Source organism: Gossypium arboreum, chromosome 10 (assembly GCF_025698485.1).
Source record: "Gossypium arboreum isolate Shixiya-1 chromosome 10, ASM2569848v2, whole genome shotgun sequence".
Lineage (NCBI taxonomy): Eukaryota > Viridiplantae > Streptophyta > Magnoliopsida > Malvales > Malvaceae > Gossypium > Gossypium arboreum.
Window position 1 is genome coordinate 46410819 of NC_069079.1, and position 72089 is coordinate 46482907.

The following is a 72089-nucleotide window of genomic DNA, read 5'->3' on the forward strand; positions in this document are numbered from 1 at the left end:
ACTAATATCGTGGAACACATGCTACCTTTGAAATTAGATTGCGAGCCCATATACCAGAAGTTGAGAAGGATGAAACCTGATATGCTTTTGAAGATTAAAGAAGAGGTTAAAAAACAATTTGATGCAAGATTTTTGGAAGTAGCTAAATACTCAGAGTGGGTGGCGAATATTGTAAAGTTCCTAAAAAGGATAGGAAAGTCAGAATATGCATTGATTATAGAGATTTGAACCGAGCCAACCCTAAGGATAATTTTTTGTTGCCTCATATAGACACATTGGTGGATAACACTGCTAAACATTGTGTATTCTCTTTCATGGATGGATTCTCGAGGTATAATCAACTTAAAATGGCAAAGGAGGACATGGAAAAGATCACGTTGATCACGACTTAGGGAACTTTTTGTTACAGGGTCATGCCGTTTGATCTAAAAAATGCTGGGGCCACGTATCAACAAGCAATAGTGACATTGTTTCATGACATGATGCATAAAGAGATTGAAGTTTATGTTGACGATATGATAGCAAAGTCCGCTAGGGAGGAAAGTCATGTGGAAAACCTCTGCACACTATTTGAAAGATTGAGGAAATACAAATTAAGATTGAATCCAACAAAATGTACTTTCGGGGTAAAGTTGAGGAAGTTATTGGGTTTCGTAGTGAGTGAACAGGGACTTGAAATAGATCCGGATAAAGTTCGAGCAATTCAAGATTTGACACCTCTTAAAACCTAAAAGGAGATAAGAAGTTTTATGGGACAGTTAAATTACGTGTCTCGTTTCATCTTACAGTTGACGGATAAATGTGATCCCATCTTCAAGCTCTTACATAAGGATAATAATGGTGAATGGACTAAAGATTGTCAAAAAATGTTTGAGAAAGTAAAAGAGTATTTGGTTAAACCACCAATTTTGATTCCCCTAGTGCTAGGAAGACCTTTGATTTTTGTATTTGGTAATGCTTGATAATTCTATAGGTTGTGTTCTAGGGCAATGAGATGGTTCAAACAAGAAAGAGTGCACAATCTATTATTTTAGCAAGAAGTTTACTGAATATGAAGCCAAGTATTCCTATCTGGAAAAGATGTGTTGCGCTTTAGCATGTACCCCACATCGACTAAGGCAATACATGTTGTATCACACCACCTTCCTCATTGCAAAGTTGGACCCTTTGGAGTACATTTTCTAGAAGCCATCATTGTCAGGAAGACTTGCTCGTTGGCAAGTGGTATTGTCTGGGTATGACATCATCTACATGTCCCAAAAGGCTATAAAAGGAAGTATAGTCACGAAATTTCTGGCTGAACCAAACTCTGTTAAGATGTGTCGACATAGAAGAGGTGAATCAGATAATGAAGGAAATCCATGATGGAGTATGTGGAGTACATAGTAATGGACATATGATGTCAAGGCAAATCATAAGGGCTGGATATTTCTGGTTGAATTTGGAATGATATTGTTTAAATTATGCTAAAAATGTCATAAATGCCAGATTTATGCAGACAGTATTAATGCTTCTCCTACCAATCTTCATATCTTGGCACTTCCTTGGCCGTTCTCAATGTGGGGCATGGATGTCATTGGTTCTATCACACTGAAAGCATCAAACATGTATCACTTTATCTTTATAGTGATTAATTATTTCACCAAGTAGGTCGAAGTCGCTTCATATGTCAACGTAACTCGATCAGTGATATGTAAATTTCTAAAAAAATAGGTCATCTGTCAGTACAGTTTACCAGAAAGAATCATCTCAGATAATGCCAAGAACTTGAACAATGCCCTGATAGAAGAGGGTTGCCCACAATTTAAGATCAAGCATCACAATTCTACACCATATCATCCAAAAATGAATGGGGCAGTCGAGGCCACAAATAAGAATACTAAAAAGATCATTTCCAAGACAACAGAAACGTATAGGGATTGGCATGAGAAACTCTATTTTGCCCTCTATGCATACTGTACATCAGTGAGAACTTTGACTAGAGCTACTCTATTTTCATTAGTGTATGGCATGGAGGTCGTTTTACCTATTGAGGTGCAAATCCCATCTTTACGAGTGTTAAGGGAGGTGCAACTAGAGAAGGCTGAATAGGTGTAAGAGAGATATGAGTAGTTGAATTTAATTGAGGAAAAGAGATTAGCAGCTTTATATCATGGCCAGTACTGAAGAAGATTCTGTCATATGTTTATGATCATTAGGGAAAATGGATGCCAAAATGGGAGGGACCGTATATGGTGAAAAAAGCTTTCTCTGGTGGAGTATTGATTCTCGCTGAAATGGATGGAGACAAGATGTCGAACCCTGTAAATTCTAATGCAGTGAAAAAAATACTTTGCTGAAAAACTAAGCTTGATTGTTCTTAAAGAGTTATTCACATTAAGTAATATTGGCTTTTTCTATTTTTCTTTTCTTTGTCCATCATGTTTAAGGTTACGTTTTACCTTAGAGTCTTGCATTCTCCTTAAGGTTAATTACTTAATAAGTTGGCCATGTTCAAAGTGACAGATTGCATTTTTGAAATATCCTAAACTTGAAGAAAATTTCATCCTCTGTTAACCACTTTTTGCCATCTTGTTTGTTCAAAATTGACACTTACCGAAGGATCACCTCCACGTTGGAGGACAATTTGTGAGGTTTTGGGTATGGATCTATAATTTTACAACATTGTGAGACAAACATGAGATTATGCACAATTCAAATTGAAAAGATAGGCGCATTCCCAAGAATGACCTTTGTGATGAGATTAACCATATTTTGAAAAGATAAATGGCATTCATTTGTTCTCCCCGTCACTTGGAGAAAATTATATCCCTTGCTACCCCATTTTGAGTTTAATGTATCTTCTTTCTGAACCCTAATTAAAGTCATCCATCGAACATTATGGATTGACAAGAAAGATAATGAAAAGTAAAAGAAAATTTCTAAATTCTTGATCTCATTCCGGAAAAAAAGAGAAATGAAGAAATAAGGAAAATGAATAAGAAACAAACAAAAAATAAAGGAAATAAGAAGGAGTAAGAATGAAGAAAAGAGATTGGGAGATGGAAGGAGCAATCAAAAATTCAAAATAACTCCTCATGATTTTTATACTCTTTCACATAATATATATATTAACTTGGAAAACCTTTCTTTGATTGACCCTTAACCCTTAGACCATGTTACAACCCTTAAAAGACCATTTTAATCGAATATGTTTGTTCAAATCAAGAGGTCAATCTTTGGGAAACTGTGACATCTTCAAAAGCATAAAAGAGGGAGTCATACTCTAGGGTGAAAACTCATAAATGAGCAGTCTGGAGAGATTTCTAAAACAAAAAGAAAGAAGAAGATATGAGATGCCCTGGAGGATAATGAAGATTTTTAGAAGAAATTGATCCTTCGGTACAAGCCCTGATAAAACCTTGAGCCTATTTTAGCCATTTCTTTGGCACCTAAACTTAAGCCGACACTATAACTTTGGAACAAGTCCATCTTTGATTGCTCACGGCCGAATTAATCTACTTGGAGAATGTAAGAGTCTATAGAAAAAAGATTTTGCCTAAATAAAAAAAACACAAAAAAAGAAAGAAAAAACAATAAAACAAAGAAAAAAACCAAAAACAAAAGAAAAGAAAGAAAAAAATAATAAAGAGAGAGCAAAAGAAAGGAACTACATTGAAGAATATCTATTTTAAAACGCAATTTTGCACAAAAGCATGGTACAAGGTTTATAGATTGGAACAGTCTAAAGTTAGGAAAAGGAAACTCGACTTCATGAGAATTAACGAGTTGAATCTCGATGCAAGAAATTTATGTTTCAATGGTGGATTTATGAAATCCGTAGTACCAAGTTTGTTAAGTGAATTATCATTTGAGAATTTAATTTACGAGTTATAAAATCATTTTGAAATTTGTTAAGGTGATATCCTATGGAATTTGATTTTCATGATCTGTTGTGTGTGGATAGGGATTTGATCTTTTTCAACCTAAAAACATGTTCTCAAAATGATTATCAATAAAGAGAAAACCTTCGTTGCATTTAGAGGTCTTGGTGTGGAGGTCCATTTACTTTTCATTACATTTAGAGGCCCAAGCGTAGAAGTCCATTTATTTTTTATTGCATTTAGCTCAAGTGTAGAGGTCCATTTACGTTTCATTGCATAGCGGCCCAGGTGTGAAGGTCCATTTACTTTTTATTGCATTTAGAGGCTCAAGTGTGGAGTTCTATTTACTTTTCATTGCATTTAGAGGCCCAGGTGTGGAGGTTCATTCACTTTTCATTGCAGTTAGAGACCCAGGTGTGGAGGTTCATTCATTTTTCATTGCATTTAGAAACCCAGGTGTAGAGGTTCGTTTACTTTCCATTGCATTTAAAGGCCCAAGTGTGGAGGTCCATTTACTTTTCATTGCATTGTATATGAAGGCACAGGTGTTAGGTCTATTTACAATTCTTCTGTATTCTCATTTCAAAGATTTGGTTGTGAGGTCTATCTTGTTTCACTCTTCATGTTTTGATGGTTTGGCATCTACTTTGCTAGTTTTGGATAAGGTAATATGTTTTTGATCTATTTCGATTTTGGTAATTGCAAAAATCTGTTATTCTTTTTACTTTGATGTTGAGTGGGATTTGATAGTGGTTAGGTGTCTACGTCTTTGTACGTTCCTCGCTACGCAAGCCACAAACAAAGAGGGGCAACTTTTGACACCCATTTTTGTCCGAGCCCAATTGGAGGCTCATTTAAATTTTTGTTCTCTCTTATGCCTTCCGAAGCCCACCCGATTTTAGTTAATTTGACACCTTTATTTTTCTTTTATTTTTTCTTTCCTTTTTAGGCCTTTTAAGGGCCCAAATTATTACTATTATCATTCCTACTACTATTATTATTAAATATTTTTATTATCTTTTTTTACGAATAAACAAGATTAAAAACAATATATATATATAGATGAAATGAAATAAAAGAAAAAGAAAATGAGGGAGGCTTTTCATATTTTGTTCTTAAAAGAAAAGGTAAAAAAGAAAAAAAAAACAAGCATTCTAGTTTCTTTTTTTTTCTTTTTTTTCCAGACGCATGTCTTGAGGGATCGGGTTAGGCTCCGATGAAGGGGATGTCACCGGAATGTCGGTCCTCCGCCCCTAGGAGCCCCAAAAATCCCATTTTTTCCTTTCCGCTTTCTAAAATAAATGTTTTTTTAAAAAGGCTTTATCTTGGGAAAATTTTTATTTTTTTAAAAGAAAGTTTATATTTGTAAAATAAAATATGTTTTTAGTCATATTAAAGGAAAAGTTTAAATTCTTAAAACAAAGTTTTGATCTTTTTCAACTATTTTAAAATAAATTTTGATTTTTAAGAAAAATAGTGATTTTTTAAAAAAGAATAGAAATTTTAGATTTTGAAAATAAAAATATGTTTTTTAGTCATTTTAAAGGAAAATTTTAAAATTTTTAAAACAAAGTTTTGATCTTTTTCACTATTTGAAATAAAGTTCTGATTTTTAAGAAAAGTAGTGATTTTTTTAAAGAAAAATTTAATTTTGGGAAAAACATTCGGCCACTGTATTTAGCGTCTCCACCACTAGAGGCCAAAGAGCCATTGGAGGATTTTGGATGCTTACTCCAATGTAGATTCATCATTCAGTTTTCATGCTTACTCCGATGCGAATTTTGGAGAATGCAAGTTAGATAGAAAAAACACTTGCGGAACATGTCAATTCTTAGGAAACATGCTTGTTTTTGGGTTCTCTAAGAAACAAAATAGTGTAGCTTTGTCCATAACTGAAGAGGAATATGTTGTCGTAGGTAGCTGTTGTACTCAAATTTTTTGGTTGAAACAACAATTAGTTGATTGTAACATCCCAAAAATTGGAGGTTAGTAGAATCAGGTTTGTGAATCGAGAGAGAGTGATCATGCCTTAATTTGTAGATTATCTATGCATTTTTAAGAAATAAATTAGGTATTGGTTTGTTGGTTAAGTGTTAGTGAAATGTTCCTTGAAACCCAAGTTCAAATCCCTTCTCTCTTACCATTTTTATTATTTTACAAATTTTACCTTAAACCCTAGTATATGACATGCCTTACTTTTAAAATAAATATTGCAAATTTATTTCAAGAATGAGAAAAAAAGCCTAATGGTTAAAAGAACTATGAGAAAGCATGGAAATTAAATTAGATCCCAAGTTCGAATCCTTTCCCTTGCGAAATAATTTAATTTTTGACAAAAATCCCTTATTTTTAATGTGTGTGCCACCCAAGCCTTATAACCATAGGTATAAATGTTAATTTTTCACAAATAATCAGCCTTTAATCCTCCTCCTTATTGCCTTAGTCGTTCATCTCCTCCTCTCCCTCTCTTTGATTTTATTTTATTTTTCCTTTCCTCCATTAATGTCGTCGCCAAAACCTCTTATTTTACCATCTCTTTCTTTTTCTTTTTCCATCAAAATTGTGCACCATCTCCTTTAATCTATTGCTGCCATTTATCCTCATCTAAATCAGCCCCAAATTCAAAATCTTGAACCCTAAGATTGATCCCGAATATTACCAAGAAAGTGTCATTGTTGTTTCTTTCAACTAACTTGGGTAAGATCTCTTTTCTCTTCAATTTCTTGATTAATCTTGTCAATTAAAAATCAAAATTTCCAGATCTAAAATTTTGGGGATTTTAAATTATTTCAAAGGTATTTTTCCATATTTTAATGAGATCTCAAACCATTTTAAAATTCAGCCCCAATTTTGGTCACCATGGGTAGTGGTGCATACGCCTATGTGCAAGAAAAGGGGCTATTTTGTTTCTTGAGTCTTTCCCATATTTTTTCTGCATTAAATTGTGTTCTTGAGCCCTCGTAATTAGCCTTTAATCACATATTAATTAGGGAGAGACATTATTGATCAATTAGCCAATCAGATCTCACAAATCTTAAAGCGTAAGTGCAATTATGGATAACAAATTTGTTATTTCGACATAGTTTTTGGGTAAAGATTATGAATTGATTAGATGAATAAATTTAAACATTAATTACCTACTGATTTTTCAGTATATTATTGAATTATGTGTTAACTTTAATGCCCCAAATCATCCATAAGGGCAAAGAATGATTGTACGTACGATTCGCATCAATACAATGTAAGGAATCTAACTAGTTTGGATTCATAAAATAGTTATAATTTCAAGGATTGGTTTGAACTCATAAGTGGGTATTTGGGGGATGCTTTAATGGTAAATTGATTGAATTTATACTAAATTTTGCTTTAGGTTCGTTTAAGGAATTATTAAGGAAAATTGGAAGATTCGCCAATGTGCTACGAGGAAGAAGAAAATAAGATGTGGGTCCTAAACTCATAAAATAGTTTGAAAATGTTAAATATCATGTTATATTTGATAAATTGGTTTTTTTATTGGATTGGCTTAATAGCCAAATTATTGATTTTGTAAGTGGTCGAACCAGGTATGTTTCGAGCCTTAAAAGATTGATATGTTGGCAAAATCGATAGTTTGATAGTATGATTGTTTGTTTGAGTTTGTAATTGCATATTTGAGCTATGAGATATGAGAATGTTTGATTGAATGATATAATGTGTTGAGATATTAAGCTTATGTATGATTTAAATGCATGAGATATTTGTTATATTGTGTACTGAAGAGGGTGCTATTTATGCACAATGAAAATTTGTAAAGTATGTGAAGTTGAACGATATTGATTGCTACCAACACAATGGTAATTTGAAAGATTGGAACAATGTTTCCATTTACTGGAAGTATGTGATTATTAAGGACATGTTGAGCATGTCAAATGAATATGAAAAGTATTGAGATATGATTATGTATGAGATTGTGTGACATATTGCATATACATTGGATTAGAATTTTATGGTTGACGGAGGAGTTCCATGGAGTACTGGCGGAATATTAAGTCTGCACTATTCATAGTCAGTGCACTGCACCTAGAGGGCGATTTATCGCATCTTTACTGGCAGCTTGTCTGCATTTTTACTGGTAAAATTTTTTGCATACTGTTATCGATGGTTTTAACCACAATAAGCCCATAATGTTTTAGAGTTTAGATGATAGGTTTTGGGGAACTCGTAGTGTATAACAGATAGATGGGTAGGAACCTTTTTGCATTGCATCATGCTCACGACATATTCGAATGTTATTGATTTATAATATGTGTCGTATTGTATTGTGTTGAATGGTATTGAAATTAATGATTATTACTCAAATGAATGATGTCCCATGCTTATACACCGTTTGACACCAATTTGATAGTGGCTATGTAATAATATGAAATTCCTATGATGGTTCTGTTTTCTTCTGTTAATGTTAATATGTTTCATTGTATTTGATGTTTTCGTTTGTTTAAATAATTGTTCGACTCACACTGAGCTTTTCATAAGCTCACCCCCAATAGTGTTTAACTTTTCAAGTAAACCTTGAAATTAGGACCAGACTCAGCATTCGGAGAATCACCTTGGACCTCGGATTATTTTTCTTAATAATTATTATTAAGTCTTTATTGGTTTTGATTTGTAATTTTTAACTATTTAAGGTCTGTGGCTTGCTAACTTTTCTTTTGGGGATTTTTGCATGCATGGATTACTCAAGCATAATAACCGAATAATGCATGATATCAGGTTTAAGTAAAATTTGATATTATTCCCTAGTTTCCGCTGCATTGAAAAGGAACTATTTTTGAAAAACAAATCGACAAGGCAACTAAGTTTCCAAAATAACTTGAAAAATGGTTTTTCAGCTGCATTAGTTTAACATCGGTTTTTTTTCAAGAAGAGCGACAAGCAAATGGTTTTTCTAAAACAACACTATCAACAATAAAATAAATCCTAGGCATACACAACCTAATGAATGAATGCTTTTAAGCTAACTCAAAGTACAACTACAGTTTTCTCTAAAATGAGTTTATTTAAAGTCTTTAAAAGTAATGAAAGTTAGCTTAGCCATTTCAGTGGCTAATGTAGCCTTCTCAATCTAGATATAACATCTAGGCTGGGTTTGGGAGGTTACATTGACTTTAGAATTGATATGGATCACATTCCTACAATGAGTGATAACACTAGTGCTATTTACTTAACCAAAAATCCCATCCAACACTCTAAAACAAAGTACATAAAGATAAAATACCATTTCTTTAGAGATCATGTGCAAAAAGGTGACATAGTTCTAGAGTTTGTAGATACTTTGCATCAACTAGCTGATATTTTTACAAAGCTTTTAGATAAGGAGAGATTTTGGATAATTAAGGGAGAGTTAGGACTAATGAACATGTCTTCATAAGCTTCTTGTATAATCTTTTTGACATTCTTGGACACTTATGTTGTTTTATGCATGCTTTGTGTACATTACTTGATTATACTTGTAAACTTGTAAATTCATTGTTTCTCTTTATTCTTGCATGTTTGAAATGTTGTTAATATGTGATATAATTAAGTTAGATAGTATTTTAAATCATACATTAAAATTTGAGTATGTTAGTAAATGTATTTTCCACCTTTTGATTGCCTTCAAACATGGTCTTACTTGATTTTGTTGTAGATATTTGTTTAAACATGGTATTATATGATTTTACATATGTTATCTATTTGTTTTTGTACTTTTTTCCATGTATTTTTTCATTTTCTTATTAGTTGTTTCAGTAGTACATAGGGATGTATCGGTAGAATTGTGCCTAAGTGGTGTGCAAACAACTTTTTACATAATTATTCTCAAATGTTGTGCATGCTTGATTTCATCTTAGGAATAGGTTAGAATATCATCAATGAACACAACTACAAATCTGTCTAGATACGGTTGGAATATTCTATTCATCAAATCCATAAACATAGCAGGTGCATTGGTTAAACCAAAAGGCATAACTAAATATTCATAATGTCCATACCTGGTTCTAAAAAAAATCTTCAGCACATCCGAATCTTTAACCCGTAACTGATAATATCCAAATCGGATATCAATCTTTGAAAACACTATCGTACCTTTCAATTGATCAAACAAATCATCGATACGTGGCAAATGATACTTGTTCTTGATTGTGACTTTGTTAAGTTTCCTATAGTCGATACATAACCGCATTGACTCGTCTTTTTTCTTAACAAACAAGACAGGAGCACCCCAGGGAGAAAAACTAGATCGATCAAAACCTTTGTCTATCAATTCTTGCAACTGTGCTTTCAACTCTTTCAACTCTGTGGGTGCCATTCTATACGGAGCTATAGATATCAGAGAAGTTCCCGGTACTAACTCAATAGCAAATTCAACCTCTCTGATTGATGGTAACCCTAGTAACTCTTCTGAAAATACATCCGAGAACTTACAAACAGTCGAAACTGGCTCTAATTTCAGTTCTTAAGCCTTGGAATCAAATATTTCTAAGCTAACATACTTCTGACATATTTCTGAGTTGACATAGCTGAAATAATATTATTTATACTATCAAATCTATCTAATTCAACCTGAACTATTTTACCATTCTAACATTTCAACAAAATTTGCTTTCATCTACAATTCACAATAGCATCATGCAAAGTCAACCAATCCATACCAAGAATTACATCAAACTCATCAAATGGTAAAAGCATCAAATCATCCAAAAAGTTGCAATCCTGAATCATTAGGGAACAATTCCTACAAACTTTATCAATAAACACATATTGACCTAAAGAATTCGTTGCTTTGATAAAAAATTCAGTTGACTCATAAAGTATTTTCTTATATGACACTAAGGTTGTGCATATATATGAGTGCGTTGACCCCGGGTCAATCAAAGCATTAACATTAGTATCAAAGATAGAAAATATACCGGCAATCACATCAGGTGCCGAAGCTTCCTCACGAGCTCGAACTATATAAGCCCTAGCTGGTGCCCAAGCTTCAAATCTAATTGTAGAATCTTTTGTTCCACTTATACTATTACCCATATTACTGCTATTTCTGGATGGTCTCTCTCTCGCAGCCATGTTACTTGAATGAGTCTTCTGAGCCTTCCCTCTTTTAGATCTTTCAGGGCAGTCTCTAAGGAAATGGTCATAGGAACCACATTTGAAGCACGATCCATCTCTCAATCTGCATTCTTTGAAATGTCGTCTATTACACTCTTGACATTAAGGTTTATTATTTTGAACACTTCCCGCACTCGATACAGAAGTAGCCTAAGGTCTCAAATTCGAATGTTGCTTCCATTTATCTTTTCCCGAGAATCCTACTGAAGCTGATGTACAACTGCGAAGTTCCTTTGATTTCTTCAATGGAGACAAAAATGATTTTCCCATAGGTTATTTACCAGTGTCATGAGCCCTAAAATCTGCCTTTCTTTTATCTTTATTAAGTTCTTCTTCTTTATGTGCTCGATCTACCAAAACCATGAATTCTTCCAATTCCAGAATTTCAACTAACAGTTTGATATCTTTATTGAAACCATCTTCAAACCGGGTGCACATAACAGCCTCTGATGCTATACATTCCCGAGTATACTTGCTAAGTTGCACAGATTCTCTTTCCTACTCGGCTACAGTCGTACGGCCCTATTTCAATTCAAGTAACTCTTTTCGCTTCTTATCGAGATACCATTGACTAACATATTTCTTTCTGAATTTTGTTTGAAAGAAATCCCAATTCACACAATCTTTTGGTAACACAACAATCAAAGTATTCCACCAGTGATACGCTGAGTCTTTCAACAAAGATACTACACATTTTAAACATTCAACGTGAGAACAAGACAATTCATCAAAAACCCTCACATTATTTTCTAACCAAAATTCATCTTTTTCAGGATCGTCTTCGACTATTCCATGAAACTCTTCAGCCCCATACTTACAAATTTTATTAACTAGAGGCTTGTTTACATGTACTTGTTCCAAACCTTGAGGAATAACGGGGACAGGTTAGGGTACGGGAAGGGGTGGAGGTCGTTGGGCCATAGGGTTCGTTCTAACGAACTTGGAGAATCACTCAGACATTATTTGGAAAAAGGCTTCTTTCGCCTCACTTCCCTAGCCCTCAGTTATGGGCCCACTACTAGCTGCCTCGTGTACGGAGGCTTGCGCATTACTATCAACTTTATTGCATTCAGTTCGGTTGGATGACATCTTTTATCTATATGAAAACATAATTCATTTTTTTGGGTTAGGAGATATCACACTATCACAGGTTATATAATGGCATGTATTTCTAGACTCCATTTATGCTACGTTCAGTCCGAGAATCGACTAAATCGTAGCTCTGATACCATAAAATGTAACACACTTAACTCATCCCCGTCACCAGATTAGGGTTATAAAGCATTATTGATCAATCGAAAAACATTTAACATCATAACATTAAATAAATTGATCTTATAAAAAAATTAATCGTATGCAATCGATCCCTAAATCGAGCCTTTAAGGCCCTAAAAATAGCTTAGAAGCAATTCAGGACTAATTTGAAACATAACAAAAGATTTAAGAAAAATGTTGCAAAAATTGGAAAACAGGGGTCACATGATCATGTGGCCAGCCCATGTAACATAACCCAGACCATGTAACAATAGAACAAAGGGACACATGGCTGTGCCCAACCCATGTCTTCACTCGTGTAACTCACTAAGTAGGGTCACACGGCCATGTCATAGGTTGTGTAACTCTCTGACTTGCTGCACACGGCCGTGTTGTAGTCCGTGTAACTCACTAACTTAAAACACTAGGATTTTACAAATGACACATAGTCATGTCGCCAAGTTGTATGTGTCACACGACCGTGTGACAGTCCGTGTCCCAGGCCGTATGATCCATATTTTAACCCTAAAAACATGTCATTTCAAGGCCAAACCATACCTAGCCAACCATACTATTTGTGTACACATTTAAGAGACTTAAACATCATTCAAACACAACTAAACATACCATTTAAAATATCTTATCTCATCTAACCAATATGCCATTCAAAGGCACCACATTTATACCATAACATCATTAACCAAAACGAGACAATATTGCCATATTCCAAGCTCAAAACCTAGTTCTTTAACTACCAAATAACATCATATATGACCATTTACATGCCATCAAAGTCATACAAAAAAGAGTCTTATTTACAAGTACTTTAAAATAGCCATAATGATCTAACTTGACAAGGTTCCAAAGCTTACCAAACCAAACATAAACTTCACAAGCATATACATACCAAATCAACCATTACACATTCAAGAACTACCATTTCAAAAGGGTTCTATACATGCCATATATAACCTTGGCCAAAATGCAAAAAAACTACCGAATGGGTTGCTAGATAGTGTGATTGATCCGCAACAAGTTTCCAACCAATCAAGCTTCCAATAATCTATAAAATAAAGGAAAGTAACTACATAAGCAACAAATGCTTAGTAAGCTCATACAAATTCAAACATAATTTACCATTTCTTTAGCACAAACTATAAAGTATGCATAATGTCATTACCAAGACCATATGCTTAGTATAAGCCTATACAAGCACCATCAAACTCACTAAGTTAGTATGCTTATCTATGATACAAATGACTTCAATTATATAGTGAATAATTTTCATATACACATCATTTAACTCATTAACCTTTTCATATGATCATGAACTGTTTCATTTGTATGCTTACCGTGTCATTTCCTTTACTTACTCGTCGAACCATCTAGAATTACATCAAATACTTGGGAATGCTCACACACATAGTGTGTCTTTCCATATAACCGTACCTTTCCTTTTTAATAATGCTCACATAAGCTATGAAATGGGCCTGCTCACATGAATTGTGGGTTAGAATATTAGCTATAAGATACTGTTCACATAGCTATGGAGAATCCGTAACAAATGCAGGACCTCAGCCATCGGTAGGACATTCAAGACCAACATCCGAAACATGAAATCCCTAATGACATGTCATTCGTAAACTTCAAACGAGATTCGTTATCTGTCATTTATTCATAGCATTGATACATGTATATTCAAATCCATTTATAACTAACACAATATAATAGATAACCAATTTAACTAACATTATTACGTTTATAATTCATATGAACTTACCTTAATAACTAAGGTCGTAATAGTCGAGTTGAAGTCTATTCCAAAGCTTTAGCTTTCCATTAATTTAAGTCCTACTGTTGTTTCTTTTGATCTAAATAGATAATTTCATTCAATTAAGTACTTCTAGTATTCAATCTAATCCATAATTCATATTTATGTAAAATTATGAAATTACCCCTAATATTTTAACTTTTTACAATTTAGTCCTTAAGCTCATAACTTGAAATTTAACCACTTTAATCCTCCATACAAGCTAGCCGAATTTCTTAAGGACTCATACCAACCCACTTAAATCATTATTTCATAATTTTACCATGAAATTTTACTATTTTCACAAATAAATCCCTAAATGCAATTTTATCAAAAAATCACTTAACAAAACATGTTTATTTTACAACCTAGATTAATAACTTATCAAATAACTTCAAAAACTATTCAAAAACAACCATTCCCTCAACCTTTAACATTTTTACAAATTAACCCACGGGCTAGCTAGATTAAGCTAAAAATGAACTCAAAAAATAAAAATCATTAAAAACAGGGCTTGAAAACCTACCATGCATGAGACGTAAGTGAATGAATGCTCCAATCTCTCCCTCTAATGGTGTTTTTGGTCAAGGCTTGAAGAAATGAGGAATATGATAACTTTTACTTAATTAATTTTAGGTTTATTTACTAATTTATCATTTTGCCCTTATTATTAATCCAAAATTTCAATAAAACCTTGTCTATATTTGTCCACTAACTCTTTAAATGGTATAATTACTATCTTAGTCCATTAGTTTAAGATTTAATTGCCATTTGACCCCTTTAACTAATAGAAACCCACTTTTGCAACCTTTACAATTTAGTCCTTTTTACTTAATTAACCATTTAAACTTCAAAATTTCTTAACGAAATTTTAATACGACCTTAAAATAATTCTATAGATATTAAATAAATATTAAAATAATAATTCACTCGTCAAAATTGTGGTCCCAAAAACCACTTTTTTCGACACCATTGAAAACGAGCTGTTACATCCTTGTTTCGCCATCCCCGTTCACAACACATTTACTCAATGCGATCAATGGCATATCGTTGCAAGTCGATGCACGATTCAATGCATTGACTACCCATTTCGACGATTGCTATAATCAATTAGACGAACGCATCAATGAGTTGGCCTCTTAGTTTCCCTCGCCATCAGATGTTTAGGACTTCATTTCTTGGTTGATTCTTATATGCTTTTTGGTTGGATTATATCACTATTTTGGGTTGTTTGTTTGTCTTTCTTTAGATATATGGGATATTTATATTGGTTGCATATTTGGTTTCTTTGCGATGTTTTCTATATTTTCATTGCCTTTGAATGCTTTTATTTCAAATGTACTGCCATTGTTTGTTTTTCTTTGTTATTCTATCTACTTGTTTACATGCTTCATTTTTCTTTTGTTTCTATTTGTTTTATTATTCTTATGTCTCCATATGTTTAAGTATTGTGCACTTATTCCCTAAGTTTTTCAAGCATGCATTCTTTTTTATATTACAAAAAGGGGGAGAAAAATGCAAAATTTGCATAATATAATTTTCAAATTAATCTTAAAGCCAAATTTTTAAGTTGGAAAATTAAATGAAATGACATCTAAAATATCTTTTAAAAAGGGAGCTTATTTTGAAAATAATGTTTAATATATGGGGAGTTAGCAATTTCTTTTTTAAATGTTTTTATTATATAAAAAAGATGGAGATTGTTAGCTCTAGTTTTTCAAGTGTTTTGATATAACAAAAAGTATATTAAACATCATTTACTTAAATTTGCTAAAATTGTTTATAAGTCCTTAAAATTATTTTCAAAGTGTTGGACACAATAAACATTTTAAAAGCCTTGAATTAACTTAATTTTTAATGAGTTTTTGAAGTCTAAAAGACTTCTACCGATACTTAGGTGGACAAGTATCGGTAGAACTCAAGATGAAACAACCTTAAAAAGGCTACAGAATTCTACTGGTAGAATTGGGAGTTCTACTGTTACAACTTTGGGTTCTATCGATACAACCCGGACTTCTATCGGTAGAACACACTCCAGTTTGCAAGGTAGTTTTAGCTTGGAATCTCTATCGATGCCCTGGTCTGATCTACTGATAAAACCATAGTTCTACCGATACTTTAAGGACTTCTACTGAGACAAGTCAAAGCAGTAGCCAAAGTTCAGCCTCCACTACACTTCTTCCGATACTCTACTAGGTTCTACCGATACCAGTTGAAAACCTCAGAGTTCTACCAGTACAAGAGGACCTCTACCAATACAACGAGCCCAACGTTCATATTTTGGAAGGACTTCTACCGATACAAGTCCCCTTCCATCGATACAACAAAGTTACAAATTGTATTTAATGCTAGTTTTTATGGCTGTAACGACTCTATTTTGTTTCTAACACTACAAACGTCCACAAGGTTGTTAGAGGACTTAAATACAAGGTCAATGCTTCTCATAAAAAAAGTGTCTAAATTCCAAGAACTCAATTTTCCAGTCTTTCTCAATTTTTTACTAAATATTTCTTGTACACACTTGTGGGTTAAGTTTTTTTTATCATTCTTTCAAGTGTTGTAACTTTGTATGAGAATGCTTAAATATTTATTATCTACCTTTTAGAGGTCTCATCTTATTCATGATTATTTTCTCTCATTTGTGAGGTGTTACTCAAGGTTTTGGGTAGAAAACTTTAAGGGGAAGTGGTTCTCTCTTACTTTTGAAAAGATAGGAATTTGTAAGGTTAAACCTTGTCCTTAAAGGTTCAAATCTAGTGGATTTGGGAAATTCTTAGTTGAGGAAAGCTAAGGTACTGGAGATAGGCAATTGAGGCCGAACCACTATAAATACTTGACTCATTTTATTTTTTTCATTTCCCTAAAAAATTTTAATACACCAATTCACCCCCCTCTTGGTGTGTTTCGATCTCAACAGTTTTGTTGTGAAATTGGTGTTCTTTGAGACATATTGGATATTAGGAAGATAGTATGTTATAATGTTATGTTTCAGAAGTGTTTTGGCATGGAATTGGTATGTTTTGAACAGGTTTAAATGTGGTAAAAAATATTCTTTGGCTTATTTGGATGGTTGGTTTGGAGCAAGTACCAAATAGTCAAATTTTGCCAAAAATAGGTTTCTCGTCCCGACATCGATCTTCCCTCGTCGCTACGTTAGCCAACAGTTTGTGACGTTCTAACATCAAGTGGTCCAATGTCGTGACGTGACATACTGCTTGGTGACATCATGATATGGGGAAAATCTCGTTCCAATGTCAGCCCTATATTTTTAAACTTTGCAATTTGATTCTTGTTCGATCTTAAGTCAACTTTAGAGCTCACAAAAGCTCGTATTAAACTCGAGAAAAGTTTAAATTTGTTTTGAATGACTTATATTATGTTCGATAATAATTTTATATTCGAATTATCTATTAAAGTGTAACAGTTCCATTTTGTATTGTAGTATTCTGTTGCTCAATCCCGACGACCGGGACTAACTAGGGGTGTTATAGTACATACCATATATTCAGGCATAAAGAAACTTTACAAATATTGTTGAGTCAAGGGTTGTAGATTGGATATTGAATCACCTCTTGGGGCTTTGAGATCCACCTATACTTACGCACTTAATAAACAAACCACACATTAAGCAATAAAGCTCAATATGGTACTTCCATGGTTCAAGTGAAATAACATTAGCATTATTATGAACTAATACAATTTAAAACATAATTAGTCAGAACCAATCTATTTCATAGGTTCATAGCTCATATGCCAATTATATATGTTATCTATGTTGATAATTAATATAATCATATCATGCCATCCTTTTAAATATCAAGAAAAAAAATCATATTTCATTTCAATTCGTATTACCTATTCGTTTTATAATCTCATCCGTTTTAGAATCTATTGATTCGTCTCGTTTCTGTATTGGCCTTCAGGAATTGTATAAACTAGTTCGCATGATCTTTCACCTGCTGTCGTCCACATTTCATATATATACAAAGTATATCAATTTCAATCATATATTTTTTCAATTATCATATAACCAATTCATGTTTTATAAACCCTATTAACTCGACACAGATTAAGGACGGATACACAGATCTATTACTCTATCATCCCGGGTTGCCCGAGAACGATGACTTCTAATCATTATACCTGACCTTATGGCATGCCAACTATATCTGACAATGCTCGAACAACTAATAGGGTATCCAATGTTTCAATTTCATGTTATAGGCCAATTCACATATCATTATTCCATACCATTTCCATCAACAATTCATATAACATATCACATGTCATTTAGCAATTCATATTATACTCGTTTCTACTATACTCAGACCAATTTACATCTTACCTTAATAGTTAATATGCAACAAACATGTACATGTATGTATATAAATGGAATGATCTCGAATCATAAAAGTACAAACTGAAACATTCGTCACTCGTCTACAACTCTCGTCTTTCCCTTCTCTCGCAATGGTCTGACGTCATTTTTGCTTCGTTTGGTAATTCAATAATAGAAACAAAATTAGTTTACATCTAATTAACATCCAAATGCATAGTCAAATATATTTTGCATTTTATTCAATTTAGTCTCTATATCTAAGCTACTTGTATTTTTCGATATCTAACATCGAAACAAAATTCGATTTCACATTATTTCATTAGAGACCCTATACTTTCTATTTATGACATAATTTCATGATAATTTTCAATTTATTTAGTTTAGCCCTTAATGCTACCAAGTTATTTAACAAACTTATTAAGTTTTACAATTTAGTCCTTATCATGATCTAAGTTTATTAACTATCAAATTCAAACCTAATTCATCAATTTCTCTATAATGGAAACTTGCTAAAGACTTAACAACTAAACAAATTGATACATGGGCTGGCTAACTCAAGCTTTCATGATAAAAAATCTATAAAAAAACAAAGAAAACTAGCTTAATTACCTTATGAATTGGATGGCCCAATTTTTTTTTCAACCTTAGAGTTTTCTCTCTCTCTTTTTTTTTTCTCAACAAGGATAGCATAATAGATGTTGAATTCTCATATTTCGTTCCAGTATGCTTATATTTATACCTTGTCTAACTTAATTAACCATTATTAATTAATTAATTAAGACATTTTATGTATTTTTATTATAAATTAAAACTTAGTGGGATACACCATTATCATCTATGATAAAATTAAATAACCATTTTGGTCCTTTGGATAATTTCTATCTAAGTCCCCAATACTTTTCTAAATTAAAATTTAATAGCTATTAAACTTTTACAATTTAGTCCCTACGCTTTAATTAACTATTTTATCTGTTAAATTACTGAATTTCAATATATTTTCATGATAACTTCATTAATATTTATATTTTATCCTTATGGACTTAGTTTACAAAAATAGGGTTTCAAAACTATTTTTTTCGACCCACTGAAAATCGAGCCATTATAATTTTGTAGTTTACCTGTTTTTTCTTTTTTATTTTTTATTTGCTGAAGTGTTAGTAATAGATGATGGCACTGGCATGTCAATCCTCGATGATGATGTGGCACCTGTTAAAGACCATGTCAACCTTACCATTAAATATTAATAGTCAACATCAATTAAAGGAACTATTTAGCCAATTTTGTTTGTTCAGGGCTCAATGGAACATCTAGTAGGTTTCCTTTCTGTTTTAATTCTTTTATTTTGATGAAAAAAAAAAAGAGATAATGTCTTCTTTTCAAAGTAAAAAAATGGGCATCCTTTTGCTCCAGCTTTAGATTTAGGTTGATGATGTATTAACTCTAGTAACTTTTCTCTTTCATGCTTGTATCACTCCTTGTTTACTTACAAAGGAAAAAAAAAATACATTCTTTAAGAAAAACAAATAAGGCATACCCACACGTGCTTTTATTATTTAAGTAGCTTTTTACGTAAAAAGCTTTTGAAGTGAAAAATAGGAGCTAAAATATCAAACTTATCCCTTTTCTTACGTTAGCTTAGTGGACACCTTGCAAATACCCAATCCACAAAGCTGTATCCGATGTAGAAAACTGTCCTAATCCTCAAACAACAAAATTTGCTTTTAAAATACAATTTGATCGGTAGGTGCTAAGTGGTGGCACCTTCATCCATACTTCACTCTTTGTCTTCTCTCCTTCTCTTCCAGCCTTCTGTCTTCTTCGATCTTTTTATCAATCAACAAATTGATCCATTCCCTTTTATCTCCCAGTAATTGAAGATGGTGGTTTTTGAAAACAAAGCTATTCTTAAGCTTCTTTTAGTGTGTCTCTTCGTCCAATTCTCATTCTCCGCTGCTAATTTCTTCCGACCATTCAATGTTACGTACGACCACAGAGCTCTGATCATTGATGGTAAACGCCGTATGCTCATTTCTGGTGGAATTCATTACCCTCGTGCTACTCCTCAGGTACCCTTTTTCTCCTTTTGACTCCTCCAACCTTTTTTCAACTCTTAATGGAGTGATTTTCTTTCTATCTTTTTCTTCCAATTTTTGAATTTCTTATGTTTTCCCAGCTTGGGTTTTGCTTTTCAAGTTGGAAGATCAAGTTTTTTAACTATTGTTGAACTAGAATTTTGAAGTTTTAGGTGTAAAAGCTTGGTTTTTAGATAAGCTTAAGCCTGTTAGGCATGCTTTAGTTTGCATGTGGGATTTTCTCCTCTAGAAAGAAAGAAATTTATTAATTGTGTCTTTATCGGTGCTATATACGAATGAGAAATTAAGCCATGGCTGAACATTTTACTCTCTTTTTTTTCTAATGCCTACGTAAATTTCCCATCGTTGTCATTTATTGTTGTTAAATTGCGTTTCTCACAATGGTAGCTTAATGTCATCAGATGTGGCCTGACCTGATTGCAAAGAGCAAGGAGGGTGGAGCAGATGTTATTGAAAGTTATACATTTTGGAATGGGCATGAACCAGTCAGAGGGCAGGTATGCTATTACTCTTTTGTATCTAGTCTATGGTAGATTGGTACTAACTGGGAATTCGTACCAGTTTTGACTCTTTTGGTTTAGTTAGAATATTTATTTTTTTGTATGAATTGCTTGCTCAGTATAATTTTGAAGGAAGGTTTGATCTTGTCAAGTTTGTGAAGCTAGTGGGAGACAATGGACTCTATTTCCTTCTCCGTATAGGTCCTTATGTTTGCGCTGAGTGGAATTTCGGGTCTGACTTTGTTTTCCCATTCTAATTACTTATAAAATTATTTCTGCTTTCTGCAGCTTTCTGTTTAATTTTGGTTCTGAATGAGGTTGATACATATTAACTAAAAAAGTAATTATTTACAGGGGCTTTCCTGTCTGGCTGCGAGATATCCCTGGCATAGAGTTTCGAACAGATAATGAACCTTTTAAGGTATGGGATTTTGTGCGGATAAGAAAACTATTTGTTGTATCACCTAATAATTCTGAAATATGTAACATTTTCCTTTTTGAAAAAAAATCTGTTATACCTCGAAGTTGAATATTTTAGGTTAATTTACGCATGTAACAACTAGAGCATATTGAAATTTCTTACCGAATCAAAAGATTTTCTGTGCATTTTAGTTATTTTCAGCCCCTAGTTCCCATTGAAATAGGATATAGCAAAAGATGTGTTCCAAACACACGATAAATATCGATTGTCTGTCACAAATGAATTCATCATGTAAACTGTGGTTTTCTTATCTTTTTTAGCCTTTGCCTTAAAGTGCAGATGCTTTCATTGTGTTTCTAGATTTTTTCACCTTTAGTGTTGTACTTTAATATGCACTTTCTGATGATATTTGACTGCCAAAGCTTTACCAGTTTCTATATCCAGTTAATCACAACTCAGTTTTCATGAAGGGTGTGAACACATGTGCTAACAGATTAATATCTATCAAATTGCTGGTCACCGATACTGTCTTCTTTCTTGTCTTTTGTTTATTTAGTCTGAAGTGTTTGAGTGGGGGCATGTTTCTAATCTTTGACTAATTATACTATGGAATTATCCTTTTTAAGTTTCCTTTTATGTTTGACTATATATATATATATATATGTATATCAAAGTGCTTTTTACTATCTTGATCAAATATTGGTAGGATTATAATGATTTCTGGAGGTTGGCAAGTGAATTTCTCAAAATTTTAGTCATCTATTGGTTGCTAGAAATTGAGATTTAACTTTGTATCAGTGGCCATAACAGCTCAATCTTTCTTTTGCGTGTTCATATTTTCTTTTTTTTCTCTCTAGAGGGAGATGCAGCGCTTTGTAACGAAGATTGTGGATTTGATGCGGGAGGAGAAGCTCTTTTCCTGGCAGGGTGGTCCTATTATCCTCTTGCAGGTTGTACTACAATCGAGACCTCTGTTTTATATGTTAAATAGAGTAGTTGTTTCGATGAGACATAGGGATCAATTGCTAGCATGGATAAGGGCAACATTGGAATCAAATTGTCACTCCGGCCACTTTTAAACTAAATCTGAACTCGTTATATAGAAGAAAATATCATTTTGAGTAGTGAAAATATGTAGGAAGTTCCTAAACTACATTAGATATCTAATAATTCCTTAGCGATGAATGATCCTCAACAACAGCCACAGTGCTATGTCTAGTATATCTTGTCTCTCAGTACTACTTTATAAGTAAAGTTTAACATATTGTTTACTATAAAGTAATTTATTAGTAAACAAAAATTATCTAAGGTCTTATTTATTTCATTATCGATTCATTAGAACAACTTTGCCTATGGTTGGATATAGTATATCATGTGAAGACTCTGAAATTTTTATCGGTAAACGAAGTAAGTGTTTTATTGGTTCTAATCATCTATCTTCTGGTTGATTTGGTATCAGAGCCACAAGTGTTACATATAAAATATGTGTACTAGATATGCATGTTTGCTCATGTTTATAATCCGTTATAGATTTTTGGTTGTAAACACACGGTTAACTTACGTGTAGCATAGAAAGCTTAAATTTACTTTTAGGGACTAAAATAGAATTAAAACCCAACGCAAGGGAATATATCACAATAAAAATAATTCCATTTCTAAGGGACCAACTTAGTTGTTTATCCCCAAAAGAAAAATTGTCCTTGCCCAAAATATGGTGTCATAGCTATTCTAGTGGCCATTTTACCTCTTGACAATTGTTAGGTTGAACTCTCTAGTCTGTGAAATCTATCAATTACATATCTCATATCTATTAATTCTGACCTTCAGTTATATGCAGAAGATTATCATATGGTAATAAACTCATTTGATTTTAATTCTCTCTCAAATCCATGCGCATCCAAAGGTTGGAATAAGAATTACTTTTTCCCTAAGATTTCCTTAACTCGGATAATTTTTTCAGATTGAGAACGAATATGGAAATATGGAGGGTTCATATGGCCAGAAGGGGAAAGAGTACGTCAAGTGGGCTGCTAACATGGCTTTGGGTCTAGGTGCTGGGGTTCCCTGGGTGATGTGCAAGCAAACTGATGCTCCAGGTGATATAGTAAGGTCCCTACCTTTTACTCTATGGTTGAGTTTCTATGCGTTGCTTATGCATATCTAATCATGGAAGATGGCTTGATCTTTTTATTTTTAAAATTTCTAATTTTTTTACAACACTAAGATCTGAAACAACAAATCTGTGTTTACTCTTTCTTTAATTGTGCTTTACCTTCTTTTGTTTGTCTTCCTCTGTTTTCTGTTGCAGATAGATACCTGCAATAATTACTACTGTGATGGTTATAAACCAAATTCCCCTAACAAACCAACAATCTGGACAGAAAATTGGGATGGATGGTATGATCATGTCTAATGTTTTTATCTGTTTCATTGTACTCCCTATTGTTCCTTTCTTCTTTTATTGCACTCTTTTCCTTTCGTTTCCCTCTATCCAGAAGGGGAGCATGTGGAGGAGGCAAAGGAAATTTTGTCAAGCACCTATGAAGGACATGTTTTCAGTTTGCCAAAAATAGAGGGAAAGTTGATAGCCACATCCTTGTGGCTCAGTGAACTACACTTTTGGTCTTTGTCAATATTTCTGGTGTTAATTGTTCCAAAAATCCAAAGTTGGCTAAATATTTTGGTAGCATCGGTGTTTTTTGAGAGAAAAAGAGTTTTTATTCTTTGTCTTGTATTTTTGTTAGTTATAGTAGCTTCTATATATTCATGCTAAAATCCTAAAACAAGAAATTATCCAAAGCATGATGTTAGACCCTAATAATGGACACTAATGCAAAATGCAATTACTTCCAAACTATCAATCAACACAAATTACTCTTAAAATATCTCTACCCAACAGTAGTCCGCATCCCTTGATTTTCACAGTATTTTAAGTGGTATGGCTTTATATTATTTAAGTTTGTGGTCTGTTGTGGTCTTTAGTCATTTAAACTTCCCCGCCTATTGTCATTCGGTTTTACTTTTGATTCTTTGTAACTGAGTAGTTTTTAGATTCATTCGTTCTTTGTTTGTTGCTTAATGTTGTATTCTGTCGGATATATCCCCATGTAATGTGTGGAAGAGTTATAAGTCGTGTTGTCTTGCATTAGATAGAAATAGGTATTGCGTGGACGTTATTTATGTTGGGCTGCTATACCTATTGCATTTGATTTTAGGTTGAATGCTTTGATTTAAGTAAAGATGGGATAAACATGCTTTTGGGACTAGTTTTTTTTCTTCATTTCCAACTACAATCTAGACATTTCAACCTATATGCCATTAGGTTTCTTTAACATCACCAAATTATTTTATTCCAGCTTATTTCTGATGCTTTATATCTTGTTAACTAACATATGCTTGCACTGCTGTAAGTTTATTTGCAATCCACTCTTATTTTTAGTTGACCTTTGTAGGTACACCTCATGGGGAGGAAGATTGCCTCACAGACCAGTTGAAGATCTTGCGTTTGCAGTAGCACGTTTTTTCCAGCGTGGAGGGAGCTTGATGAACTATTATATGGTAAACTAGTTAACAACTGAGTTTTGTCAGAAAAGTCTCACTTTCTAGTATGCAGTTAGCATTTATAAGGCTGGGTAAGAGCCATGATTGGATCTTTCTAGAAATAGCAATATTTATGGTCTAGTGCATATGACATATTAGGTCATCTGGTCCAATACTACATATTGACGAGCCTGGTGATGGTTGCAGTATTTTGGTGGGACAAACTTTGGTCGTACTTCCGGTGGGCCCTTCTATATTACTAGTTACGATTATGATGCTCCAATTGATGAGTATGGTAGGTAGAACAGGAAAATGCCAAAAGTCATTAATCAGTAACTCTTAGTGATTGAAGCATAAGTACTGGCTCATAACTTTACAATTCTAAGATCAAATATAACTGGGACATTAAGCCCAAAACTTGACTGATGCCTTTGTCTCTAGGTTTACGAAGTGAGCCAAAATGGGGACACTTGAAAGATCTTCATGCTGCTATTAAGCTCTGTGAACGTGCTCTAGTGGCTGCTGATTCACCTCAGTATATGAAATTGGGACCAAGGCAGGAGGTTTGTGCTAGGAGGTTTCTTTTTTTTATTTTGTTTATTATTATTATTATTATTAACTTATTGCTCCACTGTGTTATGTATCAATTAAATACTGGATTAAATAAATTGTTTCTAAGTCAATGTGTCCATCTGGACTTTACATAAAAGAAATATATCCTGTTTTTCCATGCGAATTACTTCAGCTTGCAATTAGTAGTGTTCTCATCGGACGTTGCATTGTTTGTTAGAGGTGGTGATAAGGTAGGTTGGTCTGATTGGAGTCATTTTAGTTTGAGGCAAATCCAATTTGGATTGTTTACTTCTCTGACTTCTATGAGTAAGCCTTTCTCTCTCTTTTTTATTTTTTTGTTGCTCTCCCCTCTGGTAGAGATGGAAACCAGCTGGTTTTATTGAGTCTTGCATTGAGTTGGATGGACTGTTTGACTGAGGTCTTCTTTTGCCACCTCTATTCCTGTCCAATACGATCTGGTTAAAGAAGTTAGGAAAGAAAATGGTTATGGTTGGTCAACTAGCTAAATGTACAACTTAACATCCAATACAAAAATATCACTTATCAATAAATTACTAGACATATGAGACAATGTTTCTCCATAAGGTTGCACAGGTGATGCTTGAAATTTTGCAGTACACTAGTACTGCAGCATAGAAGTTACTGACATCCTTTTGGCTAAGGCATGTAGACAAGAACAGAAAACACAAAAAAGAGGGGCACTATCAAACCTCTATGTTTCTAAATATGTTGTCATATCATGCTGATCAACTGAAATTGTTTCCTCTTTCTGAAAATTTTCTTTCTCTAATTTTACGTCTGGTTTAATGTCAGTCAGTAACAACATGCAGGCACATATATACTGGGAAAATACCCAGAGTACTGTTCTGAACACTACCCTTTCTGAAAGTCAAAGTGCATGCTCTGCTTTTCTTGCAAACATTGATGAGCATAATACTGTGACCGTAACATTCCGTGGTAAATCATACTCTTTGCCACCGTGGTCTGTTAGCATTTTACCTGACTGCAGTAATGTGGCATTCAACACTGCAAAGGTTTGTTTTTCAACTTTAGAAGTTTTAGTTATCTTGATTGTTTTGATGCTTGTAATCTGTTTGTTCTAATTGCTAGATTTGAGTGCTTAGTTCTGAAAGCAGGAACCAACTGATATTGTACTACTCTATGAATTATCTCACTTTATGAATCAAATTCTACCTCTTTATTCTGTGCACAAAAAGTACATGTATCTTTATTATAGTCCTTTGTAAAAAAATTTGGCAATCACTTCTGTATCAAATTCCTGGAAGCTGCCATTGCTGCTTCCTTTTTTGTCTCAAATTACTGACATTCATACATGTTCACATAGCTTCTACTAAAATAGTCTGCTTTGACAAGAAAGTTCTGCTTTAGTTTGTTAGCTTCTTCCTTAAATGCTAAGAAAGCTTCCTCCTTTTCTTTTACAGATTAGGTTAACTTTGTGTTATGGTTGCAATTGAGATATATGAAATGAGCAAGAGCTAGTTTAGTATTGTTTTTGAAAACTGTAGTGAAGTGTTTTTGTTAAGTTTGGTTGAAGATTTAAGTGTCCAGTATTGCTGTCAAAAAGTGCTTTTGAGAAGATAAAATGTTCATTTTAAACATAATGTCGTAAAGTAAAAATATCCATTTTAATTTAATCAAAATTTTTGATATTATGATATATGAAATATATAAACTTAAATTATAAAAGAACTATAAAAATACTTTATTGCAACTCATTATTAATATTTTGATATATGAAATATACATGTTAAATACTTTTAAACAATTAATATAATTTATTTTTAAAATTCAATTTGAATATATAAATCCTAATTTAGATATTTAAATGACATACAAAAATAATCCTTATAAAATTCAAATATCTAATGCTATATATTTTAAATAAATTTCAAAAGGGTAAATGAAAGGAATTTAATTTTGGTGATGATAAATGAGGGAAAATAAATAATTTAGCTCAAAATTGATTTTTCAAAAGCCAAAAGCTAGAAATTTAACCTTTCCAGAAGTACTTTTTGCAGTTTGAAAAACGCTTTTAACTTCAAAAAAGCTGTCTGTTTAGCCTTACTTATGGTTTGAAAAGTTCTTTCCATCCAACTTGTTCAATTGGTTGCATCAGCCAATCCAAATTTTTTTTCAAAGTTCAAACATTAAAATGTAAATAAATATTACATATATTTGATAATTAACAGAAAACTGTATTTAGCTTAATGGTGTAGTCTTAATATGAAACTGAGAGGTTAAAGGTACAAATCTCGTTAATGCAAAATAAAATTCTGACGCTTGATGCGGTTTTTGATCTTTTCTATTATTACCAGTTTATATGCTAGACACAGGATTCTGATTCCTGGTTCAAACAGTTTTGCTTTTTTTTTTTTCATCTTCTGTAACTTCTCTTTTATCTTTCATGTGTCTAAACTTCTATTATTTCCAGTTTTTATATAGTTGCTAGACTAGACAGGGCTCTAGTTCCCAGTTCAAACAAGTTTGTTTCTTATTCATCTTCTGTAACTCCTCCATTATCTTTCATATTTCTGAACAGGTTGGAGCACAAACATCTGTGAAACTGGTAGAGAATGCCCTATCTCCAAAAATATCTGCACCTGAACTTGTCATGACCAAAAATGAGGTTTCCAGTATCTCAGAATCCTGGATGTCTGTAAAGGAGCCAATTGGTATATGGAGTGAGAGCAATTTTACCGTTCAAGGCTTGTTGGAGCATTTGAAAGTGACAAAGGATGAATCTGATTATCTCTGGCATATGACCAGGTTAACTATGGTCTACTCTTGGATTTCTCCACCCTAATTCATCTTTCCCTTTTCTGTTTAGTTATCATTTCTATTAAGTTCCCTCCTTTTAGAACCTATATCTTGGGGACTGAAATGATACTCGAGCATCATTTTGCTAGCTGTCTTATTATTCTGTTGGCCAAATATTTGCAGTAAAAAGATTTTTATTTAGTCTACATGGGATTGAATACTTTTGAGAACTTAGAAGATTGCTTCCTTCATCTTTTCCTTTTCATTGACCCGTAATAAATTGGGAGATGGGGTTATGTGACTATTTTTTTCACCATTTTTCTGTAAAATAATAAAAATCTCATAAGTCACAATCTATGTCATTGTACCATATCTTCTTGAATCTACTCATTTCTACCTTTTATTAATAAACTGATGTTCAACTTAACAGTTTAAATTTGATTTCACTAATGGTCTTTATTCAAGAATACCGAAAAAGTATTTTTTATGAAGGAATCTCTTTTTGGGACTCCTAAATGAGCAGAAAGTTTTAGTAGCCTAATATATCTCTTTTAGGGTTGGGAGGAAGGACATGGGGTTTATCTTTATTTTTTGCATTACCAAAAATGTGGTGGATTTTAGTTTGCTGGTGGTAACAACTTTAGACTAAACACTTTCTTGTATCTGTGCATCTTAAATTCCTCATTGATGCCTCTTTATTCTATATCTGGGATGCAGAATATATGTTTCTGATGACGACGTTGCATTTTGGGAGGAAAATAAAGTTAGCCCCACTCTTGTAATTGATAGCATGCGTGATGTACTGCGGATATTTATTAATGGGGAGCTTATGGGTAAATTTCCTTAATGTGATTGTATACAACTGCTTTCATGTCAATGCATGATCATGTATCTTCTCCCTGCCCCTCGCTCTTTATATTCATTTATGCACTTCATTGCGTTTTAAAAGAATGCTTTTATTGAAATTCTTATCCTTTTAAGTTCTAAATACACTATGTAACTGAAGTTCTCACTAATATGTTTGCTTCTATGCTTCTGGAACTGAAGGCAGCGTAAGTGGCCACTGGGTCAAGGTGGTGCAGCCTGTCCAATTTCAACAAGGTTGTAGTGATTTAATGCTGTTATCTCAGACAGTTGGTTTGCAGGTAAAAACTGGTTATGTTTGTCCACAATATCTGAATATCATCTTTTAAAATCATGTGATGGTTAAGGCATATGCTTGTCTATAAGGTGATGCCTAGCCTAATGGTAAAGCCTTACTAGGATGCTACAAAGGCTTACTTCAAATCTGGTGTTCAGATCGATGTAGTTGTGAACTTGCAGCTATTGATTTGGGTAGATGATAGGTTCTTTCAAGTTTTAGATGCCACTTAAATCGTATGAGATTGTCATTTGGGGGGCGCGGGGGGCTGACAAAGGAGAAATTTGCCCAATTAGAAGATTGTTGCTACAATTGAAAGTGAAACAGAAATGCCTCACTGCCTGATTCTGGAATCTATGCTCTAGAAACTCTTGCATCCGGATTTTTTGTACTTGAAATACAGAACACCAGAACAAAATCTGAAGTTCTATTTCTTGCATCTCATTTATCCCTCTCCCTGCACCCAAACAAAAGCATAACACTATTGGGTGCCTCATTTTCTAGAAAAGGTTCATCTACTTTTGGTGTAACTGAGTGTGAAATGAATTTAATGTTGTGACCTCAAGAAGCAAGTAGCTTGCTTCCTAAGTAGAGGTATGTAGTGGATTAATTCAGTAACCAATCTGCATGAATGTATAAATTATTGATTTTGTTGTGTGGTAAAGCTGTTTTTATGTTTTAAAAGTCTGCTATAAATTATTGCATTTTTAATAAAGTCTATACCTTTCTTCTCTTCACTTTTCCCTTTCTTGGACGACACTTGATAATTAAAAATTCTCAAGATACTCCAAATAAATTTCTTTTTCAGAGTCCATTCTACTTAAGTTATTGTCCACATTATTTACTCTTTCTTGCTTCATTTCCTTCCCTCTATAACCTCTCTATTTGTCTTTTACCATATGCTACATGCTGCAAAATAACTTGTTAATTTATGGTTCAAAATTTTGTGATGAGTTTCTATGAAAGGATCCGGATCCATTTTATCCCTTCTAAAGGAAATAACATTTCTACCCTATTTCTTTGCATGTCACATGTAAAGTGATCAAATAAATATGTTATGTTTGTTCATGTCATTAATAGTTTTAAAAAAGGAAGATTTTCTTGACATATTTCCTATTAGTGTAGAAAACTGAAGGAAGCACCTTTTTACAGCAGCATATTATGAGTTGTTGCTGGTTTTTCCCCCCTCAAACATATCATAAGACTGACGTTGTTGGTTGCAATATCAATGTGAGAAAATTCATTGATGGTATTGAAGTGTAATAAAGTGATAGTGGTAATATTATTGCATCTAGTTGTTTGTATAGAATGTAATATGGTGGACGCATAAGTAATTGGACAAGAAATATCCAGTCCTTTTCTAAGACTGGAGTTTGGTCAAAGGTTTTTGTTAAGCAGCCAACCTAAACCAATTCGTAGGTGGAGAGGTCCAACTTGAAAATAAGACCATAGGAAACCCAAGACTTGATAGATGTAGGACAACACTACACACTCTGAAAGTTTTCAAAAGAGCATTTAACAAGACTGTTCCGTCTTTTATTAACTAAACAACTGAATTTAAATAGAGAAAAGAGTCATAACCTAATTGGGAAAATAATTCCTTATTCTAATAAACTACTAAAAGATAAGAAAACAATTCTCTTATTCTAATAAACTACTAAAAGATAAAATAAAATATTCCTAGAATATCTCAAATGATTTATTCTAAGATTTATCTACCTAAATAAGATTTATTTACCTAAATAACTTTAAAATATATCCCAAAATATATGGGTTTCACATATTTCAACACCTTCCCTCAATTTTTTATAAGAAAATTAAAGCTTGTCTTAGAGAGCCCTTTAGTGAGTATGTCAGCAATCTGTTGTTTTGAAGGAACAAACAGCATGCACACTTGACCTTCTTCAATCTTCTCCTTAATAAAATGTCTATCAATTTCAACATGTTTAGTTCTATCATGCTGGACTGGGTTGTGAGGCAACTTCATTGGTGAAGTTATTGGTTTCCTCAGCTCTTCCATAATTCTTTTTAACCACATCATTTCACAAATTCCTTGAGCCATTGATCTAAACTCAGCCTCTGCACTACTTCTTGCTACAACATTTTGTTTTTTGTTTTGCGAAGTCTCAAGGTTTCCCTAAATAAATGTACAATATCCCGATGTAGATCTTCTATCTGTTATTGAGTCTGCCCAGTCTGCATCTGTATAAGCTTCAATTCCTCTTTGTTCGGATTTCTTGAAGAATAAGCTCTTTCCAGGTGAACTCTTCAAGTATCTCAGAATCCGAAATACTGCTTCCTCATGTTCCTCCATTGGGGAGTGCATAAATTGACTCACTAAGCTCACTACAAAAGCTATGTCTGGCCTTGTATGTGATAAGTAAATTAACTTACCGACTAATCTTTGGTACTGCCCTTTATCAACTAATCGACCTTTTTTATTTCTGAATTTTACATTTGGATCAATTGGTGTGTCAGCTGGGTGGCAACCACTCATCCCAGCCTCTTTTAAAAGATCAATCTCATATTTTTTTCTGAGAGACCACAATACCCTTCTTTGATCGAACAACTTCCATTCCAAGAAAGTATTTCAAAGGACCCAAGTCTTTGATCTCAAACTCCAATGGTAGATGCTCCTTGAGACACCTTATTTCATCCACATCATCTCCTGTAAGAATGATATCATCGACATAAACTATAATAATTGCTATTCTACCTCTTTGTGAGTGTCGATAGAACATTGTGTGATTAGCTTGCCCTTGTGAGTAACCTTGTTTTTTAACAATTTGAGTGAACCGTTCAAACCAAGTTCAAGGAGACTGCTTTAGACCATACAAAGATTTCCTGAGCTTACATAGAGTTCCAAATTTTTCTTCAAAACCTAGAGGAGGATCCATGTAAACTTCTTCTTCAAGTTTCCCATTTAAGAAAGCATTCTTCACATCTAGCTGCTGTAAGGACCAATCAAGATTAACAACAATTGATAAAAGAACTCTTAACAGAATTTAATTTGGCTACTGGAGCAAATGTTTCAGAATAATCTATCCCATATGTTTGAGTGTACCCTTTAGCCACCAGTCAGGCTTTGTATCTATCTAAAGATCCATCCGGTTTGAATTTGGTTGTGAACACCCATTTATAGCCCACATTTTTTTCGCTACAGGTAATTCCACTGTTTCCCATGTAATTGTTTTTTCAAGGGCGCGTATCTCCTCTAAAATAGCCTCCTTCCGCTCAGGAATTTGTAGAGCTTCTTTCACATTTTTGGGTATTTTCACAGTATCGAGACACGAAACAAAGGTTAAAAATGTCGAAGACAAGGCTTTATAGGACACAAAGTTAGACATGGGATATTTGAAAACATTTCTAACACCTTTTCTTTTTGCAATTGGAATATCTAAATTAGAAAATTCATTGGTTGGATTATGAGCTTTACCTGGACTTTTGACAAGATCTTGCGGGTCGGATTCTTGGTGATGAATCTGGTGGATTCCACTTTCTTGATTTCGATTTCTTCTTGTGTAAACAATTAACTCCTTTGTTTGTTCTTTATTCTCATGATCAGACTATATACCTTCATACTCTTTTTCATTAACAACATTAACATCATTAATTTCTGTGTTAATCATAAATTCACCTACCCCATTATTAGAATTCCTATGTTGAATATTCTTAGTGTTTTCTTGATCAATTATAGAATCTTCCTTACTATAATTCCCTCCCTAAAGATTAGAATCAAAGTAAGATTGCATTTCAACAAATGTGACATCCATGGTAACAATAATCTTCCTATCAATTGGATTGTAACATTTGTAACCCTTGTTATTAGAAGCATAGCCAATAAAGACGCATTTTTTTGCTCTAGGATCTATTTTACCTTGGTTGTGAAGATGAATAAAAATACTACACCCAAAAACTCTGAGGGATAAATCTGTGATCAATTTAGAGTTAGAAAAGTTATCTTTAAAGAGACTGAAAGGAGTTCTATAATTTAAAGTTTTACTAGACATTCTATTAATAAGATATGTAGCTGTTAACAAGGCTTCGCCCCAAAGATAATGTGGTACCTGACTAATGAACATCAAGGCTCTAGTTACTTCCAAAAGATGTTGGTTTTTTCTTTCTGCAACCCCGTTTTGTTGTGGTGTATTTGTACAAGAGTTTTGGTGGACTATATCATGTTTGGTTAAGAAACCACCTAATTGGTCACTAAAAAATTCCCCACTATTGTCACTCCAAAGTACTTCTATTCTCACACCAAATTGTGTTTTTACCATAACATAAAAAGACTGAAACACATTTTTAACTTTAGACTCATCTTTTAATAAAAACACCCAACAAATGTGAGTATGATCATCAATAAATTTGACAAACCAACGTTTTGTTGAAAAAGTTTGAGACTCTCAAAGGTTCCCAAACATCACTATGAATTAATGAAAAAGGTTTGGAAGCTTTATATTTTTGAGGTGGGAAGAATGACTGATGATGTTTATCCAATTCACAAAATTCACAGTGATATGAAGAAGGACTTTTATTTTTAAATAGATCAGGTAACAAATATTTTAAATAGTAAAAATTAGGATGTCCAAGCCTATAATGCCAAATCATAACCTTATCAAAACTAGGAGCAGAATTTAAACATAAAGTAGTTGTTGGTTGACTTAGATGGTCGTCGTCAAGAAAGTATATTCCACTAGATTCTTTAGCATTGCCAATCATCCTCCTCAAGACTATGTCTTGAATTTTACACATAGAGGAGTCAAATATAACATGACAATTTGAGGACTGGGATAATTTAGTGACCGATATGAGATTACAATCTAGATTTGACACATGTAAAACATCATGTAAAACCAAGGAAGGCGAAATTTTAACAGTGCCTTTCCCGGCTATTGCCGAGAACGACCCATTTGCTACTTTGATTTTTTTGTTTCCTACACAAGGTGTGTAAGTTGAAAAAAGAAAATGAATACTAGTCATGTGATCACTAGCTCCAGAATTAACGATCCAAGTGTTTGTTTTTCAAGGCTTGGCATTGAAAAAAATAGAAAAATCAGTACCTAATTGGGAAAAGGAGGAAGAAGGATTATTGGATGAGTTAGGAAGATAAGAATTCATCCGAAATTGTGGTGATTGAATAAGCTTGTGTAGATGCTCTAGTTGTTCCTTAGTGAATGGAGACCCTTCTAGAGAACTTTGGTCCTCATAATTTTCATTAGTTGTTTCAACAGTAAAACTTTCTTCCTTTGTTTGATTGCTGGATCTCTTATCTCCAATAAAGGTTGTTTTAACCATGATACTACTAGAGATAACCTAGCTCAGATGCCATGAAAGTTTTCAAGAGATCATTTAATAAAACTGTTCTATCTTTTATTCACTAAACAACTGAATTTAAATAGAGAAAAGAGTCATAATCTAATTGGAAAAATAATTCCCTTATTCTAATAAACTACTAAAAGATAAGGAAAATAATTCCCTTATTCTAATAAACTATTAAAAGATAAAATAAAATATTCCTAGAATATTTCAAATGATTTATTCTAATATTTATCTACCTAAATAAGATTTATCTACCTAAATAACTTTAAAATATATCCCAAAATATATGGGTTTCACATATTTCAACACACTCCTCCCTCACTTGTTTCTCAACAAAGGCCTACACGGACAACTTCACAATGGATGGTCAACCTCACATGGGGTTAGGCAAGAAGACATGCTTTGCTACCATTTTAATCTTCCAAACTAAAACCAATTGACTATAGGTAGAGAACCCAACTTGACTGTAAGACCATAGGAAACGAAGACTAATAGATATGGGACAACATCCCTTAATAGTCCCCTCATGGTTCTTGACCATCATTTATTGGAATTCAATATTTGGTTGCCTATTTATAAATTAAAGATGATTGACCATCAGTCAATCCTTCAAACTTATGTATGATTTATAAATCAATATTTGAAAAAAGCCAAAATCCTATTTATAAATTTTTTATTCCCATTCATTAATCATATATCATTTTGAAGGATTGATGGATATTAAGCTTGTCTCTAATCCTTCTTCCACATTTTCTTGTTACATTGGCTGCAGTAAAATAAATGGTTTAAACTACTAAATCTCTGGGATGTTTCTAAATTGTATTTGTAGTGTTGTGCACAGTTTAAAGTTAAGTGTCTGGAACTATTCGCAAGGAAGGTTTTTATGTTTTTAAGTTTATTTTGTGCACTAATGTTTTGCAAGTTGGGGTTTAGAAAATTTTAAGAGAGTTCCATAGTGCTCACAAAAAAGAAATATAAAATTTGATAGCATCGAAAATCTATCTTCTGATTTACAATATGAATCATATTCTGTTTGACTGAAGCAGATTCATTCCCATAGGTCATTTGAGATGTGCAATGTATTAGTTTTGTTGATTTCTAGTCACTTTAGTGACATAATGTTTTTAGTCTATATGGTTTCTCAATTTTATATTCTTATTTAAGAACTTGTCAAAATGGAATGGTGATTATGGATTTCTGATGCCATAGCACCAAATTTTGCAATGATGATACAGAACTACGGTGCCTTTCTAGAGAAAGATGGTGCTGGGTTTAGAGGACAAATTAAGCTTACTGGATTTAAAAATGGGGATATTGACCTTTCTAAGGCTTCATGGATCTACCAGGTTTGTATTTAATAATTTTACCCTAGTCTTTCATCTCTTCTGATTTATAACTGTTTTCAAGTAGTTATCTTTTCTGTGTTTATTGTAGATATTGAAAGTTTTTAAGAGAGCTTTTAATAAAACTGTTCTATATTATTAGTTGAAGAATTGAACTTAAATAGAGAAAATAGTCCTAATCCTAATTGGAAAAATAGTTCCCTTATTCTAATAAACTACTAAAATATAAAAGAAAATAGTTCCCTTGTCCTAATAAACTACTAAAAGATAAAATAAAAATATTCCTAGAATATGAATAAAGCTTATCTACCTAAATAAGATTTATCTACCTAAATAAATTTAAAATATATACATATTTCAACACCCTCCTCAAGTTGTCTGCATATATATCAATCATGCCCAACTTGCTTACAAGAAAATCAAAGTTTGTCTTAGGAGTCCTTTGGTGAGTATGTCGAGAATCTGTTGTTTTGAAGGAACAAACGGCATGCATACTTGGCCTTCTTCAATCTTCTCCTTGATAAAGTGTCTATCAATGTCAACATGTTTAGTTCATCATGTTGGACTGGGTTGTGAGCAATACTAATGGCGACTTTGCTATCACAAGACAACTTCATTGGTGAAGTTATTGGTTTCCTCACTCTTCCATAATTCTTTTTAATCACATCATTTCACAAATTCCTTGTGCCATTGATCTAAACTCAGCCTCTGCACTACTTCTTGCTACAACACTTTGTTTTTTGCTTCGCCAAGTCACAAGGTTTCCCCAAACAAATGTACAGTATCCTGATGTAGATCTTCTATCTGTTATTGAGCCTGCCCAATCTGCATTTGTATAAGCTTCAATTCCTCTTTGTTCGGATTTCTTGAAGAATAAGCCCTTTCCCGGTGAACTCTTTAAGTATCTTAGAATTCAAAACACTGCTTCTTCATGTTCCTCCATTGGGGAGTGCATAAATTGACTCACTAAACTCACTGCAAAAGCTATGTCTGGCCTTATATGTGATAAGTAAATTAACTTACCAACTAATCTTTGGTACTGCCCTTTATCAACTAATCGACCTTCTTTATTTCCGAATTTTACATTTGGATCAATTGGTGTGTCAGCTGGGCGGCAACCACTCATACTAGCCTCTTTTAAAAGATCAATCACATATTTTTTCTGAGAGACCACAAGACCCTTCTTTGATCGAGCAACTTCCATTCCCAGAAAGTATTTCAAAGGACCCAAGTCTTTAATCTCAAACTGCAATGCTAGATGCTCCTTGAGACGCCTTATTTCATCCACATCATCTCCTGTAAGAATGATATCATCGACATAAACTATAATAACTGCTATTCTACCTTTTTGTGAATGTCGATAGAACATTGTGTGATCAGCTTGCCCTTGTGAGTAATCTTGTTTTTTAACAATTTGAGTGAATCGTTCAAACCAAGCTCGAGGAGACTGCTTCAGACCATACAAAGATTTCTTGAGTTTACATACTCGAGTTCCAAATTTTTCTTCAAAACCTGGAGGAGGATCCATGTAAACTTCTTCTTCAAGTTTTCCATTTAGGAAAGCATTCTTCACATCTAACTGCTGTAAAGACCAATCAAGATTAACAGCAATTGATAAAAGAACTCTAACGGAATTTAATTTGGCCACTGGAGCAAATGTTTCAAGATAATCTATCCCGTATGTTTGAGTGTACCCTTTAGCCACCAACCGGGCTTTGTATCTATCTAAAGATCCATCTGGTTTGAATTTGGTTGTGAACACCCATTTACAGCCCACTATTTTTTTCCCTACAGGTAATTCCATTGTTTCCCATGTACCTGTTTTTTCAAGAGCGCGCATCTCCTCTAAAATAGCTTCTTTCCACTCAGGAACCTGCAAAGCATCTTTCACATTTTTAGGTATTTGTACAGTATTGAGACACAAAACAAAGGTTGAAAATGTCGAAGACAAGACTTTATAGGATACAAAGTTAGACATGGGATATTTGACAATATTTCTAACACCTTTTCTTTTGGCAATTGGAATATCTAAATCAGAAAATTCATTGACTGGATTATGAGTTTTACCTGGACTTTTGACAGGATCTTGCGGGTCGGATTCTTGGTGATGAATCTGGTGGATTCCACTTTCTTGATTTCGATTTCTTCTTGAATAAACAATTAACTCCTTTGTTTGTTTTTTATTCTCATGATTAGACTCTACATCTTCATCCTCTTTTTCATTAACATTAACATCATTAATTTCTGTGTTAATTATAAATTCGCCTTCCCCATTATTAGAATCCCTATGTTGTATATTCCTAATATTTTCTTGATCTATTGTAGAATCTTCCTTAGTATAATTTCCTCTCTGAAGATTAGAATCAAAATAAGATTGTGTTTCAACAAATGTGACATCCATGGTAATAATAATCTTTTTATCAATTGGATCATAACATTTGTAACCCTTTTTAGTAGAAGCATAACCAACAAAGACACATTTTTTTGCTCTAGGATCTAGTTTACCTTGGTTGTGAAGATGAACAAAAGCACTACACCCAAAAACTCGGAGGGATAAATCTATGATCAATTTAGAGTTAGGAAAATTATCTTTAAAGAGACTAAAAGGAGTTCTATAGTTTAGAGTTTTACTGGGCATTCTATTAATAAGATATGTAGCTGTTAATAAGGCTTCACCCCAAAGATAAAGTGGTACCTGACTAGTGAACATCAAGGCTCTAGTTACTTCTAAAAGATGCCGGTTTTTTCTTTCTGCAATCCCATTTTGTTGTGGTGTATTTGTACAAGAACTTTGGTGGACTATTCCATGTTTGGTTAAGAAAACACCTAATTGGTCGCTAAAAAATTCCCCACCATTGTCAGTCCGAAATACTTCTATTTTTACACCAAATTGTGTTTTCACCATAGCATAAAAAGACTGAAACACATTTTTAACTTCAGACTTATCTTTTAATAAAAACACCCAATAAAGTCGAGTATGATTATCAATAAAAGTGACAAACCAACGTTTTCCTGAAAAGGTCGAGACTCTTGAAGGTCCCCAAACATCACTATGAATTAACGAAAAAGGTTTGGAGGCTTTATATTTTTGAGGTGGAAAGAATGACCGATGATGTTTAGCCAATTCACAAAATTCACAATGATATGAAGAAGGACTTTTATTTTTAAAAAGATTAGGTAACAAATATCTTAAATAGTAAAAATTTAGGATGTCCAAGCTTATAATGCCAAATCATAACCCTATCAGAAACAGAATTTAAACATAAAGTAGTTGTTGGTTGACTTAGATGGTCGTCTTTAAGAAAGTAAATTCCACCAAATTCTTTAGCATTGCCAATCATCCTCCCCGAGACCATGTCCTGAAACTTACACATAGAGGAGTCAAATATAACATGACAATTTGAGCACTGGGATAATTTACTGACCGATATGAGATTACAAGCTAGATTTGGCACATGTAAAACATCATGTAAAACCAAGGAAGATGAAATTTTAACAGTGCCTTTCCCGGCTATTGCCGAGAAGGACCCATCTGCTACTTTGATTTTTTTGTTTCCTGCGCAAGATATGTAAGTTGAAAAAAGAAAATGACTACTAGTCATGTGATCACTAGCTCCAGAATCAACGATCCATGTGTTTGTTTTACAAGGCTTGACCTTTGAAAAAAGAAAAATCGATTACTGATTGGGCAACAGAGGAAGAAGGATTATTGGATGAGTTAGGAATTGAAGAATTCATCCGAAATTGTGGTGATTGAAAAAACTTGTGTAGATGCTCTAATTGTTCCTTAGTGAATGGAGACCCTTCCAGAGAACTTTGGCCCTTATAATTTCCATTAGTTGTTTGGAAAGCTCTGCTATCCCCTAATTGTGAACCACGACCATTGCCACTCTTTTTCCTTCCATTTGTCGGTTTCCCATGGAGCTTCCAACACGTTTCTCGAGTGTGCCAATATTTTTTGCAGTGATCGCACCAAGGTTTTTTTTTATCTCTAGTGAAGGTTGTTTTAACCATGATGTTACTAGAGATTTTAACCTAGCTCAGATGTCATGAAAGTTTTCAAGAGAGCTTTTAATAAAACTGTTCTATATTATTAATTAAAGAATTGAACTTAAATAGAGAAAAGAATCCTAATCCTAATTGGGAAAATAGTTCTTTTATTCTAATAAACTACTAAAATATAAAAGAAAATAGTTCCTTGTCCTAATAAACTACTAAAAGATAAAATAAAATATTCCTAGAATATGAATAAAACTTATCTACCTAAATAAGATTTATCTACCTAAATAAATTTAAAATATATACATATTTCAACAGATATACATAAAATTAATTTTTTGTTTCATACCTTTCGTGATTATTTAGTAACGTTAGTAGGTTTTTTTAGGCTTTTTCCTACGATGCTGTTCATTTATTTTCAATGTTTTCTGATAAACAAAAATAATAAGCAACCCAAGAAGGGGGTGAGATTTATAGAAACTGGAAACAGATTCTTCAGCACCCTTTTAGACTGGAGCTTAATGTAAGCCTTAAAACCTAACTATCTTTCAAAGGTATCAATTCTTCTTTGTGACAACGGGTTAGCACAAAAATACACAAAATACAAATAGACAGACATCAGAAGGTGAGACTTATGTAGGACGGCTTTAAACTTGAGATAGCTTTGTGGTGAGCTCTCTTGACCTTAAACAGCTACTTGGTGAGTCATGATGAATTGGAAGCTTATCCTTTTCTTTGGAAAAAAGCATCCTTTTTATAGTATATAAGAGGTTCTTGTTGTTACAACAATATAGGAGCTTGTTCACTGCATTTTTTGTCTACCTAAGTTTTGAAGTTCCAGGCTTGAACTTGAAATTAGAAGGATGAGTAAAAATACTTGTAAAAAATAAGCAAAAAATTTTCCTTTTCTTTGCTAAAAATATGTCATGGGAGTGGTTAAATATTAGCGATTGGAATTAGCTTGAATTCTTTAACGTGCTCTTTAGAATTGGAAGCTCACTGAATTTGAAACAGATGTTAGGAAATATTCTGAATTTAGTACTTAAATTCGACAAAAGGATGGCATCTCAATAAAATCAATGACCTGGGATATTCTCCTTTCCAAAGAAGAGAACTTGACTTTTGGCTTAAAGAAACTTTGATAGAAGGGACAATCTTGCTTGAAAAATTCCTCTGCTAGAACAGTCTGTCATAAGAAAAAGCTAATTTATTAGCTTTGTATTCATTTCCATTTGACTTCTTCATTGATGTATTTTAATGAAAATCATGGAATGTATGGTCTTCACTCTTGATGCCTGCCTGATTCTTTGTTTTGCTTATACATGAATTCTCTTTGAATATGAAATGAACAAATGCCTCTATGATTAATAGAAGCTCAATGTTTCAAAGATGATCATAGAGTTGAACATATATTTGCAAATGGTTAAAACTCTGCAGACTATGTAACTCAATGTTGATTTGTGGTTGGTCTCTTATATGCTATAAACTCCATTGTGGTTGGTCTTTTTTCTGCAATTATGAACTGGATATTTCTACCTTTTTGTTTCTCCTGAAGGAAGAAAATGGCAAGGAAAACATTCAGTTGCTGGTTGTTTTTCTTTTATTCTAGGTTGGCCTGAAGGGTGAGTTCCAGAAAATATTCACCATAGAAGAAAATGAGAAAGCAGGATGGACAAACTTGAAGCTTGATGCTACTCCCTCCACATTTACTTGGTACAAGGTAAGTTTATTCCTTGAACAGTTTTAATTAACATAGTGCTTACGAGGATGGGATATTATTACATGCTTTCTTCGTCATAGGTACTATCAAAAGTAGTGGTGTTAATTCATATGACATTGGCTGTTAAAATATCCTCCTTTTCTTTGTTGGAATGTGCTATGACATGAATATGCAACTTCTTATGCATAAATAAAAGGTTTAAAGCCAAAATAAATGGTTATATATTTATTTCATTGAACATTCGAACTCATTAAGTAGTGATGTGAAATTGAAATGATATATCAGAATTCAGAAGTAAACAGCCTTTGTTCTTTCTTGGTCATATGGTAAAGAGATGTCCATTCTTCTGTATATCTTTCTTTCGGTTTTTCTCATTACCTATACCAACAACAATAAACTACACTTTTCCCACCATTTAGGAATGGCTATGTGGACCATATTCCAACAAGGTGCTCTATTTAAAATAATCTGTGCAGTAGGCTTAGTAAAACGTAGGTCCTTTTCATAGTTTCCATCCAGGGTATTTTTGGCGCTCCTCTCCTCTTGAAATTAGCAGTATTTGAAAATTTACATCTTCTCAAGTTCGTTTGAAGCTGTCCATAAGAAACCATTTTAATTGTGTTTTCCTTTTAAATGAAACCCACCTTCTCTTTAGCATATTTTTTTCTTAATTTTATCTTTCCTTGTATAACCCCATACCAAATGTCGCATTCTCATCGTAGACATGCTTTTTTCTTGCATGTCTTAATGCTTAATTGCCTAACATTCAGTCCCTTATGACATTGCTAGTTCTATTTCTGTCATATAAAAACTTCCATCAACTTTTGGTGGAATTATGTGGTCACATGAGACTCCTAACGATTTTTCTTGCCTAACCAGTATGATATAGAATTATTTCTTTCCCTCCTTTTTGACCTCATTCCATGTCATTTTTCACTGCTCCAAGGCATTGGAATATCATAGGGGAATTTCTCGATGGCTTTGTTTCATTGCCTCATTTCTTATATTTGCATTCTTGATTGATGGCTATATGGCAATCATGATATCCCAATGATCTGATGATTGGGAAAGAAATTATTGGAACCACAACCACCATTTTGCTCATCTCAATTAGAGTTCATCACTAGCAGCATATTGTTTGTGGCATCATTGTTTTTCTAATTCTTTTTCCTGGTAATATGAACACTTGTGCTCCTATTGCACATATCTGAATGTATATCATCTTTTTATTTTGATTTTAGCTTTTCCCCTATTATCCATCTCATTTCTATTCCTAGTAAAGTTTACTTACATGCATCCCTTTTATCCCCAATTCAAGCAGGCATACTTTGATTCTCCCGATGGGTCAGAGCCCATTGCTATTGACTTAGGAAGCATGGGAAAGGGCCAAGCTTGGGTCAATGACCATCACATTGGAAGATACTGGAATCTGACAGCCCCAAAAGATGGATGTCTGGATAGCTGTGATTATCGTGGAACATATGGCTCCAACAAGTGCATGACAAATTGTGGGAAGCCCACTCAAACCTGGTATTATTTAAAGTATATGTAAATCAATGGAAAGTTAACTGGTATCCCATTTTGAAAATTGGTGTACTAATTGTGTGCTTAATCCCTTTATGCATTTAAATTGGATAGTTGCTACGGGAAATGGCATTTTGCGTCCACCTTGTGATACATGTGCTATTTTTCAATCACCAGGTACCATGTGCCAAGATCATGGTTACAGGCGTCAAACAATTTACTTGTGATATTTGAAGAAATTGGTGGGAACCCATTTGAGATTTCAGTCAAATTACGTGTGCCTCGAATTCTCTGTGCTCAAATGTCCAAGTCCTACTATCCACCTCTTCGAGAATGGCTTCATCTAGATCTTATTGATGGAAAAGTCTCCATAAGTGACATGAAACCACAGATTCACTTGCAGTGTGAAGATGGGCAGATAATCTCCTCTATAGAATTTGCTAGCTATGGAACTCCTCATGGAAGCTGCCAGAATTTTTCTAAAGGCAATTGCCACTCTCCAAATTCATTGTCTGTGGTATCCGAGGTATATATTTTACTTAATAAAAAAAAGTATTACATCTTTAAGAAGTTCTTAATTGATCAATATTAACTTGAAACATGATCATAATGAGAAAATGAGTTGGAGGCTAAGACTTAGGTATCTGTCAGGTATGGGTATGTATTCAACACAGGTATTGCCCATTTTTTCCATGTTTTTCCATTTATTTGGACGGGCATATTCCCATACCCTTGTTCTTATATGCATCAGACACAATCTTGAACACAGGTATATCAAGAAAAATAAAGAGTTGTAGCAATAGAGGTTTGAGGTATAGAAAAACATGGTAGCTGTTTATTTAGAAAGGTGTCTGGTCGATACTGTGATTGAAGACACTTTAAGATATTTCAATAGGAGTTAGAGCTACATATTCATTCCTCCTAAACGCTAGTAAAGGATGACATAACCAGACATGCAAACTGCAGAAATATGACTAGGAGAATTACTGAGCTTTATTAAGTTCATTTGTGAGAATACTCTTGGATTTGCATACTTGCAGTTTTGCAAATGCATTATGGGCTCTGAAAACATGTTTCTTCAACAACTTTGTTGATAGTTTCGAGAATGTTGATAAACTTATTGAACTGAGTGACCTGAATGGTTCTGATATGGAAGAAAATTCTCTTTAGTTCACTGAATTTATGTGAAAAGGTTTGCCGGTGCTAAGTTGTATGACTGTTGCATACTGCTCAAATATTGGAAGTGTGGTTCTTACCATTTTTTAACATTATATGTTATTTTCCCATTCCTGATGTTAATAATGTCTTCGTTGTTCAACTTTTACAGGCTTGTGTAGGAAGAAACAGTTGTTCTGTTGAAGTTTCAAACTCTGGGTTTGGAAGTGACCCTTGCCGGGGTGTTCTCAAGACATTGGCTGTTGAAGCTAGATGTGTGTCAACATCAACTATTGGAGTCTCCCAGTTCTAATTCGACAAGAGGGTGATGCAATGAAGATAGTTGTTAACTGGTAAACTACCTCTGCTTAGTTGCAAACCAGTTGCAATGAGCATTTCAGTTACATCGTTTGTACAAGATTTCAGAAGCTTGTATGTTCAGACATGTTTTCTGAATAATGCTGGTATCAAGCAATTCCTGTACTATATGTATGTAATAATGCGGTGAACCCTATATCTGAAGTTTAATGTTGTAAATCAACTGTATATACTTTATATCATGGCAATCTGAAACACAATAAACACTGGCCTTCCTGCTTCTTTCCCTAATAATACTTTGATAACACAAATTGGATGGAGGTGAAATTGATGCACAAGCAGTTTCAGAGCATTGTTTCAAATGGCATACAGAATTTAGTTTCAGGGTATTGCCAAACACAGCAGGAGTCTCAAGATTTGAGTGAAGGTGAGAGGATGGTATATAAGCATGGCTAGTTGAAGAAACTGTCACCCATCGCATCTTCATCTCTTTCAAGCTCTGCTCTGGATTGTTGGTATTACACACAAAGCGGCCATGGGGCAAGGTAACGATTGTGAAATTGGATTGGTGGATTTTTAAATATGCCTAGTCATGTTACGGTCCTCAAACAAATGAAGCAATATGTTGGGGGTCGTCGTTCTTGCTGATATCATTTCAAAGCCAGAATCGGTGTTTATTTTATTCATAACGGTCTTAGCCATTGGTAAATTATGTTTATTCTTTGACCAATTTCCCTATAAAAGGCAACGGTGTCTGCCCGTTTTCTTCATCCACATATCAAGTGAAAAGAAGCCTAGAAAGGAAAATTCTGGTTACTACGGAAACTCTGACGTTGTTCCAAAACTAGAAGAAAAGTAGTATCATGGACCAAGAAAGAAGAAAATGAAAAGCCTAAATATGGAAGACAACCTTATGTTGTTAAAACAGTGCCAAAACGTGAAGAAAAGCCTTATTACGGCACAAATCCGTAAGAAAAGAAAAGCTTAGAGACTGCAAAAGCTCTCCATTGCAGGCCTGCAATTTTCCCACTAATGTCAACAAAGCCATTGAAGGTGCTCTTTTTTCTGTATTTGCGTGTTCTGAAATTTTGATCTTCTGTTTTGATGTTGGAGGTAGCAACTCGAGTTGATTCTCTTTTATTTTTGGAACGGAACATTGTTGCTTGATGATGTTATATTGGCGGGTTTGTATTTGATATATTGTTAGCGTGCAAATCCATACAACTGACAGTAAATCGCATGGAGATACCTCATTAGTAGGGTGCAATCTCTGCATATTGGATGTTAGACCAATATATAATCACCTAATCTACTTGCATCCTTCTCCATTTCTATAAAGATAATTGAAAGAACAAATAACAAAAACAATTAGATGTTAATTACCATCCAATTTTCATAGCCTTCTCCAGCCTCCAAGCATCCTGTGAGTTTCCATATTAAGTGTAAATCCCTTTTGGAGCATTTCGTCAGCAAGCCTCAAAATCTCTTTACTTTTACTCTTCGCATACCCATTGATCAACATCTTATAAGCCCCGGGTTCCCATTGAATCGAAGGCATCCTTTGCCTTATTCATTTCACCTTGCCCACAATACAATCTGATCATTATATTGTACGTAACCCCATAAAGCTTCACACCTCTCTGACTCAGTAGTTCCAACATGGTAATGGCTTCTTCAGTCCTCTTCTCCTTGCATAAAGCATTGATTAAAGAATTGAAAGTAACTACATGAGGATGGATCCCTCCATTTATCATTCTATTCAGCAAGCTTGTTTGCTTCTGTCCATCTACCTGAATTAGGTGACAATATTAGGTTTTACACCTCCCTTGACTCATTAGATTCAACATGGTAATGGCTTCTTCAATCCTCTTTTCCTTGCATAAAGCATTGATTAAAGAATTAAAAGTCACTAGATTCGGATGGACTCCATTCATTATTCTATTGAGCAAACTTGTCACTTCCTCCCATTGCCCAGAATGACAAAAGCCTTGAATGAAAGAATTATAGGTGAAGACATTTGGTGTCACGCCTTTACGAGTCATCAATTTCAGAATTTCAATCGCTTTGGATGACTCCCCCTCCTTGCATAAAATATCTATTATGGAATCTAAAGTAACAATGGCAGGTGAAATTTCAGACGCAATCATTCGTGGCCAAACTTGCAGAAGGCATGAATTAACGTAGTATAAGTGATAACATCAGGCCTTATGCCTCTTTGGGTCATTAAATCAAATACAGATATTGCTTCTTGGATCTTCCCATCCTTGCAAAGAGCAGAAATTAAAGCATTTACGATAAAGACATAAGGAAAAATCCCCTTATTAACAATGTCAGCTAATAATCGTTTTGCTTCATCCCACTTGCCAATGCTGCAAAATCCATTAATTATTGCCTCAATTCTAATATAGTCAAAGCCTTCTCCATGCGTTTCTCCTTACACAATCTACCAATAATCGTACTATAGCATAAGCTTCCATTTCCATTCATCTTTATCAACAAAACAACAGCAAAACGAAAATTCCGTTACTTGCAAAGTATAAAAATAAAATAAAATATATACCAAATCAAAATGCTATTATTATTGTATAAAATAATTTTTAAAATTAAATCGTATATGATACAAATCTATTTGAAAAGCTATAAGATAATCAGATTTGAATATAAATATTTGTAATTACCCGCTTAAATTGACTTAGGTACTCCAATTATATTCTACTATCCAATCATGCAAATTCAATTACTAATTGGCTTCCTTTGATTATAAGTAACAAATCAGTGAATTAATTCCTATAAATCAATGGATCGAATCCCTCGTTCATGGCGATTTGAGCTATGAAAATACTGAATATCCTTTTCTGTTTGCTAAATATTTCTATTATGTTCCCTGCCTTTAGAACTAAGTTTTTAAGGACTAAAATGATAGTGTAGTATCCTTTTGCTAGCTGTCATTTTATTCTATTGGCCAGACATTTGCAGCTACAGGATTTTGTTTAGTTTTCTAAGGAACAATACTTTTGAGAACATGGATAGGTTGCTTCCTTTATCTTTTCCTTTTCATTAGTAGCCTAATGCATCACTAAAACCTAACAAGAAATAGCTTTCAAGAGGTCGATTCCAGCTTCCTGCTATGGAGCTCCAAATGGAAGTCATAGGTACTCACTAACAAGAAATAGCTTTCTTTTTCTGTACACATGGTTGATCAGTCATGGCTTGAGCAATGGCCAGAAAAGCAGAGGATCCTCCAACTTTAGAAAATTAAACATAACCATTTTGGACATGTACCAGTATCCAACCGTAGCACACGAGTCCGAGTACATAGCTTACTAGATCTTAGGTTCTCAAACAATGTATTTCCAACTACTATACCTTCCAAAGCCTGTCTAGCTCTTTAGGAAAGTATAGAGAAGATCACTAAAATGCCTATATAGATGGCATTGTTTCTGTCAAGAGCACAACTGTATAATATGCATAGTAGAACTGATTTCAACTTCATTAAGGGCTAGTTTAGCATTTCTTCTAAGTACTTTTGGGCCAAAAAGCACTTTTGAGATAAAAACATTGCTAAACAAGATGCTTTTGAGCAAATACTTTTAGGATAAAAAAAAATGCTTTGCAAAAGCACTTTTTTAACCAAAAGCAGAACCAGAAAATTTTAGTTTTTACTCAAAAGTGCTTTTTGGCTCAAAAATACTTTTGAGAAGTAATTCTGAACTAAAAGTCTAAGAAACAATCAGACTGCATTTTGGTGAAAGAATCTGGCAACAAAACTAGTGTACGAGTCATGTACCTTTCACCAACGAGGAAAACACAAATGAAGTATAACCAATGCTTAAGGTCTGTCCACAAATTTTCAAGTCGGCCTCTCCTCATATAATTTTAAACCCAGAATCATTGTTTATTTTGTTTCAGAACTACAGTCTTAGCCATTAGTAAACTAAGATTAAGTTTGACCAATCCCATATAAAACGCAACGGTGTCATCCTGTATTCTTCATCCACTTATATTTCCTTCTAATAATAATTATTACATAACATTCCAGAGCGATAGAATTAATAGTGCCACTGCCAAGGCTCTCTCACCTCTCCTTGGCATTCTCCTTCTAACATTGATGGCATTCGGGGTGACAGCCCTCAAGCAAAAGCCTGATTATGGCATAAAAAGAGAAACCAGTATGAAAAGTGAAGCCTGGTTATGGTGATGATTCATCTAAGCATGGTTTAGATGGAATAACAGCAGACAGCCCTCAAGCAAAGCCAGACGATGAAGAAGATATTCCCAACTATGACATTTACAAGCCTAAACAAGAAGAAAACCGTGAGGAAAAAGAAAAGCCTTATATTGTTAAACCAAAACCAGAAGAAAAACAATATTTTGGTTTCCTACCTATGTTAAACCAAAACCAGAAGAAAAGCATTATCATGGCAGTAAACCAGACAACTAAAAGCAAGCAAAGCCAGATGAAAAGTGTGTTATGGAGGAGGGAAAAAAAAGGCTGTCTACAAACCAAGCACAAGAAAACAAAAATCAACCCGAGTGAAGGAAAGCTTTACTATGGCACAAAACAAGGTAATGGCTTTACACCTCTTCGATCATTACCCTGTAAGTAAATTCATTTACACTTCTTCAATCATTATCCTGTAAGTAAATTCATTCGGCTTCACGCCTTTTTGATCCATCACCTTCAGTACTTCATGAGTTTTTTCTTTTGTTCCTTGTTTGCTGATAGCATCCAACAAAATGTTAAAAGTTTCAACATCAGGTACAATATCTTCAGCAACCATCTTACTAAGCAAGCTTGTTGCTTCTCCACATTGTCCTGATTTGCATAATCCATGTATTAAACAACTGTAGGTGACGATGTCTGGTTTCAGATCTCTCTGAATCATTAATTTGTACAAGGTAATGGCTTCTTCAATCTTTTTTTCTTTGCACAAAGCATTGATTAAAGAGCTTAAGGTTTCCACATCAGGCTGGACTCCATTCAACATCCTACTATACAAGCTAGTCACTTCTGCACAATTACCTAAACTCCACAATCCAAGTATTAAAAAGCAGTAGGTGACAATGTCAGGTATTACATTTCTCTGACTCATTAGTTCCAACATGCTAATGGCTTCTTCATACTTGTTTTCCTTGTACAAAGCATTGATTAAAGATCTTAAAGTTTCCATATCAGGCTGGACTCCTCCATTCAACATCCTACTAAACAAGCTTGTGGCTTCTGCACGTTTATCTGAATTGCACAATCCACGTATTAAACAATTGTAGGTCACAATGTCAGGTTTTACACCTCTCTGACTCATTAGTTCCAACATGGTAATGGCTTCTTCAGTCCTCTTTTCCTTGCATAAGGCATTGATTAAAGAATTGAAAGTTACTACATCAAGATGTACTCCTTCATTCATCATTCTATTGAGCACGGTTGTTGCTTCCGTCCATTTGCCCGAACTGCAAAACTCATATATTAAACAATTGTATGTGACAACGTTAGGTTTTACATTTCTCTGTATCATTAATTCCAACACAGTAAAGGCTTCTGAAGTCCTCTTTTACTTGCATAAAGCATTGATTAAAGAATTGAAAGTCACAACATCAGGATGGACTCCTTCATTCATCATTCTATTGAGCAAGCTTGTTGCTTCTTTCCATTGCCCAGAATGACAAAGTCCTTGAATAAGAGGATTATAGGTAACAACATCCGGTTTCACGCCTTTACGAGTCATTAGTTCCAGAATTTCAATTGCCTCTGATGACTGCCCCTCCTTGCATAAAATATATATCATGGAATTGAAAGTTAAAACGGAAGGTAAAATTTCAGATGCAATCATGTTTGCAAAGAAATTCCTGACCAATCTCCATTCGCCAAACTTGCATAAGGCATGAATTAGCATAGTATAAGTGATAACATCAGGCCTTGTGCCTCTTTGGGTCATTAAATCAAATACAAATATTGCTTCTTGGATCTTCCCATCCTTGCAAAGAGCAGAAATCAGAGTATTTAAGGTATAGACATTAGGGGAAATCCCCTTGTTACCCATGTCAACTAATAATTCTTTTGCTTCATCCCACTGGCCAACGCTGCAAAATCCATTAATCAACGAATTGAATGTAACAACATTAGGCTTAATTCTCCTATCTAACATATCTCGAAAGATAATCAAAGCCTTGTCCATGCAATTCTCTTTACAGAATCCATCAATAATTGTACTAAGCACAGCGCATCAGGTTGAAAGCTTCCATTTCCATTCATCTTTAACAGAAGAAGAACAGCAAAACGAGAATTCCCTGATCTGCAAAGTTCCCTCATAATAATACTGAAAGTGTATTGATTATGCGGATATCCAGTCTCCAATATTTTCCTAAACACTCCCATTGCCTTGTTAATCTTACCCTCGTCGCTCAGTCCAATAAGCAGAGTATTCATGGTATAATCGTCAGGTTGAAGACCAAGTTTTGCAATCATAGCCAACACAGAGAAACCTAAGTCCACCTTCTTCAAATTGCACAAACAAAGGATCCAAATGTTCATTGTAAAGATATTAGGTTGGAAGTCACTACAACCCATAATCTGTTTACACATGGAAACAACAAATGCACATTGTTCCATCTTGGAGACTGCTCCAAGCAGATAATTGAAAGCCGAAACTGAGGGCAAGGGTCTCATTGAAATCATGGAATTGAAAAAACCCAGAGCTTCATCAAGCTCAAGGGATCTTGATTTACACTTATGTATGACCAAATTCTCGAGATAGGTGGGTTTGGACATACCCATCTTGACATTTTCATCAGAAGCAGTAGAACAACTGGAAAGAAAACACGTAACGGGCAGTTTAGAAAAAGGAAAAAGAAGAGAATTAGGAAGAATAAAACCAGAAATCGTTGAGGTTATTCTCTTCGTCTTCATGACCGTCTCCATATCATCACTGTACAGTTGCAATTGAATCAGTCAGGACAAAACTATATTTGGTTCGGAGAGACCATTTTTTTTTAAATAATAGGACTGGACTTTATTGAAAATGAACTGGACCCAGCAATAAAGTTCAACAGATAACAGAAGCCCAGCAGCGAGACCCACCGGGCAAAAAGAAAACACAAAAGAAATCGGAAGAAGGAAACTAAAAGTCCCCTGTCAAGTCGAATTTAATGAAACTGCCACCCACCACTCCCCAAATCTACTTTTCGTCAAAATCAGAAAAAGGAAGCTGCTTTTCATCAAAATCCTTTATCTTCTTCTCCGATAGTACGAAAGACCTTTGAGATTCTCAGTCAGGTTCACGTTCCAGCTGCCTTCCCAGCCCCAGCGAAGCGACGGTGTAAGAAGGCACACTCCGTTCCAGGTAAAACTCCTCTTCTCTCTTTAAACTCTCTGTGGCAATAATACGAGTTGTCTGATTTACCCGTCTAAGAATATACTTAAACCATATCTTGTTAAATCGACCCTTATTCTGGTGTATTTTCTCTAATATAAGCTCCTATTTCTGGCTTGTCTTCAACATCAGCCTGACATTTTTTTATAATTGTTAACGCATCTCCGTCGATTTCTACTGCGTCCAAACACATGGTTATCCCCAACCTAACTGCATGAGCGCATGTACAAGCTTCCGCGACAAAAGAGGAGGCAATCCGATTCTCCACCACTGACTTGGAGACCAAAACCTCCCCCCTATCATTTCTGACCACCAACCCCACGGCAGATCTGAAGTGATGATGGTTAAAAGCCGCGTCAAAATTGATGCGTACGGTTCCGTTCTCTAGGGGTTTCCACTCTAAAGAAGAAAGATGTTTGGTAAGGCTTCTATTACTCATAGCATCACTTTCCTGCACAAATATGGTTATTATGTTCACAAACTCCCTCCCTGAATTATTTTGCCTTTCATGTATTACTTTGTTCCTCGCATTCTAGATAACCCAAAGTGCGTAGCAAAACGTTCGACACTAGCTGCTCGATCCTTCTGCAAAAACCCAGGTGAGCCACTCCCAGTTCCCCAGATTCTGTTTAGATAATACACAAACTAAATTTAAATGCATCCATACTACTGTTGACACATGACAGTCTCAGGATACATGTACAATCGTTTCCACTCCCACGCCACATCTTGGGCAGATTGAATTTGATCTAAGTTGTCTGTACTGTAAAAGTATTTCGAGACTTTCCAAATTGTAATTTTCTGTTTTGCTGGGAGATTAAGGCTCCATAATTTTTTGTCAAAGTATTTCAGTTCATTTTGTATCTCATGGGCATTAAAGTCAGTATTAGAGTCAAGTAATAATTTGTATGCACTCTTAACTGAAAACTCGCCCGAAGATTCACCTTTCCACACTAGCAGATCATTGTGTTCCACCGTGGCCAGAGGGATCCACAAAATTCTGTCTGCATCTTCAACGGAAAAGGCATCACGAATCACATCATCACATCTTCTTTCCAAGATCCATGCAAGCTATCAATTAATTCTGAGACTCTAGTTATTCCATTACCATGAATAGAACAATTGATTTTGTAATTAATAGATCCAGGGATCCAAGCATCCTTCACAACATTGATTTTGTCATCCTTACCCACTCTCCAACAGAGGCCCGTCTCCAGAAGGCCCCTAGTGGCCTAAATACTTTGCCAGGTATACGATAGTAAATTCCTAACTTAGCATTCAAAAAATCACTCTCTGGATAATATTTTACTTTTAAAACTTACACTAAAAACGAATTTAGATGATGTATAAGATGCCAGCCTTGCTTCGTTAATAACACTAAGTTGCATTTAGTTAGGCTGCGAAAACCTAAACCTCCTACCTCTTTCAACTCGCACAACCAACCCCATTCGCACCAATGGATACCTCTTTGGCCATGCCTTTTTTGCTACCAAAACCTAGACATAATACCCTTCAATTCAGCACAAAGCGATTTAGGTAACAAAAAGCATATCATAGAGTACGTAGGAATAGCTTGGAGGATTGCTTTAATGAAAACTTCCTTACCCCCTTGAGATAAAAATCTCATGCTCCAACTATGAATTCTCTGCTTGAATTTGTCCTTTAAAATTTGAAATGCCAATTTCGTACTTCTCCCAACCATGTTAGGGAGCCTCAAATATCACTCATAATCATTCTGAGTACCTAACTCCCAAGGCCCTAGAAATTGATAACCTATACCCTTCGACTACATTTGAGCCGGAGAAATTGTTGACTTCTTGTAATTTATACATTGCCCATAACAGTCTTCATACTGTTTCCAAATATTCTATAAATCACGAACCTCTTTCATTTGCCTCACCAAATAACATAAAATCGTCAACAAATAATAGATGCGTAATTAGTGGCCCTCCTCTACTCATCTTGATACCTTTAAGCAAGCCCTCATTCAACGCCCTATTCATCAAAATGGGTAAGCCTTCACTATAGATCAAGAAAAGAAACAAACTTAATGGATCCTCTTGGCAAAGCCCTTTACTTGGTTTGAAAACTTCCCTCACCTTGCCATTAACAATTACCGAATACAAAATAGATGAAATACACCGCATGATTAAATCAATCCAAGGCATGACAAAACCCATATGCTCCATCATTATACGAAGGAAGTTCCATTCAACCCGATCATACGCCTTATTCATGTTTACCTTTAATGCCATAGACCTTTTTTTACCCAATCGTTTTTGTATAAAGGAGTGCATAATTTCATATGCCGTTAGAATATTATCAGAAATCAGTCTCTTTGGCACACATGCACTTTGGGCACTATCAATACATCCTTTTAGCACTCATTGAAAATGATTCGCTATCGTTTTAGCAATCAATTTGTAAATTACAGTGCATAAGCTTATAGACCTAAAATTCTTTAAATTTAAAAGATGGGGAATTTTCAAGATAAGAACAATATTGGTAATGTTTAGGGAGTCAAGGGTCTTACCTCTATTTAATACCTGCAAACAAAAATAAAAAATCTCTCTGCCCACGATATGCCAACATCACTAAAAAAATAGCGCCGGGAAACCATATCACTAGAAACTTTCGTAGGTCTTATTCCTTTCAAGGCTGTAACAATACGTTTTGGTTAACATCAAATTATCTTCATTAGAAATACGCTTTCTCACCCCATCTAGCATATGATTGGTGATCACGTTTCCATTAGTAGTAAATAACTCTTGAAAGTAGTTTCTCACAATTATCTTTATTTTAGACTCTTCTTTCTTCACTCTTCCATCCTCATACTATAGTCCCTTTATTTTATTAGTCCTTTTCTGTGAGGCATACTTATGGAAGAAAGTTGTGTTCTTATCTCCCAAGTGTAGCCAATTCACACGCGCTCGCTATTCCCAAAACATCTCGTCTTTATCAATCTCCAGATTTAATTAATTTTCGAGTCAATCAACTTTTCTAGGATAACATCATCCCTCTCTTTTTCTAACAAATCACCTAATTTACTAGTTAATTGGCGGCGAAATTCATCCCTTTCCCTTCGAATCATTTGGCCCATTTACGCAACTTGTTCGAAACTCGCTCTAGCTTCCCAAACAAATCACTTTCATCACCACCTTATAGCTTCCTAACCTTTTTCTTAAAGGATTCTTCTATTACCCATTATGCCTCAAATTGAAACCGCATAAGTCTTTGATGAACGTCTTGCTTCATCTGGATAAGGAAGGGGCAGTGATTTGAATACGAATAGGGTAAATGTCGTACCATTACGTTATGGAACAAATTCAACAATCTTTGATTAGCCACTCATTTGTCCAACCTTCTTTGATATTTTTTTCGGAAGATTCCCCCTCTCCCATGTATACCATGTTCCAGAATAGCCCACATCCACTAAGTAACAATATTTTAAAACTCCTCAAAACATTCTCATCCTCCTCTCATCCCTAGGATCACCCTTTACTTTCTTAAAGGAGTACATAATTTTGTTAAAATCCCCATATACCATCAACGGGGAATCTTGTAAAGTCCTTAACAACTTTAAAACCTCCACAAATCTTTCCTTCCTCGAACATAAGGAGCCCCATAAAACCCGGTGAAACGCCATTGTAAATTACTCTTAGACTCTTGGACATTCACATCAATATGATGCACTGAGTAACTTTTAAGGGAGATAGTGCTATTACCTTTCCAAGCTACGCTTAAATCACCTCGCGATCCATCTGCAGAAACATTGAACTCATTCAAGTAATCGAATTTTATTATTCAATTTAGTCTCCATAAAGAAGACAAACTGGGAACTATACATTTTCAGCAAATGTCGAACTCTTCTAACCGCCCGTAGGCTCCCCGAACCATGGACATTCCAACTCTAAGATTTTTATTGTGATTGATTGACTTGCCTTGTGGTAGCCGTCAATAGAAAATGGGTTCTCCCCACTAGTCTTTCCTCCCTCACCATTATCTTATCTTCTATTCCAATAAAACTTTGAGTTCCAATCTCATTCTTAGGCCTCTTCTTTCCTTCACCATTTTCAATTGGCATCTGTTTCGCATTGTACTCCATATCAGCCTGACCATCTTATTGCCTCAAATTACTGTTACCGTCTTCCAAGTTAAGTCCTAACTATTGGGAAATATGCCCATATTGTAGTAAACAAGTAACTACTTTTTTTTATTTGAACGATGAATAAATAAATAAAGTTAATTTTACATTTCACTATCATGTCTTTTGTATTTTTTGTCTTTCATATTTTGCGTGCATAGCGAAATTGTGACAAAAAAATAATAGCTCATTGATCGTTTAAGTTCTAACTGAAGATAAGTGACAGTGTAAGAACGTTTACGTTGTGAGAAAGGCAACTTATTTTAATAGATAATCTAAATGAGTCTGTAATCCCGTAAGAGAATCAAAGTGAGCATTTGATTCAAATATTGAAAATAATTATTTTGTCATTGTAAACTGATAATTATATAGGATTTTTCTAGTAATTTTTACCACTTTTTACTTGAATTAAATATTAATCTTTAGTATTTGTTAATTAATTAAGTGAATTTTGATTAAATGTTAATAATGGACATGAACTTATAAAGTATGCAAATTTGTGTTCTATTACATGATTTTTGCATAAAACTTAATTATTTCATGACATTTATTAATATGTTGAATTTACTGGTGTAGGGGGACCATAGAGTTAAGCCTATCATAATGTTAAATGGACATGAACTATTTTCTCATGTGTTGCACGACATAAACCATGCAAAAATTGGGTCATTTAATTGTCACCTTGAACCAATAAAAAAAGATGATACATGTTGGATCAATTTGCAAGCTTAATGGGTCATGGAATTGTCCAATCTAAGAGGAGAGATGCCCAATTCAGCAACCACAATTGGGTTGCCAAGAAATCAATTTTGGGACAATTATTTGAAGGTCCTCGCACTTGGTAAAATGTTGAAAATCATCACACAAGATTTGCTTGAGAAATCGTCCACCCTATGGCTAAATATAGCATGATTTTATACTCAAATCAAGGAGCCAAATTACCCACCTTTTCACACATCATGGTCGACCATAGGAGGGAGAAAATTAAGAGAGATGTGATGCTATCTATAGTAAAATTAGCCACCAACTTCATCTATAAATACCACACTACTCTTACCTCTCAAATCATCCATTCATCCTTAATTTTCACAACATTCTTCATTCCCTCTCTTGCTCTTTTCATCCACGCCTATCATTCCATTTTTCCCTTAGTTTTAGCCCCCCCCACAAAAAAAAAACCCTTAAAGAGATCATTTCTTGGCCAGTCACCTTGATGAACCATTAGCAAAGGAGCAATGGGCGAGTCGGAGGAAAACACTTTTAATAAAAGTCCGCGAGACTGCTGACTTGAGATAGAGTTTATCCTTCCCTTACTTGTTGTTTAAATTAATCATGTTTGCCATGTGTTTTTTGATCTTGACATAAAAAATGATAGCTTAAATTTTTTTAGCTAGGTTAATTGCATTAATTTAATGAGATTTGTTTGATTCATGTTTAAAATGTTTGTGCCTCACTTGATCATGTTTTCAATTAAATTCAAGTATGTATTTCATTAATATGTGATTAGATGCATTAGAATTAGTTGAGCGATCCTAACCAGAAGACGGCTTAATTTATATTCTAGCTCGAGTAAGTTGAAGGTTCATAATAACTTTAACGAGCTCTATTATCTTGCATAGTTTTTAGGTTTATTTGATTAAACTGTTTCAAACCTAACCCGTCCTTGTTACCTCACATAAATAAATACTAAGAAACCTTTAGTTTAATATGATCAGTAAAATACATGTTTCACTGAGTAAAAGATTTCGAGAGGACTTAAGTTGGTTTCCAAACTCATGAAAGATCGAGTTGCCATGGAATATTTTTCGAACACTGGTAAGCATTATGAAAATGAATTAAATTGATTAATGTAATTATTCTAGTTTATTCATGTTATTATTGTTGAAGTTGTGTTTCTGATGCTAAATTGATTCATTCATTTTAGTTAATTATCATACTTTGCATTTAGATTAATTTGCATTCGGGATTAATTTTGCATTTAATTAATTTAACTTAGTTTAATCATCATCACCTAAATTATTGTGTTATTATCCCCAAATTGTTAACTTATAATTTTGCAAATAATTTATTAACATACACAGTCTCTGTGGAGATGATAACTTATTTTACTTACTTATTACTTGAACAACTATGTACACTTGCACAAAAATACCGTTACAAATTTTTGACATCATTGCTGGGGATTGTTGCCTTAATCATTTTTGTGAAAATATTCTTTATAGTTTGCTTTTTATTTTATTTTTATCTAACCTCTAACTTTACTAATTTATTCTTGATTCTTTATTTTTTATGATTTAATTTTAGGTGTTTATGAGCATAGATTAAATTATCGATTTATTACCTGTAGACCCTGAAATTGAGCTAACTTTTAGACAGAGAAGACGCAAGAGACTAGCTCAAGGAAAAACCGAGATGGACCTTGGAAATCAGAATGATGAACAAGGTAATGGAGTCAATCATGTGTACAACCCAATCCTTATTACTAATGATAGGGATCATGCCATAAGACCATACGTTGTGCCACCCTTCAATGAGTTAAATCTGAGAATTAGGAGGTCGGATATTAAGGCACCCCAATTTGAGTTGAAACTAGTGATGTTTCAAATGCTTCAAACGTTATCTTCTATCTAGTTATTGCCCTGACATTAATAGACAAAAGACAACCATCTTTATGGGATCGATATCCGACAAACTCACATCTGTCTATTCTACTTGCATCGACAGTGTACTCTTGCACATTATTATTGTGACATTTACAGCCGATCAAGTTTTTGGCATCGTTACCGGGGATAGCATTTGTTTGATGTTTATTTTTGTTATTGTGTGTATTTGTACTTTGTTTTCCTTATATATTATTTAATATTCACTAACCTGTTTTCTTTTTATTGCTGTTTTTCAATTTCATCTTAGGTGTTTTATGACCCAGAAAAATTTAGATTTTCTTTCCGACTTTGATCAAGAAATTGAAAGAACTATTCGAAGAAGACTTCGAGAACAAAAAAATATGGATTTACCATGGGACAATGCAGCCATACCCCTGATACAATAACAAAACGTTCATAATCCATTATTGCCACAAAATGCTCACATCTACAATAGAACCATACGAGATTGTGTAGTACCTATTCTAGATGATCCACAGTAGAATCCTGATTGTAAAACCTTAGTAACAATTCTCATACCACCAAAATGGCCTCTATAAGGAGCATCATAACAGTGCTTTAGGATTGAAAGCATCTCTTCTTCCAGAACATAACGTTGAATGATGTTATCATTGCATACTTTGAATAAATATGGCTCGTTCCAATGGTCCTTTACTACATCACGAAGAAATCTTTCTTTTTTATGGCCCTTGATGCTTAATAGGAGCTTACCACACACGAAGTAATTAACCAAATCTGCATACTAATGAGTTATATCGACAACGAATAACATCTTATCTGGGAATGTGTCGACAATTTGAAGTATTTTCCCATCTCTGCTGCCAACTTCCAATCTAAACAAATGATCAGCAACTTGATTCTCTGACCCTTTGCGGTCTTTTATCTCAATGTAAAATTCTTGTAATAATAAAATCCATCGTATCAGTCTTGGTTTGGCATCTTTTTTCGCAAAGAGATATCACAACGCCGAATGATAAGTGAATACCATAACTTTTGTGCCAACAAAATAAGAACGAAAATTGTCGAAAGCAAAGACGACAACTAGCAATTCTTTCTCTGTGATGGTATAATTAAATTGAGTTTTTGTAAGAGTTCTGCTGGCATAATAGATGGCGTGAAAAATTTTTCCTTTGTGTTGTCCTAGCACTCCACCCACAGCGAAGTCACTTGCATCACACATAACTTCGAAAGGTTGAGACCAATCGGGTGAAATGAAAATAGGTGCAATGACTAGCTGCTTCTTTAGCTGAATAAAGGCATCCAAACATGCCTCGTCAAAGAGGAATTTTTTATTTTGTTTCAACAATGAGCACAATGGTTTTGCAATTTTTGAAAAATCCCTAATAAATCGTCGGTAAAATCCTGCATGTCCAAGAAAGCTACGTATACCTTTCACGTTTCTCGGTGGGGTAATTTCTTGATGATTTCCACCTTAGCTTTATGTACTTAAATACCCTTATTAGAGATGTGATGGCCCAACACAATGCCTTTAGTTGCCATAAAATGACATTTTTCCCAATTCAAGATAAGATGAGTGTCCTCACATCGTTGTAGTATTTTATCCAAATTGTCAGTGCGACGATCAAAATCATTCTCCTAAACTGAATAGTCATCCATAAAGACCTCTAAAGAGTCTTCGATCATATTTGAGAATATTGCCATCATACACCTTTGAAATGTGGCTGGTGCATTGCAAAGACCGAAAGACATATGACGAAAAACAAAAGTACCAAAGGGGCAGGTGAAAGTTGTTTTCTCCTAATCCTCCGGTGCAATAACAATTTGGTTATCCAAAATAGCCATCTAGAAAGCAATAATAAGCTTTTCTAGCAAGCCGATCTAACATTTGGTCAATGAAAGGAATTGGAAAATGATCTTTCCTTGTGGATGCATTTAATTTACGATAGTCCATATAAACTCTCTATCCCGTAGGGATGCGTGTTGGTAGTAATTTGTCCTTATCATTGCGAACCACTATGATGCCACTTTTTTTCGGGATGCATTGCACTGGACTCACCCACTTGCTATCAGAAATCGGGTAAATAATTACTGCATTAAGCCATTTTATGATTTCTTTCTTAACCACTTCTTTCATCTTTTCGTTTAACCTTCTTTTCGGTTCAATTGACTACTAGCTTTCATCTTCTAACTTGATTTTGTGCATGCAAAAAGAAGGACTAATACCTTGAATATTCACAGTACTCTAGGAAATAGCTCATTTGTACTGCTTGAGAATGTGAGTCAATTTATTTTCTTATGTTGCATCTAGTGTTGCAAAGATAATAACTGGAAGAGTATTGCGATCACCCAAGAAAATGTATTTAAAATAAGGAGGTAGTGGTTTCAATTCCAAAGTGGGAGCTTCTTCAATTGATGGTTTGAAGATTGGAGTGGTTCTATTACTTAGGTCTAAGGATTCAATTTTCCATCTATGCTTGACTTCAATAGTTCTAGCTTCAACCGTGCTATCATAATTGTCTATGGATTCAGCCTCAGATGTCACTGCAATTTCTTCAGCAAGGACTGTGCTTTGGTTGTTGAATTCTTCCTCAATCAAATCTTCGAGCACATCGACAATATGGCACTCTATTTTATCCTTGTGATAAACAGACTAAAAAACACTGAAGGTAATTTGCTCATCATTCAGTCGCATGGTGAGTTCCCCTTTGTAAACATCAATGAGAGTTCGGTTGGTGGCTAAAAATGGTTGTCCCAAGATTATGGGAACCTTCCTGTCTACTTCGCAGTCAAGTATAATAAAATAAATCAGAAAAACAAATTTATCACACGAACTAGAATATCTTTGATTTGCCCTTCAGGTTGAGCTAAAGATTGATCTTCCAGTTGCAATGTCACTACAATGGGTTTTATATGACCAATTCCCAACTTTCTAAAAGTATATAGTGGCATGAGGTTGATCCTAGATCCCAAATCGCATAAAGCTTTGTCCAAATATTGATTGCCAATTGAACATGGAATGGTAAAGCTTCCAAGATCTTTTAATTTAGGGGGCAACTTGTTTGTCAATACAGCACTACAACCTTCTGTGAGTGCAATAGTTTCAACATCAGTGAGTTTTTTTCTTTTTGGACAAGTGGTTTTTCATAAATTTCCCATAACTCGGAATTTGTACCAGAGCATCCACTAAAGGAATGTTGATCTGCAGTTGTTGTAGTGTATCCAGAAACTACTGATATTGTTTATCATTTCCATTCCTCTTGAATCATTATGGAAAAGGTACAAGTGGAAGGATATCCGGTTGCAACAATACTTTTGGTTGCGTCCACAATTTCGAGGGTTGAATATAAGGCATGTGAGCGACAGTTGGTGGTGCTTCTTTGTCTGGTACATCAACAAGCTCTTTTGAATCAACTTTCCCATCAGGGCTTATGTCACCAACATCTAGGGATGCTATAGTAGAACCGATAACCGACTCACCAGTTTGTTTTCCACTCGTAAGAGTGATAGCTTTACAGTGCTTTTTCCCCATCGAGTTGGGGTTTTTGGTGTCACTAGGTAAGGAACCTTGTAGTCGAGTATTCAGATTTGAGGCATGCTGTCCCAATTGTGCCTCCAATGCTCGAATGAAAGATGAATTTCCTTAAACTATAGCTTCTGTGTGAGTAGTATGCTCCCTCATTGACACCTTAATAGTAGTTAATAGGTCAAAAGTAGAAGTGTGTGTATACTGTTGTTGTCGTTGTCCTTGGATATTCTAATTCGTCATTGAGGAATGTTGTGGCTGCATCTGATTTTGATGTAATTGTGTCGGACCTTATTGTTGATACCTTTGAGGATGCTGACTGTAGTTCTGCTGTTGTTGAGTATAATTCCCTTGTCGTAGATTATAATTGCTCTTAATAGATGCATTCTCATATCTGAATGTTGTATTATTTTGTCCAACATTCTGAGTTCCCTAAAACTGTTGGTTGCATGCAGGGTTGTTGGAAAAGTTGCCATAAGAATTGTGGCGAATATTACTGACATAACAGGTATTTTTTGCATGCTGCGGATAATATTCATAACTATGGTTGTCACCACAAATTTCACAGCAAAAGGTAGGAATATCCAATTGTTTAGCAATATGTATAGGTGCAACGTCACTCGTCCCTTGCATATTTTTAATCATGTTTGTGAGTGAAGAGACTTGGGCATTTAGCGTGGATATTGCATCCAATTCAATAACTCTAAGAGTAGTCTTTACTTGTGCAGCTCTAGAATAATCATTTTAAGCAATTCTCTTAAGAATTCTCATAGCATTATTGTAAGTACAATCCAGCAGCGGTCCATTGGTTGATGCGTCGACAAGATTCCTTGTATGTGAATTTAGACCATTATTAAAAATCTCAATTTGTGTTTTTGGTTGAATGTCATGCATGGGACAATGTCAAAGTAAAGACTTATAACGTTTCAATATGGTGTGAAGATTTTCATCATCCAGCTGATGCTAAGAAGTAATATCGTTTCAAAGATGAGCATTCATTGTCGGTGGGTTAAATTGCAATACAAATTGCATTGTGAGAACATTCTAAGAAGTAATTGATCCAATAGGTAGCCCAAGAAACCAAGTGTGAGCTCTCCCTTGTAAGGAATAGGAAAATAATTACATCCTTAAAGCATCCTTAAGATGTTCTCTCACATCTTTATGTGGCAGTCTCGCATATTGGCCATTGGAGTTCAGCATTTGAAACATCACTAGCTTGAGTTCAAAGTTCCCAACTCAAATTACTAGTCTAACAACTCCTGGTTGTATATCATCCAGAACAGGTACTACACAATCTCGTATGGTTCTATTATGGATGTGAGCATTTTGTGGCAACAATGGGTTATGAATGTTTTGCTATTGTATCGGGAGTACAGCTGCATTGTCCTCTTGTAAATCCATATTTCTTTTCTCGAAGTCTTCTTCAAATAGTTCTTTAAATTCCTGGGTCAAAGTTAGCAAGAAAATTCGAATTGCTTCAGGTCATAAAACACCTAAGATGAAATTGAAAAATAACAAAAAAGAGAAAACAAGTTAGTGAATACTAAATAATATATAAGGAAAACAAAGTACAAAGACACACAAGAACAAAAATAAACATCAAGCCGGCAATGGCACCAAAAACTTGTTTGGCTGTAAATGTTACAGCAATAATGTGTAAGCATACACTGTCGATGCAAGTATAATAGACAGATATGAGTCTATCAGATATCAATTCCACAGGGATTGTTTTCTTTTGTCTATTAATGTCGGTGCAATAACTAGATAGAAACGAAGTAAATTGTGAGTATAGTTGTCGAAGTAATAACTCAAAAAAAATAAGATAAAGTATGCTATGGATAAACTGGGATTCCCAACATAAATTTTCAGCAGTATACTAAGTACTCACACGATATAAAAGATAGGTAATTGTCGACGTAATAAAATTAATGTATATCTTACCAAATGCAACTCTTTTGTTTAATCTGGGACTTAACCATGCACATTAACCTCACCTTTCGATGATGGCAATATGGCATTATTAAGAAAAAGTGGACTAAATTCCTTTAGTCCATACTCAACTTTCGTTGAAATGCTTATTAGCTCAAACTGTCATTGCACCTTCTAGTGTTAGTGAATGCAATAACATTTCCGTGTTTAAAACATTCAAACCCCCAAGATCAAGCAACAAAAATAAGATTTAATAAGATAAGATTTAACAAAGCATTCATTGTACTTCCATACAGTAGAAAACATAGAGTAATCACCAGCATTTTCAAGAAATGAGAAAGAATCAAATGGAGAATACTATTCCTAGGCTACTCGATTGAATCTATTCATTTCCCCTTTTCTGCACTTAGATCTCCTCGTTAAGAGTGGATCTACATCAATCTTTACGTTGGCTCACCCAAAAGAGGCTCAAGCTGCCATGGCCGCAAGGTTCAAAATAGGGTAAGAGAATGGTGGTCCAGCAAAATTCCCTCTCATTCTTCTCACGTTACCCTTTATGTTTCCTCAACAGTACATGTATCCTTCCCTCAAGATTCTTCTATCCTTGTTCTTACAGGGTAGTTACACCAGACTAGTCAGCTCACTCATGGTTAGCTCTTATCAGACAGTTGTCAACTGTGGTAACAATTTTGGAAGCAATCTAAAATTAACTCATGCAGCAACATTAGTGCAGAAAGATATTAAAATTAAAGATAAAATAGGCTAGGATTCACTTAGTTATAAAATGCAATTTACTAAAATGAACATGTTAAAATGTATGCTAAGGGTAACTAAATCGGAACAATTTAAATAATAAGTAGATAAAAAACATAAGTTCTTTCTACTACAATCAACCCTATGGGTTTTATCCCAATTGGTAAGTTTACAAGTTCCCACATTGAGTTGGAATCCATAGAATCCATCTCAGTTTTTATAGCTATTTCCTAGAGTTTAGAGTCAGCACTCTGCATCGCTTTGTCATATGTGAGTGTGTAACATCACTAACCCATCTCTATTGCCGGATTAAGGTTACAAAGTATTACCAAGCAAAACAGAACATTTAATTTCACAACAGAAAGAAATATACAAAATTAATGTCAACATATAACAATTGAATCTAATCATGGAAAATATACACTTATGGGTCTTAAATAGAGCCTATGGAGCTTCAAAAACAGTTTGGGAACAATTTGAGATAAAATAGAAACAAAACAGAAAATTTTGGAAAAACATGAAAATTTAGAAAATAGGGGTCACACGGTTATGTCTCAGCCCGTGTGTCCGCTCGTGTCCCAGCCAGTGTGTTTACCCGTGTCCCAGCCCGTGTGGGTATTCAAAATGGGGCCATATGGTCGTGTACCAAATCATGTGTGTACTCGATGTTGGGTCACACAGTTGTGTCGTAGACCGTGTGCCAAATCATGCTACATACTGACTTGAGACACATGGTCGTGTTTCAGACCGCGTGAATCTTACACTTAAAATAATAAAGACACACACTCATGTGATAGCTCGTGCCCTAGGCTGTGTGCTTTGCTTTTAGCCCCTAAAACAAGCCATCTCAAAACCTATCATTGCACACCAAGACACACCATTTCCATATACATTATAATGACCAAAACACACTCCAAACACATTCAAAACATAACAAATCAATTATCCTATAAGTTCTAACCAATATGTAATTCAAAGGCACCACAATTCACACACCAAAACCATTCAAGAACTAAATTACAATACCATATTTCACTTATATAACATGAATACTAAAAGACCATTTCATCTCCATCTATACCATCACAACTTACCACTTTAGATAGGCATAACTAAAATAATCATATCCAAACGAGTTTAAACATAGATAAGTGACCGCCTCCAGATGTACTAATGTTCAGAGTGTGAATATTGCAATAAAATAGAGAGTTATGAGGCAGTATTCGCAAGTATACAGGTCTAGTTGTAATATAGATTTTACAACGAAAAAGGTGAGTACTCCAAGTGTACCCAATGGAGGCGAGTACTAAATTAATCTTAACCTAAACAATTAAATATCTAATTAATACTTTAAGTTAGTTATAGTACGATAGTAAAATAAGAAGAATTTTTATGGTTTGTAAAATAATGAAATAAATTATCATAAAAAGAAATTAAAATTGCAAGAGATAGAGATAAATAAAGTAAATCAAATTTGAGGATAGGTGACCAGCTCACTTCGAAAATTCCAATTAACTGTCGTCTTGGTTTCCTCATCAACCAACTAGTCACTACCCTAGCAGGATCTTTTGGTCTTCCACTAACATAACAAGTTAGCAAGAACTACTTATCTTCTGACCTCACAGTTAGTTTGGCTTAGGTAAAGGTGTTCACGAATGGGCAATACCAATTTTGGGTTAATTCCTACCTTGATGACTTCCCAAGGTTGTCAGGCCTAAGGTTTGTTTCACGTTCTTTCTTTTCCAAATAGTTGATCTATTTAGTAACCCTACAAAAAAGGTAAGAGATCATGTCTCCAGTTGCTAATCCTCTATAGAAGGATTAGTTTCTCATGGCTTTCAAAAACAATATGGAAAGAATGGAAGAATTAATGGCAAGGAATGGATTGAAATAGAGAGTTTAAGAAAGCCTGATTGATATTGATGAATAATGCGAATCCACATGAGTTGATCTCCTTTACAATCAGACCTCTTAAAGAAAACAAATAACTAAAACTATGAAGACCTAGGAAAGAAAAAAAACAAGACTAAATTTGACGAAAGAAACTAGGTTAATGCTTCGGTGTCTTTAACATGTGCTAAAGGGGCCTATTTATAGCCTTTAGGTGGCCATCGTGCTTAACCCTAGGTTAGTTGACATTCTCGAGCTTAAAGTTTGATTGTGCAGACCAAAATACCTTTGCTTCATGTTTTATTCTCGTCTCAGAGTCAACGTAGTGACACACTAGGACCTGTGTTGCGACATAGCAACCAATATGTTCATGTGTAGCCATCTTCAGGGGTATGTCGCAACATTGATGTTGCGACATTGAAGGCAGTTTCTCACTTACTCTATCCTGCTCTTTATGTTGCAACATTGGATCTCACAAGTTGCGACATAGCGTCCAATATTGACCCGAAATACCTTTTAATGGTCTCATACACACCCATTAGCTCTCTCTTAGGCCTCATTCAGCTCTTCAGGTTAATAAAAGACTCATTGTGGAATTTTATTGAATGTAAATAAAACTAAAGAAACTTAATTAAAACATAATGAAAATGCTTGTATTCAAGCTCTTTAAAAGTGAAAACTAGTTTAATCTGCTACACCGAATCACGATAGATCAAACTCCCCCACACTTAAGTCATTGGTTGTCCTCAAGGAACATAAACAAAGATGACAAAATAAAAATGACAACTCTTGAGAAAGAATGGTACAAGTATTAATTTTGGAGCATAGGACTTAGGCATTTCATGCTTACTAACAATTTTAACATGGTGAGTAGTCGACTTACCACTTTTGATCACAAACATCTAAGTTCAGTGTGTTACAAAATGTAAAAATATTAAGGTTCTTACCTATAGAAATCCATCAACAAATCATACAAGTATTTTGATTATCCGAGCAGAATACAAGTAGTCATTTATGCATATGTTCAGTGTGATGTTCATTCATGTATGAGGATACTTAGGTCACATAGGGCTTTTTGGCTTGTAACATTTTGCGGCCTAGGACAGGTATGAAATTCAAAAACATTAAGTATCAAAAGGTTACAAACATGAAAATAGTTTGGCACATCGTATTGATCCCTATTCTTCCCCCCTTAGTGACCCTTACCTGCTCACCGTTTTATTTCTCTTTCTCTCACCTTTCTTGTCTCTCCATATATAGGAAATCATAGCATCACATAGTAATTACGGCTAGCTTATGAGTTTTAATGCACTAATGAACAAGTTTTTTCTATTTTTGTGACTTTGTGATTGTTTATTTTCAATTTTTTTCTCACTCAAGAATGCTTTTTGACTTTTCAGGTACTTTCTCTACTAGTATGGTTTTTTTTTTCTGTTTGTTTTGCACTTTTAGGCTAACCTATAATTCCCATATCACGCTAATCTTTCCTATTTCACTCTATTTTTACAATCTCTGCCATGATATATCTATTTAACCCTCAATACGTATGGCTAGATGTTTATAATCGTGCATTATAAGACCAAAGAAAAATGGCATATACAAATTAATATTTTTAGGCTTGGGATTTGTAATACAGTTCATCAAGAAGTGTCAAAAGGCTCAAAATTGGTACTAAAGGTGAAGATAGATTTTTGGCTTTGGATGTGTTCTAAACAATGCCTCAGGTCATCCCTAAATATCTCATCATGCACAAATTTAATCAACCAAACAAACACAAATTCAACCATTTATCATTCATACTAACATGCTCGTTTCCTTGTATTTTCTATACCACTTGATATCAATGATAACTTAACACCTATTTGCAGTGTAACATATAGAACTTAGTAGTCTAATAATCAAAGGCTTAAAATCACCTATCATCATGCCAGATTTATTCTTAGACACAAGCAACCTATGTACATGTTCTTAACCAATCACTTGTATTTCTACAAGCTCAAGCACACAAAAGATAAGTAAAACCAAAGAAAATGTAAAAATTTGAAGCAAAATTTCTATGTTACCCCCCACACTTTAGTTGACTCATTATCCTCAATGTGTAGCCCAATAATAGATATGGAAGGAAGTTACCCGATTGATCGTAGCTGCTCCAATTGCTATGGTAGGTGCTTCCTCCTTTGGTCGTGTTAGCTCGAATTATTTGTGTCTCCTTCATGTTAAGTTCCTACATAATAAATTTAAACAACCTGCAACATACTAAAATTTACTTATTAATTTTACTACTACAAGGTCAAAATTAAAATTATCCCCAAAATTAATAAAAATCTATATAAAATTAAAGATAGTTCAATTATCCTCCTTATTGTCCATATCCTCATCCCCGTCATCCTCATTTTCTTCCCTTTCATCTTAACTTTTCGATGCTTCTTCTTCTTGTTCTATACTCATTGGATCAAACATATCTGGTGTATAATTAGGGACTCGGATGTTATTTTTCCTAGTAAACTCCTGAAAAATTGCTCTTTATTCTTGCATCTATTGAATCATCCAGTCTAACTTTGGATGACTATTCTCATCAACGTCTTGTTGAGCTCGTGCCAACCTTTTTGACGAAGTGGATGTAGCTTTCATTTCTTGCTGTCGCTTGTTCCAATCTTTTATCTGTTTGGCCTGTAGCTCAATGTATTATTGGAACAAGGTGTTCCTGATAATGCTTCGGGATGGTTTCAATGACTGCTTAGTGGATGTCATAAGTACACTCGCCTTTTTGCATAAAGCTGTAACTAGATAGGGAATGAATACTCCCACCTTCTGGCTACTAATGCATCTTCTCATGTTCTGGTGGATCTATTAGCCAACACATACCTTCTTTTTTGCAAAATAGCATAGAGTAACACTACTTTAAAGAAATTAACGTTAGAAACATTTAAAGCAGGTACAACTCGTGTGTAAACAAATTGAATCCATATCTTAGCTTCAGAAAACATAATAGCTTGATGAAAAGATACTGGGATATTGGTGCCAACACGATACTTTCATTCACCCCTTCCTTCAGTTAAAAAGTTTATAATATTATCCATATCTATGTCTCTAAAATAATCTAAGTCAATTTCATCAATGAAATTATTCTCATAGTATGGAACATTATAAAAGTCACAAATTATTCTCGGGGTTACTTGTACCTCTTTCCCATGTACAAGTACTGTATCCCACATATGACCTTTAGTATTTCTGGATTTGTGGTCCTATAGAACTTCTAGAGAACGAGGACCACGATATTATCCTTTGGGATCGTCCATAAACATTCCTATTGATGATATCTAACCAAATGCCAAATTTCTTTACACAAAATCATCGATGGATCAAATCCCCTTCCTTGAATGAATGTTTTTCATTGAAGTTCATTAAAATACTTTTCAACATTCAGATTTAGAAAAGTAGAGGGATTTTGAACCATCGATGGCTTCTTTTCCATTATTCACCTAACTTTTCTAGGAGGCATGATGTTTTAATCCTAATGACTTACTAAATCAATGATTCTATGGAATAATAAAAAGTTTGAGTTTAAGAACCCTTAACCTTGAATGTATAGCCGAAGTTTGTTTGAATTCCTTTCTTTTTCGTGATGTTCCTATTCCTTGTTGCACCAAGTAGGATTGAGAAGTTTGTGAAAGGAAATTTGAAAAAAAAAAGGGTTTAGGGTTTAAAAAGTGTTAAGAGATTTGAGAGAATTTGAAGGACTAGGGTTTAAAAAGTGTTTTAATTAGGAGTAAATATGAGTTTAGGTTATAAAATAGGATTTTAAAGGTTTAGAAATAGGGTAAATTAATGTTTAAGCCGCCGGGTTACGCCATGGGTCAGGTCAACCCTGCAAAAAATTGTACCAATGTCGCGACACAGGGGTTCCATGTCGCGACATCTTTCATAGGATATCGATGTTGCGACACAATAGTTTCGTGTCGTGACACATTCGTCAGTTTGGAGATGCTCGAGAACTGTCTACTACATTGCGACTCGCTATTGTGATGTCACGACATCGACTCTGTTTCGGCCTAAAACTCCATCTTAAGGATGTTTCGATCTAAGAAAAAACCTACATCAAATAAAAGTTAAAATCTAAACTTTGTGGTTAGTTAAATATACAGTAATTTACAAATATCATGCAACAATTCACAAATTTTAAGTTATACTGCTAGATTTATCCAACAATATTGTCAATTCACCCATGGACGATCTTTTTAGTCTATTAGTATTGGTCCATCGTCCGTCATACCATTCTGTCCCTTCTCGTTTGTCCCTTTCCTTGAACCTGTTTATTTTTTCTGCATGCATAAAATTAAACATGTCCCTTGACTGGGGGACATTAGGAATAAATTGCTCCCCTATCTTCCTTCTATCTTCCTCGCTCGGTTGATGGCCACATTTAAAGGTTTTATTCTTACCATTAATTTTCATAGTTAATTCATATTTCTCTAAATCAATGGTGGTTTTAGAGGTGGCTAAAAATTGTCTCCCTAATAAGATCAGTATTTCATGATCTTCTTCAAAATCAAGTACTACAAAATCTGCAGGAACAATAAAGCTTCGCACATTGACTAACACATCTTCTAGTACCCCTTTAGGTGTACTGAAGACCTGTCAAACAATTGCAAAATTATTTGAGTTTCTTTAAGATTCCCTAACACGAGTTTTTCAGAAATTGATAAGGGCATTAAATTAATACTAGCTCCTAAATCGTATAGGGCTTTATTAAAGTGAATACTCCCTATTTCTATGGGAATAGTAAAACTGCACGGGCCTTTCAATTTTCGCGATACTTGTCTAGAAATAATTACACTATAGGAAGCACTTAAATTAACATGTTCTTGTAGCTTGATTTTCTTACTCATTGCCATCATCTCCTTTAAAAACATGGCGTACTTAGGGACCTTCTCAATTAACTCAATTAAAGGTAGTTTAACATTTAAGGTTTTAAAAAAATTCAAAAAAACTTACAAATCCATCCTCATCTCACTTTTGTCTTTCTTTTAATCATGATGGAAAT

General features: G+C 34.3%; 4 protein-coding genes across 8 annotated transcripts in view; 2 read left to right on the forward strand and 2 right to left on the reverse strand.

The window, feature by feature from the left end:
• The window catches only part of LOC108471331 (uncharacterized), a 5065-nt gene extending 4334 nt beyond the window's left edge, over positions 1-731 (forward strand). Inside the window, exons 2-3 of the mRNA XM_017772964.1 lie at positions 1-155; positions 410-731. The exon at positions 1-155 is cut by the window's left edge and continues 233 nt beyond it. Coding sequence (XP_017628453.1) covers positions 1-155; positions 410-731 — 477 coding nt within the window. The remainder of the gene's footprint in view (positions 156-409) is intronic.
• A 19242-nt stretch (positions 732-19973) lies between these two features.
• LOC108472876 (beta-galactosidase 9) lies at positions 19974-45109 on the forward strand. Of its 5 annotated transcripts, none has more exons than XM_017774436.2 (19): positions 19974-20457; positions 20886-20981; positions 21104-21216; positions 21339-21405; positions 22263-22355; positions 23366-23509; positions 23714-23802; positions 24858-24963; positions 25153-25240; positions 25387-25508; positions 26349-26552; positions 28079-28305; positions 29014-29129; positions 29344-29441; positions 35992-36102; positions 41708-41818; positions 43140-43348; positions 43520-43868; positions 44670-45109. In XM_017774436.2, the coding sequence occupies exons 1-19, from the start codon at positions 20269-20271 to the stop codon at positions 44808-44810; spliced, it is 2673 nt and encodes an 890-aa protein (XP_017629925.1). In that variant the 5' UTR covers positions 19974-20268; the 3' UTR covers positions 44811-45109. The 5 variants fall into 5 exon arrangements, with proteins under 5 accessions (XP_017629925.1, XP_052875964.1, XP_052875965.1 ...); XM_053020004.1 differs by having other exon boundaries at positions 19980-20457; positions 43137-43348; XM_053020005.1 differs by lacking the exon at positions 35992-36102 and having other exon boundaries at positions 19980-20457; positions 43137-43348.
• A 3553-nt stretch (positions 45110-48662) lies between these two features.
• Positions 48663-50328, reverse strand: LOC128281864 (pentatricopeptide repeat-containing protein At1g63400-like). Its single transcript, XM_053020007.1, has 2 exons — positions 49199-50328; positions 48663-49111 (listed from the first exon to the last, which is right to left on the reverse strand). The coding sequence occupies exon 1, from the start codon at positions 50326-50328 to the stop codon at positions 49429-49431; it is 900 nt and encodes a 299-aa protein (XP_052875967.1). The 3' UTR covers positions 48663-49111; positions 49199-49428.
• A 36-nt stretch (positions 50329-50364) lies between these two features.
• On the reverse strand, positions 50365-56287 carry LOC128282052 (pentatricopeptide repeat-containing protein At1g12775, mitochondrial-like). The gene is made up of 5 exons (XM_053020266.1): positions 56124-56287; positions 52700-52807; positions 52092-52181; positions 51031-51618; positions 50365-50893 (listed from the first exon to the last, which is right to left on the reverse strand). Exons 1-5 carry the CDS (start codon positions 56285-56287, stop codon positions 50365-50367), a joined length of 1479 nt encoding a protein of 492 aa, XP_052876226.1.
• Positions 56288-72089: the final 15802 nt, after the last annotated feature.

What these genes read in the sequence shown, in the direction of transcription:
- LOC128282052 (XM_053020266.1), bottom strand. Translation starts at nt 56,287, where the DNA reads ATGGAGTACAATGCGAAACAGATGCCAATTGAAAATGGTGAAGGAAAG. An exon ending in TCTAGAATGCGAGGAACAAA is followed by an intron (nt 52,182 to 52,699) that starts GTAATACATGAA and finishes TTATTGCCACAG; the next exon opens with AGAGTTTAAAGAGAGAAGAG. An exon ending in AGCTTTCAACCTGATGCGCT is followed by an intron (nt 50,894 to 51,030) that starts GTGCTTAGTACA and finishes TGGATTTTGCAG; the next exon opens with CGTTGGCCAGTGGGATGAAG.
- LOC108472876 (XM_053020004.1), top strand. Translation starts at nt 20,269, where the DNA reads ATGGTGGTTTTTGAAAACAAAGCTATTCTTAAGCTTCTTTTAGTGTGT. An exon ending in AATTGGGACCAAGGCAGGAG is followed by an intron (nt 25,509 to 26,348) that starts GTTTGTGCTAGG and finishes AACAACATGCAG; the next exon opens with GCACATATATACTGGGAAAA. An exon ending in CCACATTTACTTGGTACAAG is followed by an intron (nt 41,819 to 43,136) that starts GTAAGTTTATTC and finishes CCCCAATTCAAG; the next exon opens with CAGGCATACTTTGATTCTCC.
- LOC128281864 (XM_053020007.1), bottom strand. Translation starts at nt 50,328, where the DNA reads ATGATACAGAGAAATGTAAAACCTAACGTTGTCACATACAATTGTTTA.